Source organism: Odocoileus virginianus, chromosome 27, assembly GCF_023699985.2.
Source record: "Odocoileus virginianus isolate 20LAN1187 ecotype Illinois chromosome 27, Ovbor_1.2, whole genome shotgun sequence".
Taxonomy (NCBI): Eukaryota; Metazoa; Chordata; class Mammalia; order Artiodactyla; family Cervidae; genus Odocoileus; species Odocoileus virginianus.
Window position 1 is genome coordinate 23016938 of NC_069700.1, and position 72089 is coordinate 23089026.

At 41.0% G+C, this 72089-nt stretch overlaps 1 protein-coding gene across 1 annotated transcript; it reads right to left on the reverse strand.

Annotated features, from left to right (window-relative positions):
* Nucleotides 1-5273: 5273 nt before the first annotated feature.
* On the reverse strand, nt 5274-38479 carry OPN5 (opsin 5). Its single transcript, XM_020912309.2, has 6 exons — nt 38350-38479; nt 34201-34320; nt 29051-29221; nt 25426-25760; nt 9634-9875; nt 5274-5508 (listed from the first exon to the last, which is right to left on the reverse strand). Exons 1-6 carry the CDS (start codon nt 38477-38479, stop codon nt 5445-5447), a joined length of 1062 nt encoding a protein of 353 aa, XP_020767968.1. The 3' UTR covers nt 5274-5444.
* Nucleotides 38480-72089: the final 33610 nt, after the last annotated feature.

Genomic DNA, 72089 nt, shown 5'->3' on the forward strand with positions numbered 1-72089 from the left:
ATGAAGAGTAAGTAATTAACAGATGACCAGATCTCTTCGCCAGCTTCCCCTTCAACAATCTCCCAAAAAAACTGTGTGGTCAAACTGTGTGAACAAGTTTCTAGATGAAGACCATGAGTTGTCAAGCCTACACCCAGTGGGAGATGGGGATGGCTCTGACCCTTCATCTCAGTGATTAACTGAGATTACTTCCCTGTTTCCCTTTAAAAGCTTTCATGGCTGAATAGAATGTTCAGAGGTAGTTGGGTGGGGGTGGGGGGAGTGCTTAGGCCACCATCTCCCCATCTCCCCAGATAGCCAGCATTCTGATTCAAGGCACCTTTACTTTCTACCAACATTTGTAAATATTGACTTTATAACCAGCGAGCAGCGAGATTTGATTTGCTAACAATGGGCAAATCTTTTCTCACCTTGGCCGTTCATCCCCATCCTAGAAGAAATATCATCTTTGGAGAGTTCTTGTTTTCATACTCATCCTGAGCTAAGGGCTTCATCTCTGACCCACCATCGGACTCAATAGCAGAATTAGATTTTCTTTCGGATGAATGCCCTGCCAGTTCCCCAATGATAGTGAGTTCCTGCAAAACCCTAGCTTGTATCGTGTTCAGGTCTAGTCCTGTATTTAGCGAAGCTTGCCATTGTCTCCACTCTCCTGGAGTGTTGAAAGTGACTTGCTGCTTTAATGTTATTCTTCTTCACTCCCCATGCTTTAAAAGGTTTTATCAGTCTGGGTTCATCCATGGCCATGCTTCCTTCATGGATGGAACATCAAAATTTGTAGATTCAGATATTATTCTGGGCAGTTTGGATAAATCCCGCATGCTGGCTGCTGCCAAGTTTGGCTCATTTTTCAAATAGATCAGATGCTTTTCTTTTCCTCTGACAAAATTAGATTTTGTTCATTTGGGTGTGTGTGTGTGTATTTGGGGAGGGTGGGTGTTGCAAGTGGATGCTACATTCAAAATAGAAAATACTTACAAAAGTGTGACTCTTTGTATCAAGGGAAAATCTCTTTCTCTCTGAACAAGTTAGTTCTGAGAAGTCTATCCCCATCAACATCCCTATAAACCAGGAAAGTGCTGACTCGCCTAGCAGCCTCGTGTTCCCCTCCCCTGCTTTCCTGAGAAGGAGACTCTAACCAGCTTTGAAAAATAGCATATATTAATGCATTCCCTGGTGGCTCAGCAGTAAAGAATCTGCCTGCCAACGTATGAGATATAGGAGATGCAGGTTCAATCCCTGGGTTGGGAAGATCCCCTGGAGAAGGAAATGGCAGCCACTCCAGTATTCTTGCTTGGGAAATCCCGTGGGCAGAGGAGTCTGGTGGGCTACAGTCCACAAGGTCACAGGGTTGGCTACGACTTAGCGACTAAACCACAACCACCACATGGAATCTAGGACAGTGGTATAGACGAACCTATTTGCAGGGCAGGAACAGAGATGCAGACATAGAGAATGGACATGCGGATGCAGAGGGGAAGGGAAGAGGGCAACCAGCTGGGAGAGTAGGATTGACATGTATGCACTGCCATTCGTAAAATAGACTACAGCAGCTATTTAGAAGCTGCTGTAGAGAACGGGGAGTTCATCTCCAAGCTCTGTGATGACCTCGAGGGGTATAATGCAGGTGGGTGGGTTGGTGGGAGGTAAGCTCAAGACGGGAGGGATATATGTATACATGTGACTGGTTCGCTGCATTGTACAGCAGACGCTAACACAACATTGTAAAGCAATTATATTCTAATTTAAAAAAATACCTAAGCTCTGGTTCTGAAGACTACACTCTAAGCAAGGATTTAGACCATACTGTAAACATCATACATAGACATTAACTGGTTAAAAATCCTAGCTAAGCCTCCAAAATAGAATTTTCTCTGCTTTAAATGCACTCTCCAGCTAGTAACCTGAGGGCCTGGTTAACTATTCGAGAATTTTTATAACTAGCTGAGCCTCAAAGAGAATTTCTGAGTTTGCCTCTATTTCCAAAAAGATCTATAGCAGGAAATTATAATGTTCTCACTTCGGTGAAGTATCTATGAAGGGTTGGTCTTCTCGATCCTTCCATTAGAACAAAATAGACAAGGTACTCCAATCTCCTTCTCCTTCCAGAAGGGTGCCCACTGGAATGCAGCAAACCTCTGCTTTCTTGGTCTAATGTACCCCCTGCCATCCCCAGCTGTGGTTTAAGCAGGTAAGTACATCCCCAAGGTGGTAGTTCTTAACACTAGCTATGTTGATAATAGCAGCTTTCATTTATGGTATAATTTCAAAAGGCCAGAATTGTCTTAAGAACCTTGCCAACTTAAATCACTCACAAAAAGTCCAGTGAGGTAAGACTGCCCCTATTTTGCAGCTAGGACAAATGAGGACAGGAGAGAGTGACTCATCTGCCCAGACCCAAGCAGCTGATAAATGACAGAACCTGAGTGTGAGATTAGCTCTGGCTAAATGAACATCTGTACCCTGTACCCGATGCTGTTTCTCTGATGCTCTAATCTTTGTGTTTGGGAGAAAATGCATGATTCACTGTGCCCCCAAACCACCTGTCAGCCTAATTTTGTCGTAACCTGGGAAAAGAAGCAGATTCGTGAACTTTTCCTTTGCTCAAACCAAGCGTTCAAATATCCAGAGACTACAGCAGGTCACTATCTCAGTCAAGGAAAGAATTCAGTTCTGGAAGACTTGGTAGAAACCCCACATTTCTCCCCTCATCTGGGGCCCAGAGACACCTATGTAAATCAGCTTCCCCAGATCTGTCTTGACACTCTGCATTTTCTCAAAGTACCCCACCAAAGTAAACCCTACTGGTGTCTGTAGCTCCTCATCTAAAAATTATAATTATTAAAAATAATATGAACCATTTATGAACTTCCCTGGTGGTACAGTGGTTAAGAATCCGCCTGCAATCTCTGGTCCAGGAAGATCCCATATGCCACGAGGCAGCTAAACCCATGAACCACACTGCTGAGCACATGAGTCCTAGAGCCCAAGCTCCTCAACAGGAGGGTAGCCCCCATGTGCCACAATTAGAGAAAGCCCGTGTGCAGCGAAGAAGACCCAGCGCAGCCAAAAATAAATAAATAATCTTTAAAAACATTCATAATGTAGGTAGAGGTCAAGATTTTGCAAAACCCCCCAAATTCTTAGAGAACTGAAAGCACAGCCTCCCTCTCTTTCATGTCTCCCAAAACATTCAGGACAGAGTAGACGATAAGCCCTTTAATAAAAGCTTCCGGAATTCAAAGCTGAATGAGAGAATGCAGTATTTGCCTACACAGATTTGGTCAATATTAAAACCAAATTAAAAGAAAAGCAATAATAATGCACAGGTACAGACTGAATGACTTTTGCTCTCAAACATGTTTCATGTAATGTATATAATGTAAGCTTGTCTATTCTAGAGGCTGTAATACATGTGAGGGTTAATATATATATATAATTATATCTAGTTTATTTTATGATCAATCTGGGAAGACCCTTACATACAATTACTCTAGCATGGTTCAGAAAAGCAAGTTCAAAGCAATTGAGAAAAGTACTAGCAATGCTTGCACTTGATTTAAATCTCTTAGATAAAATTGTCTTCAGAATATACTCCACACAATTTCATGACCCAATGAACATATATGTTAAAAGTTGCGCAACCTTTGAAAAATCATTCAAGGTCACAGTGGGGACCCTTGGTTTTACTTTGGGGTGGAGGTTAACTGTTTGAACTTGGACATGCCCTCCAATATGTTTTCTTGTCAAATACCCTCTGGGTGTTATATTTCTTGATGTTTGCCCCTTTTTTCACAAGAGGAATGCAGACTGGTGCACTCTTTGGCCTTCTGAGTAATAGATCTGGCTCACTTTTTACAAAACTAGTCACTGAATCAAAGGCTGATGTTATCTTCCCTAACATTTTTTCTGTAATGACACACAGGCGCTCCTCATTTTAACGTACTTTGCTTTACTGCACTTCAAAGATATTGCATTTTTACAAACTGAACGTTTGTGGCAACTCCACACTGAGCAAATCTAGGGGCACTATTTGTCCATTTTTCACTTTGAGTCTCTGTGTCACGTTTTTCTAGTTTTCACAATATTTCAAACTTTTTCATTATTATTGTATCTGTTGTAGTAATCTGTGATCAGTGATCTTTGATGTTACTACTAAACTCACTGAGGGCTTAGACGATGGTTAGCACTTTTTTTAGCAATAAAGTATTATTTAATTAAAGTATGTACACTGTTGTTTTAGACAATGCTACTGCACACTTGAGAGACTATAGTATATACATAACTTTTAGATGCACTGGGAAATTACAAAAGTCATATGACCTGCCTTATTGAACTATTCCATTGCTGGCAGTGTTTGGAACCCAGTCCACAATATCTCTGAGGTCTCCCTGTATAAACGTCCTCTGACATTGGGACAGTCTTTAAGACATTTTGTTATTCAGACATCAGTATTCTACCCTCAAGCTCTTCCTCTCCCCCACTCAATTTGATAATATATCTCTAAAGCTGCTTTATACACAAAGGCAAATTAAATCTGCCTATTGTAAAGAAATTGCACCAATACATAAGATGTGAAAACATACAATGAAATCACTCTATGCCACTTTTAACTGCATCTCTTTACCTGCAGACTTCACAAGGTATTTGTCAGAGGAAAAAGAGAATGAATGAAAGAACAAAGGTGACAAAGAACAAATGAATAAAAGGAACAACACAGCTATGTTCACTACATTTGTTTCTTAAAGATTATACCTAGTAATACTCTGTGTCACCCACTGCATTAATATGCAGAACTTAGTATGAGAAAAATTCCATGTGAGTAAAATTATCACCAGTGGGAATTATTTTGGTCTTCAAATTCTGAGATAGAAGTGTTTTCCATTTAGGGGTTGAAGGCAAAATTGATTTCCCTAGAGGACTACTTTGGGACATCACTACTGTTAGAGTGTGATCCTCTCAGCAGGAGGAGAGACAGGCTGCAAGAATCAAGAGCATCTCCCAGTCAAAGAGCCACAGTCCAACACACAGTCTCTATAATCACCACCTGCATGAGCCCCAGAAACAGCCTCCCTGGCCCTACATTAAAAATAATAATGAAATTAAGTATGGCCTAATAAATAAAAATTTCAAACATTGTTCTTAATATCTCAGGCTTAACACTTTGCATGACAACAGGCTTTAAAATAGAATTAAAAAAAAAAAAAAAAAAAAAAAACCCAGGGAGGCCCATCCTAGCAATATTCCTTAAAGTAGTAACTTATCATCTAGTTTCCATTTGGCCATTGGATTTCTCAGCAGGTTCTAGCAAGGAAAAAAAGGAAAAGTGTACAAAATATAAAAATATAATATCAAGAGAAAAGTGTGGTCACAATCAAACATTAAGAGCAGTGAAGAGGCAAGTAAGTGAATCATCGTGTCCATGAGTAATGCTGTGTCCATCTTCATACCTCTTGATGGATTTCCAGCACAGCAGAAGACTTCCTGACTGTGGTTACAGTGTGCAGCCTGGACACAGGAGAAGAAAAATGCAATTTAATATATAACACACACACATATTTGTATATATACACACAGTTATAGACACATAAATATGATGATGATGTCAAACTTGAGTACCATGAAGATTATTTGCACAAAACTTGAATTTCAAAGAGATGGGAAATAGTAACTCAATTTAGAATATTCAAAGTCAAGAAATTCCTTGAGCGGAGCTTTCCAAAAGCAAGCCACTTGCTTAGAGCACATTTCCTGTGCCCGAGTGAGTTTCCTGTCCTCTAGGACAAAATCCACTGCACACAACCTACCACTCAGTTGGGCCCAGTGACTCACCCAGCTAAGGTGGTCAGGGGAGGCTTGATTACAAGCAATGCCAGAGTCTGGGGCTTTGTTCTTCATCTTTACTAAAATATTAGGGATGTGGAATGCCTTGGTCATTCACTATGCACCCCCAGAGTCTTCTGAACATGTGTAGTCCATCTACAATTGGCCTTGCATCTGAAGTTTGGGTCACCTGTTACTGGTGATGAATGGACTCATTGGTCCTTAGGTGGGGTGGAAGGCCTATGACTTCATGAGCTGCAGTGTCAATGTCTTCCTTCCCCAGACTCTGGTTCACTGGCTTTCAGTCATGGCTGTATGTGCAAATCATCTAGGGGAGATAACCAACCTAACAACTGACACTTGGACCCAATCCAGACCAATTAAATCCAAATTTCTGCAGATGGGTCCAGGCAGCAGTATTTTTGCAAATTTCCCTGGGTGTTTCTAATACACAGCCAAGGTACAGAACCCCCACTTACAAAATATGGGAGACTATTATGGATAATGGACCCCATGGACTGTAGCCTACCAGGCTCCTCCATCCATGGGATTTTCCAAGCAAGAGTACTGGAGTGGGCTGCCATCTCCTTCTCCAGGGGATCTTCCCAACCCAGGGCTTGAACCCGGGTCTCCTGCACTGCAGGCAGATGCTTTACCATCTGAGCCACCAGGGAAGTGTTATGGATAATATAGTGCAGTGAGTAATGACACTTCAAAAGGGGCTCTTGGACACATTTCCCCCTTCATCAGCTGCTACCAAAATCTCAGGAGACCTCAATTCAGAGGGGGGAGAAATGAGTTAACTTTTAATGAACCATTGCAATTACTCCAAGTTTATTTCCACAATCTCATATTTAACACATTAGCTCTTTTTATTTGAATTCAAAGTATTTCCCAAGAGGGTCTCCCAGTAGGACTAAATACATTTTAGAGCTCAGAAAAGGAAAGACCAAGGATAAAATGAATGCAGTTTCATTCAGTTGAGTTGTTCTGGTAGCATGTGAACCACTCTGGACTGGTTTCCCATCACGACACCTTACTCTATAATTCTCAACATTACCTATTTTCTTAGCTTCTTAATAAAAACAAAGACAAATAAGATTCCTTTTGTTTGTCTTCTTTGGAAAGCTAAAAAGAAAATTCTGGTGACCACTTCTCCATCTTCTAGTTCTCCCCCAAAATAGATCTTTCTAGAAGCTGAAACTCATCACATCTCTTCAGCATTTCTTCCCTGAAGATGCTTCAACCTCTAGAATCCAAGCCCCCACCCTATTTCATCACCAGTAACTGATTTTTCCACCAAGAGCTAAAACTTTGGAGTAAGGCAGGTGTCCTTGCCTTCCTCTATATTTCATATAAATGGCTGACAGGAGCAGGTGAACTGAGTTCTCTCTTGCCTGGCTGATTTTTCCAAAGGTTTGTGGCCCTAAGTCACTTTCTTCCACATAATTTTTTTTCTCCTCTTATTATGGGGTGTTGAATATTTATGTACTACTCACACTTGTGAGCAAATATACAGAACACAGAGTCAGTCTGAAGCAAAATTATGAGGCACGTGAAATTTGCCTTAAAGCCATGCCTGTCAAATTCCCATCTCCTTCAGAAGAAAAAGTGCCTCACTAATTTCTCCCATAACTGCTCTATTAAAACTATTCCCTCCACCCGCATTCATAATAGTGTTAATAGCTGATGAGGGCAAAGTGTCATTACATCCAAAGTAGATGCATTTTAGCATTTGAATTTAGGCTTCCTTGGTAGCTCAACAGGTAAAGAATCCGCCTGTGATGCAGAAAACCCCGGTTCGATTCCTGGGTTGAGAAGATCCCCTGGAGAAGAGAGAGGCTACCCACTCCAGTATTCTGACCCAGAGAATTTCGTGGACTATACAGTCCATGGGGTCGCAAAGAGTCGGACACAACTGAGCAACTTTCACTTCACTTCATTTAGTTCAACAGAGATGGTAATAACCACCAGCAATGTGGAAAAAAAGAACACTAACACCACCTAGCTCTTTTTACATGGGCATTTTCTGTAATTACTACAACCTGAAAGATGAAATCCTAGGTCATCCCAATCCTAGACTCTGAGTAGTTCATTTTTCCAAAGATATAGTTGTTGTTTGCGATTTCCCAGGCAAGAATCCTGCAGTGAATTGCCATTTCCTTTTCCAGGGCATCTTCCCAACGCAGGGATTGAACCTGCATCTCCTGCATTGCAGGCAGATTCTTTACCACTGAGCCAAAAAGGAAGCCCTATAAATAGCAAAATCCTTCTTAAACAGTGGTCTCCTATCTCCAGGTTGTGTATTCCTTCCCCTAGACCACAGCAGCAATAACAACACTACCTTTTGTTTTGTGCCTTTTAAATCTATTTCATTTGCTGTTGTACCTATGTGCTAAGGAAATTCTGGGTCAAAAGATTTGTCCCTTGCTCGAGCACAGCGAAAGATCAGGGTCAAAACCCGCATCTTCTCGTTAGTTCCACCTTTTTCTGCTGCTCCATATTCACTCAAGGACAATAAAAACTATCTAGACCTCAAGTGAGTAAGAATTAAGTGGCCTTCTCAACGCCCCTCACCTCAGACTTGGAATTTGGTGCCTGTTCCACAGTCGACGAAGACTGTCCCTGCGTGAAAATAGAAGATGACCAACTCGCTGTTGACTCACTCTGAGCCTTTCCAGTCTTTAGGAAAAGTGATGTTGGATCCCCAAACTCACTGGTCCATTGTGCAGCAAAAGATGTAAACCAGGACACCAAAATCACAAAATGTAGGAGAAGGGAGTACAAAAATGTAGATTTTTTTTCCTGTTTAATTTTTTTAAAATTATACCATGACTTCAGGATCTTTTCAGAAAGTGGGATAATTAAAAGCAACACAGTAGTCATAGCATAAAATAGCATTAATAATAAGAGTTAACATTAAAAATGTAGATCTTTCAGAATGTGTTTGAACTTAAATGAATATCAGTTTAAAGCAAGTATCAGTAAATATACATATAACCATGTGTGTGTATTAGTCACTCAGGTGACTTTTTGTGACCCCATAGACTATTGCCCACCAGGCCCTTCTGTCCATGGGATTCTCCAGGCAAGAATACTGGAGTGGGTTGCCCTTCTCTTCTCCAGGGATCTTTTCAACCTAGAGATCACACCTGCATCTCCTGTGTCTCCTGCATTGCAGATTCTTTACCATCAGAGCCACCAGGCAAGCCCAGATATAACTACAGATGTAGTTTAAGCAAGAATCAACATGCTTGACTTTTGAAGCCCAATAGACCTTCACCTTCCTGAAACCTCTGTGTCCTCATCTGGCAAACAGAAGGAATCATATGGATCTTTTGTGAAAATAAAGAAACTGGCAGAGGTTAAAAGTGCCATCTCCCCTTCCTTTGCCCGTCCAAATCATACATCTTAGCTAACAGTAGAAATATCCCAAACAAGACACTCCTTTCTGTTGTGAAAAGTTAATTTGGGATCAACGACATGTGGCACAGTACTCTTGGACTGAACTGAATCTGGTTCCACATAAGGAAGATGATGGATGCTCAAATGGACATAGCTCCATATCTTAGCTGCTGCATAATAAAAAACAGAATCACTGCTCTCACCCTCTACTCCTATTGTCTGACTCCTCCATATCTGATTACTTGATTTCAGGAATTTTGATGAACAGAAAATAAAGTCCTCCTTGCATTCATCCTAAGTGATTTGAGCTCTAATCCTAAGAAGGCAGCATGTACTGGTGCCTTGAACCCCACGGGATTCTGAAACAAAGAAGGTGTCATTCATTTCCAGCTTCTGAAATTTTACCTGAAGTCTTCCAAAGATTTCTTCTTGGTGGCTTTCAAACCACCAGTTTGGCAACAGGCAAATTTGTAATCGATGACCTGGTAAATGATGGGGTTGTACATCGCTGCTGATTTTGCCAGGAGGGTTGGCACCACAGAGAGCTGTATGGGGATGGAGTCTGGCCGTCCAAAAGCTGACCACACGGAGACCACCGCGTAAGGAATCCAGGCAATCAGGAAGCCAGCGCAAATCAACATCGCCACCTGGTGAGGGAAAGCAACAGAGAACAAAATCGAGACACTTGGTGGAAATGATGGGGGCTGCGGAGGAGCAGGTAGCCTATTCACACCCAAGGAAGTCTGTCTATCATCTTTTCGTTTATCTTGCCAGGGGGAATCATTTCATATGGATTTCTGAGATATTCAGCCAGAAAAAGTAATGACTATTCTTACTCTATGCACTGCATTCTCCACTCCAGAATTTGAACGTACCCAAAAGACCCAACGTTTGACCCTATAAAAGCTGTCAGAATGTGCCTACATGGAGCAGGAAAAGGATGCTGAAAAGACATCAGTGCACCTGAAATTTCCAGACTTCTCAACCCACGTTCACTTAAAAACTAGATGAAGAATATGTTCACCTTGATGAAATTTTAAATCACCCACATTTGCCTCAGGAAACTTAGAAACTCTGCCTTTGTTTGAAATTCTAATACGAATCTTCTTCAGAGATTTCTATGAAATGCAATCTCCTTCGGCTCAAGTTTTTCTCAAGTCTGAGGCTCAGGTAGTAGAAATCCACTCGCTACAGAGGAAAAGAGAGTCGGTGAGTTCAAACCAAAGTGACACAGTGGTATGAAGTGAGACTTTTCCAGAAAGTATTTTTCTCTTTCACCAAATTATATTTACCTTGAGGAACCTCTTAACTTTTAGATCAAAGAATAGTTAGAGATAAGGTTTAACCCACCCTGACTAGTTCCTCACTTCCTCCAATCCAGTCTCTTTAAGAATGTAGTCTGACCCTATAGGTTATCCCACTTGAATCCAACAAATCTTTTTTAGCAAGTATTTTGTGTGAGATTCTGTGTAGGTGCTGTCGGAACACCAGTACACTTTCATGCCTTTGCTCCATCCCTTTACAGCAGTCCCCAACCTTTTCGCCGCCAGGGACCAGTTTCATGGAAGATGATCTTTCCACGGATCAGTGAGGGGGACGGTCTCGGGACAATTCAAGCACGCTTACATTCATTGTGCACTTTATTTCTATTACTGTTACAACAGCTCCACCTCAGATCACCAGACATTAGATCCCAGAAGTTGAGGACCCCTTCTCTAAAACACAAACAACGGCTCAACAAAGCTGAATGTGATCTAAGTGCCAGCTTGGAGGAGGGCAAAATTGCATGCTCCGGAGAAAAGTAAGACACAGTCTCAGGAGGAAGGTGGCATACAACCTACACATTGGCAAGTGGAAATAAAGGAACATGAGACCAGCACAAGCAAAGGCAAAGACAGGTATGTGTGAGGTTTGTTCAGGACCTAGTGAGCAGCTTCGGTATACGAGAAAACAACAAAGGGAGATGAGACTGCAAAGAAAGATAACATCCACACCCTCAGGGGTCTGTATAACCTACTACTGAGCTTGCATTGAATTCCATGTGTCTGAAAGCACTAGTAGGATTTTAGGCAGGAGACATATGAGAGGCGTGTTTAGGAAGATTAACCTATAAAAGGAAATGTGGCTGAAAAACACAGGAAGCAGAAAGGTCATTGTTTATGCATTCAACCAACAAGCATGATTGAGCATCTCCTGCATGTTTTTGTTGAGGACAAAACAATGAACAAAGCAGATACAGAAATTCTCCTCACCTAGAATTTCCATTCTGAGCAGGTTTGTTAAGGCATCATTCTAGACAAGAGGGGTCTTAATGAGAGTACTGAGACTTGAAAAGGAAGTCCAAGCCTTGGGTTTTATTTAAATCTGGACTATTTCAGGCCCTAGTTGAGAGACACGTGACCTAACTTCAAAGCTTCCTTAAACTGTTATCTACTAGACTATTCTCTCTGTAAAATGAATAATGAAATATACTCAAACATGCCCTCTGTGTGATGAAGATCTGGTGTTGTTCATTTGTATTTATTTTCCTCTTTCACTTGTACCTTTGATTAGTACTGCCAGCAGTCCTTCTGCCTTGTATAGTCTTTTATGGAGTTGGTGTCACAGGACTCACAGGAGCCTGGTCAAACCAATGGACTATGTGCCCCTGGATACAGTCGTAGGAACAAGGTTGGATATATGACTATAAACAGGATAATCAGATCCACCTTGGGATTTCATACAGCAGTTTTAGGAAAAGTCAGCCTTCTTTTTACCTTTGAGTTCCCTACAGCCCTGGGAGGATGAGAGGATGGAGTTATTTGAGCTCAGGTACCGCTTCCTCTTTCAGCCCCCATCCCCTCATTTAAGAAGTAAAATAGGGACTTCCCTGGTGGTCCAGTGGTTAAGAATCTGCCTTCCAATGCAAGGGATGTGGGTTCAATCCCTCATGAGGGAACTAAGATTCCATATGCTACAGGGCAACTAAGCCCTCACACCACAACTAGAGAGACGCCTATGCATGGCAACGAAGAGACTGCAAGCCACAACCAGGATCTGATACAATTAAATAAATAAATGTTTTTAAAAAGAAGTAAAATAACAGTTCCCATCAACAAGGTCACAACAAGCTGGTGTGGAGGATCAAGGATGAGGAATGAGATAGCAAATGTTTTCTTAATAATAGTTAAAGCAGCAATATTAGTGCATGTTTTTTTTTGTTTTTGAAATTCAACTGGTAAAGTTTTCCTTATAACAAAGTCATCTTTATGCATGTGTATTTCAATATGCTTCTACAGAGCTGAGCTATTGTATGCAGGAAATGGTCTGTACCCCTCACTCTTCTTGACCTGGGAAGAGCCTGTCAGTAGGGTGCACTTGCCCTGAGAACCCCATATTGGTCAGGTGTCTCAAGGAGGAAGCATGAGAAATCCGCCAGAAAGTCTCAGGTTCTAAAGTTCTACCCAAAAAGTTCAGGCTCTTCTCTAAATATTAACAGCAGCAGAGAAAAACCTCAACAATATCCATTTTGCTGTGGCAATCAAAATCCCAAGCAGAGGAATCAAATGAGACCAGACCTCATGGACATCCTGAAGCCCCAAGTTAGGGTCCTGGACCAAAATTCTCCCCTGTGCTCAGCAGTTATCAAGGAGGCCTAAAGCACACATGCAACTCTCTAACTTGCTTGCTTTCCCATCTTTCTGCAGAAGCTTACCCAGGAGAAATGGTATTTGGTTTGGTCTGTGTGACTTTTGTTTGTAAATGGACTGGATGCCTCAAAGCTCACAGTGAGGGTCTTTTTTTATTTTTTTCCTAAATCCCCAAATAAACAATACGATATAAATAAAGCTTGCTCTTGCAGATGTCTAGAAACTTAACATAGCTCCATCCTTTTTCCTTTGGTGAGTCATAAGATGGTTTCACAGTATCTCAAAAGCTGTGTTGCTGCCAAAGTCATTGACAAAAAATAGATTAACGCTTAGTCCATAATATTTTCTACATTCTACATACTTCCTATTTTTATGGTAGTGTGCATTGGGGAAGAGTAAGGACTTAAGACATTTGCATTTTGTTATCCTTTTTAAAAGGAGAGAAGAGAATTAAAATATACCAAAGCTTTTAAACACATAGCAAATGAACCCATGTGGTTTTTCTGAGATTTGAATAAAGCTAAATACTTTAAATTGAATGACTAGAAATCAAGTTTTAAAGTAGAAAGAGGGGAAAAAACTTAGATTTCAAAGTACTGCATAATGTTACTTATGTTTTTGAAGTGAATGCAGTTAACATGAGGCACAATCATTTTCTATAACCTTCTCATGTCAAAATATACCCCATATTGCAGAAGAAGGTAAACTTCCAAAATCATTCTATGAGGCCACCATCACCCCTAATTCCAAAACCAGACAAAGATGCCACAAAAAATGAAAACTACAGGCCAATAACACTGATGAACACAGATGCAAAAATCCTTAACAAAATTCTAGCAAACAGAATCTAACAACATATTAAAAAGGTCATACATCATGACTAAGTGGGCTTTATCCCAGGAATGCAAGGATTCTTTAATATCCACAAATCAATCAATGTAATACACCACATTAACAAATTGAAAGATAAAAACCATATGATTATCTCAATAGATGCAGAAAAAGCCTTGACAAAATTCAACATCCATTTATGATAAAAACTCTTCAGAAAGCAGGAATAGAAGGAACATACCTCAACATAATAAAAGCTATATATGACAAACCCACAGCAAACATTATCCTCAATAGTGAAAAATTTAAAGCATTTCCCCTAAAGTCAGGAACAAGACAAGGGTGCCCACTCTCACCACTACTATTCAACATAGTTTTGGAAGTTTTGGCCACAGCAATCAGAGCAGAAAAAGAAGGAAAAGGGATCCAGATAGGAAAAGAAGAAGTGAAACTCTCTCTGTTTGCAGTTGACATGATCCTCTACATAGAAAATCCTAAAGACTCTACCAGAAAATTACTAGGACTAATCAATGAATATAGTAAAGTTGCAGGATATAAAATTAACACACAGTAATCCCTTGCATTCCTATACACTAACAATGAGAAAACAGAAAGAGAAATGAAGGAAACAATACCATTCACCATTGCAATGAAAAGAATAAAATATTTAGGAATATATCTACCTAAAGAAACAAAAGACCTATATATAGAAAACTATAAAACACTGATGAAAGAAATCAAAGAGGACACAAATAGATGGAGAAATATACCGCGTTCATGGATTGGAAGAATCAATATTGTGAAAATGAGTATATTACCCAAAGCAATCTATAGATTCAATGCAATCCCTATCAAGCTACCAATGGTATTCTTTGCAGAACTAGAACAAATAATTTCACAATTTGTATGGAAATACAAAAAACCTTGAATAACCAAAGCAATCTTGAGGAAGAAGAATGGAACTGGAGGAATCAACCCACCTGACTTCAGGCTCTACTACAAAGCCACAGTCATCAAGACAGTATGGTACTGGCACAAAGACAGAAATATCGATCAATGGAACAAAATAGAAAGCCCAGAGATAAATCCACGTACCTACGGACACCTTATCTGTGACAAAGGAGGCAAGAATATACAATGGAAAAAAGACAACCTCTTTAACAAGTGGTGCTGGGAAAACTTGTCAACCACTTGTAAAAGAATGAAACTAGAACACTTTCTAACACCATACACAAAAATAAACTCAAAATGGATTAAAGATCTAAATGTAAGATCAGAAACTATAAAACTCCTAGAGGAGAACATAGGCAAAACACTCTCTGACATAAATCACAGCAGGATGACCCACCTCCCAGAATATTGGAAATAAAAGCACAAATAAACAAATGGGGCCTAATGAAACTTAAAAGCTTTTGCACAACAAAGGAAACTATAAGCAAGGTGAAAAGACAGCCTTCAGAATGGGAGAAAATAATAGCAAATGAAGAAACAGATAAAGGATTAATCTCGAAAATATGTAAGCAACTCCTGCAGCTCAATTCCAGAAAAACAAATGACCCAATCAAAAAATGGGCCAAAGATCTAAACAGACATTTTTCCAAAGAAGATATACAGATGGCTAACAAACACATGAAAAGATGCTCAACATCACTCATTATCAGAGAAATGCAAATCAAAACCTCAATGAGGTACCATTACTCGCCAGTCAGAATGGCTGCTATTCAAAAGTGTACAAGTAATAAACGCTGGAGAGGGTGTGGAGAAAAGGGAACCCTCTTACACTGTTGGTGGGAATGCAAAGTAGTACAGCCACTATGGAGAACAGTGTGGAGATTTCTTAAAAAACTGGAAATAGAACTGCCATATGACCCAGCAATCCCACTCCTGGGCATGCACACTGAGGAAACTAGATCTGAAAGAGACACATGTACCCCAGTGTTCATCGCAGCACTGTTTATAATTGCCAGGACATGGAAGCAACCTAGATGCCCATCAGCAGACGAATGGATAAGGAAGCTGTGGTACATATACACAATGGAATATTACTCAGCCATTAAAAGAATTCATTTGAATCAGTTCTAATGAGATGGATGAAACTGGAGCCCATTATACAGAGTGAAGTAAGTCAGAAAGAAAAACACCAATACAGTATACTAACGCATATATATGGAATTTTAAAAGATGGTAATGATAACCCTATACGCAAAACAGAAAAAAAGACACAGATGTACAGAACAGACTTTTAGACTCTGTGGGAGAATGCGAGGGTGGGATGTTATGAGAGAACAGCATTGAAACAAGTATACTATCAAGGGTGATAGTCAGTGATCACCAGTCCAGGTTGGATGCATGAGACAAGTGCTCAGGGCTGGTGCACTGGGAAGACCCAGAAGGGTGGGATGGAGAGGGAGGCAGGAGGGGGGATCGGGATGGGGAACACATGTAAATCCATGGCTGATTCATGTCAATGTATGGCAAAAACCACTACAATATTGTAAAGTAATTAGCCTCCAACTAATAAAAATAAATGGAAATATATATATATATTCCACAAAATGTTAAACATTGAAATATTAAATATTAAAGTTATTTTAGGAGAGACTACAAAGATTTGCAAAACTTTCACGTGACACTCAGTTTTCCCAGAAACTTTTTTGTCTTTGTTGATCTGTTACAATATTGCTTCTGTTTAATGTTTTGGCTTTCTGAATGTGTGGCATGTGGGATCTTAGCTACCCAAACAGGGATCAAACCTGCACCCCATGAATTGAAAGGTGAAGTCTGAACCACTAGACTGCCAGGTAAATCCCTCCCCAAAACTTTCTACTTAACTTGGTATACATTTAATCTTCCCATCAGTGTGTTCTCTACTTTCCACACTTCTAAGTGTGTCCTCATTTCTATTTTCCAAAATTTCTCTCCCAAATATCTTTAAACCAGTTCTAATACAGGCACCTGTACCAGCAGTCTCTTCTAAGTTGTTTATTTTTTAATTGCTTCATTTTTATCACTGTCTTTTGGTTCACTGAGAGGAGTAAAACTTTAAATTCTTAAATTAGACCGTTTTTGTGGGAGGAAATTCACAGAATATGTGTTTAGCTTCTACAAAAGAATTACACATCTGCAACCCAGTTGCTTTTAAATATATCTCGCTGCAGAGGACCAGGCAATACCAGTACGTTCCAGCTATGGTTCAAGCTGGTATGAAGTGTCACACAAGCAAACTGCTCACCATGGATCAATTACAGTGAATTAACCAATTAAAGCAAGAACAGAATAGGGATGAAAAAGCTTTATACGGCTCTACCTCTGACCCCAGCATATCTGAGGCATTACAGCAGAGGAGTTTTCCAAGAAGGAAAGTCCTCTGTCTCACCTGTGTGCGGAGGCTACATGGAATAGTAGGAAACTACGCCATGGAGGTGGGCTTCCCAAGTGGCGCAGGGGTAAAGAATCTGCCTGCCAATGCAGGAGACACAGGAGACTCAAGTTCAAGCCCTGGGCCAGCAAGAACCCTTGGAGGAGGAAATGGCAACCCACTCCAGTATTTTTGCCTGGAAAATTCAATGGACAGAGAAGAGTGGAGGGATATAGTGCATGGGGTTGCAAAGAGTCCAACACAACTGAGTGAGCACAAACACACACACACAGACACACACAGACACACACACACACAGACACAGGGACACACACACATGGATACACACAGACACACACACACATGGACACACACACATGAACACACATGGACACACACACACATGAACACACACACGGACACACACGGACACACACACACGGACACACACATGGACACACACACACACACATGGACATGGAGTACTCAGGGGTTTAGATTCCAGTCCCCATTCATCTCCGCTAAGCACTGTGAGGGAATCCCTGACTCTCAAGCCCGGCCACCTTAGTTCCTTCCACCAGGCTCCTTTGCCCAGATAGAAATAAGACTTCAGCCAACATTTGAAGCTGCATGCCACCTTGGATAACAAAATAGATGAGGAGATGACTTGATGTGGAAGTGAAGGCTTAAAGTCAGGGCCAAAGAGATAGGATAAATTCCCCCCCAAGAATGAGGCTGAATCACACTCCGGAACCAGCTAGACTACTGATAACAAAAAAATTTCAGTGGCTTGGATGAGATCGGGTCCCAAGAAGAGAAATCACCACATCTGTGCATTGAAAGATGGGGCAGGCAGAGGGTGCCACCTGCCAACAGAAAGCCTGCAGTTGGCAGGAGCACAGGCAGGATCAGATCTGGTTTTTCTCTCTTGCGTCTAGCCAGCAAGTATATGGATTTGTTCCCAACCAGAGGGGAAAATGATATTAAAGGGTAGCATTGCAGTGATAAATGCCAGTTGGGAGACCACAGTCCTCCATGTGTGGGCAGCCTGCCATTGAGAGTGGCAGAGAGGGAGCTGGGGCAATGGTGACCTTCCTTTCTTGCAGCCCTGTTCCTCATCTATACAAAAACAGAGTAGCAATATTTCACTTTCACCCCACCTTTAAGAAGTTAAGTAATCTGACCACTCCAAACACGTCCAGTTTGAGTTTCTTCTTTCCTTCTATTTCATCAACAGGATGATGACAAAGGCCAGCTGTCTCAGGCCCACCTTCATACACTGATAAAAATTTTTTTTTTCTGAGAGCCCCAATACCTCTGTTATATGTTAGCCCTGGTCGCAATCCAACTAGAAAATATTAATTCATACTTAAAAAAAAATAGTAGAAGAAAGAGCAGGATTCTGCACTTCCCAATTGCAGTTTTCTCAAATCTTGAAATACCACTACTCCATAAACAAGCAAAAGCCGTGACCAGAAGCAGCGGATGTAAATTAGGTCATGTCACTCTGTGCATCTGTGTTTGGGGCTCTGAGTCTAAAACTGAACACAATATTCCCTGACGAGGCAGTGGCTGGCTCACAGAACAAAACATACAGATTTCTAAATACCTAGTTCAACCAAATAAGGGAGATCTCACTCTTCACTCTAGATGAACCGAGGCCTCCGAGGTGGGGTTACTGCTATTCAGAGGGCAACAAATGCATGGTCCAAAGGCCCAGAGATATTTGTAATGAAAGTCATTTCGCAGACCTTTAAACCACCCAACCACGCTAGCCATATCCATAACAATCCTTTTTGCCTTTCTTATCTGTCACTCAACACAGTACCCTAAAAGCTGTCTCCTAGAACCTCGTGGGATTTCAGGGACAAAGGAGCCCAGATCCACTAGCTGGAAACAGCTCCCTGGGCAGGTCAAGGAGGTCTGAGGACAGCCTGGAATTCCACGGAGCAGAAGCTCTGGGCTCCAGCCTCCACTGGGCCCCCATCACCTGTCTGCCTTCCTGTCTCCACAGACATCGTTCCCTCGGTCCCCTCATCCCACCCCCAGAATCGTGCACCCAGAAGCTATCTTGCAACACCCACCCGCCCCCTCCACCCCCACCCATCCACACACGGGGCCACCAAACACAGGGGTCCTGGCAGGAATCCTGTTTACCCGGATGATGTCATCTGACCCAGCCCTGATCTGGCCACTGATACTGCACGTCTGGTTACTGATACTGTGCATCTGGTTACTGATACTGTGCATCGGCTCTCAGGCTTCAAGCTGCACACAGCTGCCGCTCTGATATCTGGGGCCAGGAGCCCGCCTCATTTGGGAGGTCACGGCACAGTGGCAGGGGGGACACACAGGGGACCTGAGGGTGGCACCCAGGTCCCCAGCTGGGCTGCAGGGGCAGCATCGCCCACTTGCCCAGCACTGAGCTGAGCTCTCTGTACTATATAGCAGGGTCCCAAGAGCTGTCTGTTTTACACATGAGAGTATATATGTCAATCCCAATCTCCAAGTTCACCCCTCATTCCCTTCCCAACCATGTCCACACCTCCATTCTCTTGAGGCATGGTATTGAGTCTGGGGAACACAAAGTGAACCAAAAGACGTGGTTGTTACCCCCATGGGCCTTACTGCCTAGTGGCAAAGACAGACATTGACTAAACAGTCACAAAATAGGTATGCAATTGCAAATTAATTTTAAATTGTGGCAAATTCTAATAGAAAAATGCAAAAGCAACGAGGAAACATTTATATAGGAGGACTTCAATTCAGAGGCTGCTTCTATGGGAAAAAACATTTAAGCTAAGAACAAGTAAGAAGAACCAGAGGAAAGGAATTCATTAATTAGTTTAGAAAAGAAATACAGTTCAGCTTTACCACCAACTGCCCTCAGAGTCCACATGGGGGTCCTCTGACTCTGAACCCTCAATAATAAATAACTCAATGAGCATTACTGAAGGGGAGTCTTTTGAAGGGAGCAGACATTTTTGAGTTTTAAAAAGACTTCAGGGACTTCTGAAGTGGTCCAGTGGTTGACTCCTTGCTCCCAATGCATGGGGCATGGGTTTGATCCTCGGTCAGGGAACTAAGATCCCACATGCCACCTGGCACAGTCAAAAATAAATAAATAAATAAATAAATAAAGTTGTCTTAAAAAGACTTCACAGTCAATGTGAAAAAAACAAAGCAAAACAAAATACCTCCTTGGGTATAAAAGGGACAGAGGCCCTCAAGCCAGGGGTCAAGAGAACAGTTAACACTAATCAAGGTAAATTTGTTAACACAGTGTATTCAATTATTTGTCATCCCAGCAATCCTGATTAAGCATCTCACAGATGCCAGGCGCTGGAGAATTACCGCAAACAGCACTTGCCTTCATCCAGCTACTGTCTTGTAAAAAAGAGCCACAACGCTGTGTCATTCAAAAAAGTGAACATGCGACTTCCCTCGGCCCAGAGGTTAAGACTGAGCTTCCAATACAGTGGCCGTGGGTTCGATCTATGATAGGGAAAGTTCCACAGTCCACACAGAGTCACCGAAACAAAACAAAACCAGAGAGGATACGCCAAGTGCTCTGATGGCCCACAGCAGAGGGACTTCAACAAGCCGGTAGGGATCAGAAAGGTTCTCTGCTAGAAATAGAGACATTAGGAGATACCCAGGTGTCCACAGGACCTAGATATTAACTATAGGCCTGGGATACTGTGGATAATCTACGTGTATTGCGTACATGTTCAGTCACTTAATTGTATCCAACTCTTTGTGACCCTGTGGACTGTAGCCTGCCAGGCTCCTCGGTCTGTGAGATTTTCCAGGCAAGAATACTGAAGTGGGTTGCCATTTCCTCCTCCAGGGGAATCTTCCCAACACAGTGATCAAACCCACGTCTCCTGCATTGGCAGGAGGAATCTTGACCAACGAGCCACCGGGAAAGCCCTCAGTGTGTGTCAAGTGAATAAATATGAGGTACCAATATACACAGCATAGTAATATACAGAAAAATTCATCAAAACTTCTCTTATTTCCTTCCTGTTACCGTACCATCCCCTTTGTTAAAGCAGCAGCAAAAGTGTTCACTACAACAGCACGAAGGTTTTTACAAGCAGAAATGCCCAAAGAAGTAAAACATTCATTTCTCAGCTTCTGAATTTCAAAATAGGAATTTGAAACCTATAAGAGAGGAAACAGTTGAGAGAAAAGGGTTTTGAGTGTGACAAAAATGACTTTGAGTATTTACAATCAGAGACGTGTAAGATTAGAGGCATTAAGTGTACTTACTGTGTGGACATGTTAAAGGGATGTACATGGATTTAGGAGCCAGTCTTCCAAGCCCACAGTGAGTCAAGGGCCTGTAGCTCTTAGCAAGGGAGAACCTCAGAGGAGCTAGTAACTGACCTTGAGAAGCTGTCCTGAAAACACTCTACTGAACTAAGCACAGGGAAGAGCAATAGACTCTCAATATACTTGCAAGAGCAGAAAGCTCGTGCCTCACTTCCTAGGGTGCCAGCCAAGCTCCCAAAATCCACCCAGTGGGTTGCCATGGAAAGATGGGGAAGTAGCTCGAATTTCTAATAAGCCCTTAACAGTTGAAAGAGATAGGATGCAAAGTGACCTATGACAATGGATGCCTGAGGCCAGAAGGAGCCAGAGTCAATAAATTGACAACAACCAAACCAAGAGCCCCACCCATGGGTCCCACAGAGTTACAGACACCTCTCTGGAACTTACATAGAGTCTAGGAAGATGAGGAAAACCTGACTCAATTGAATTTATCCTGATCCTGTAATGTTGTTTGTTTTACAAGGTCAAATGCAGGCATAAAAATGAGATTGTACTGTGTCATAGGAATACAAAGAGGTGTTCTGTTTTGTTTTGTTGGTTTCTTTGTTTTTTGTTTTGTATTTTGCACACTTCTGCAATTTTGGTAATCTGTGAAATTTCACCCTGCTATAAACGTCTGGCAAAACCATTTTTTTAATTAATCAGAAAGAAACTATAATGTGAAGAAAGGTTTATAGCTAGAACATCCATATTTAAGCTGATGAGATCAGACTGGCAAAATGTAGGCCTAGATAATTACCCACCTAGAAATAATTAGAGGACATCAAAAATGAATGATTTTGATCCCATAATGCAGTGAAGTGGCCTTTAAGTAATAAGCTTTTAGACCAAGCCATTCTGGAGATCAGAAAGTGCCAAGTGAACAAGCAAACTCCTGATCCCAAGAGGTAGTTGAATGAGGACAAGGTTTCTAAAATAATGAAAAAATCCAGTGAAGGTTTTTCTACTTATTTTTACTCGGTACCAAAAAAAAAAGGGTAAAAATTAAATAGTATTTTAAAACAGCTTACATTTAGTAGAGAAGGTGCCACAATAGAAAGGTGTGTTTATTTTTCAATATGGGTTGAATTGTGACAAATTTTTTGCACAAATGAGAATAATTAGAGATGTATTTTTAGATTATATTGATATAGATTTTATATATACAAATGAACTATAGGTATAATACATAATATTACATGTGTTAACTGTCAGTTGTGTCCGACTCTTTGCAACCCCAGGGACTGTAGCCTGCCAAGCTCCTCTGTCCATGGAATTCTCTAGGAAAGAATACTGGAGGAGTGGGTTGCCATCCCCTTCTCCAGGGATCTTCTCGATCCAGGGATTAAGCCCAGGTCTCCCACGTTGCAAGCAGATTCTTTACTGTCTGAGCCATCATGGAAGCCCCATATATAATATAGTGTCATTTAGAATACATGTTAGAAACTACATGTAAAATAAAATCAACCCAATCAAAAAGTGGGGAAAAGACCTAAATAGACATTTCTCCAAAGAAGACATACAGATGGCTAACAAACACATGAAAAGATGCTCAACATTGCTCATTATTAGAGAAATGCAAATCAAAACTACAATGAGATATCACCTCACACCAGTCAGAATGGCCATCATCAAAAAGTCTACAAACAATAAATGCTGGAGAGGGTGTGGAGAAAAGGGAATGCTCTTGCACTGTTGGTGGCAATGAAAATTGATATAGCCCCTATGGAAGATGGTATGGAGATTCCTTTAAAAACTAGGAATAAAACCACCATATGACCCAGCAATCCCACTCCTAGGCATAAACCCTGAGGAAACCAAAATTGAAAAGGACACATGCATCCCAATGTGCACTACAATACTATTTACAATAGCTAGAACATGCAAGCAACCTAGATGTCCATCAACAGATGAATGGATAAAGAAGTTGTGGTATATATACACAGGGGAATATTACTCAGCCATAAAAAAGAACGCACTTGAGTCAGTTCTGGTGAGGTGAATGAACCCAGAACCTATTATACAGAGTGAAGTGAGTCAGAAAGAGAAAGATAAATATCATATTCTAATGCATATATCTAGAAGAATGGTACTGAAGAACTTATTTACAGGGTAGCAGTGGAGAAACAGACATAGAGAATAGACTTATGGACATGGGGAGAGGGGAGGAGAGGGTGAGATGTATGGAAAGAGTAACAGGGGAACTGACATCACCATATGTAAAATAGATAGCCAATGGCAATTTGCTGAATGGCTCAGGAAACTCAAACAGGGGCTCTGTATGGGGTGGGGAGGGAGATGGGAGGGAGGTTCAAAAGGGAGGGGATGTATGTATACCTATGGCTGATCCATGTTGAGGTTCAACAGAAAACAACAAAATTCTGTAAAGCAATTATCCTTCAATAAAAAAAGAAAAGAAACAGAAAAAAAACTTGATGGTACAGCATGGCATTTATATTGAGATTGCTGAAAAATATTTTTTCAATATAAAGGTGAGATGTGGTGAAAGTGTACAAACCACTGCATTAGGCTTTACTTGAATTCCTATAGGTTAGAAAAGAAAAGAGGAGCTACAGTTTCTTTGGCCTTCCCTAGTAGCTCAATGTGTCTGCCAATGCAGGAAATGCAGGAGACTAGAATTCAATTCCTAGGTTAGGAAGTTCCCCTGGAGAAGGACATGGCAACCCACTCCAGTATTCTTGCCTACAAAATCCCATGGACAGAGGAACCTAGCAGGTTACAGTCCACGAGATCACAAAAGAGTTGGACACAACTTAGCAACTACACCAACCAACCAATGGTTTCTTTACCATCATCTATGCACTAGATGACAAAATAATATGCTTATTTCATTGGATTCCCATCACAACCCAGAGAGACAGACATTACCATTCCTAGTACACAAGATTCAAATTATCTACCTCTGGGTCACAAGCCTTGCAAAAAATCCAAACCCTTGTCTGTTTTCAAATTGTCTGCTCTTTTACAGAGCACCACAATATCTGATGGCTCAGACAGTAAAGAATCTGCCTGCAGTGCAGGAGACCTGGGTTAGATCCCTGGGTGGGGAAGATCCTCTGGAGAAGGGAATGGCTACCCATTCTTGCCTGGGAAATTCCATGGACAGAGGAGCCTGGTGGGCTACATCCATAGGGTTGCAAAGAGTTGGACACGACTGAGCAACTAAAACTAATATTTGCAGGACCACTGACTCTGAGACTAGCATTTGTCAAGGGACTCAGTGCTGCAGAAACTCCTCTTGTGTGAAGAACCCATAGGAAGGTAGACAGAGCAAGCTGTTACTGTATAAATAAGGGATGACCATAGTCACATCCCATCAGAGTCCACGTGTGCATGCATGCTCAACCACTTCAGTCGTGTCCGACTCTTTGTGACCCCATGGACTGTAGCCCGCCAGGCTCCTCTGTCCATGGGATTCTCTAGGCAAGAATACTGGAGTGGGTTGCCATGCCCTCTTCCAAAGTCCATATGAAACATTAAATACTGTGAGGCATTTTAAGAGTCATAAAAGTTATTATTCTTATTGGTGAAATAATGTTTAAAAATCAATAATATCCTATCAATAGAAGAAATAAGCCCCCAGTGAAGTGAAGTGAAGTTGCTCAGTCATGTCCGACTCTTTGCAACCCCATGGACTGTAGCCTACCAGGCTCCTCAGTCCATGAAATTTTTCAAGCAAGAGTACTGGAGTGGGTTGCCATTTCCTTCTCCAGGGGATCTTCCTGACCCAGGGATTGAACCCGGGTCTCTCGCACTGCAGGCAGACGCTTTACCGTCCGAGCCACAAGGGAAGCCCCCAGTAGATCCATTGTATAAATTTGGTAGATATTAAAAGTGTGTGTGTGTGTGTGTGTGTGTAAATGAGACTGAGATAGAGACAGAAGGGATACTACAAAGGTTTAAATACATAAAAACCAAGTTCAGAAGGACATAAACAGAGGGCATTTGAAGTTCTCCCAGTCTTCAGCATTTCCCAGATTCTTCACCCTGTGAAGTTTTAATTGATTACAGAACATGTCTATAAATTATGACTGCAGTTACCTTGGTCAATTTCACTTCTAGCACATGGCTGCTATGGATCCGACTGTCAAAATGAGCTACTTCTTTGGATGAGGACTTAACCTTGGCAATGATCTTCACGTAGGAGAACACAATCACAGCCGTTGGGAGCAAGAGGCAGAAGAAGAGGATGTTCAGGATGAAAATCTGGCCCCCTACTGAGGCCTGGGCCAGCCACCAGTCCAGGGTGCAGGAAGTTCCGAAGGGCTCAGGCGCGTAGTCCCCCAGACCTACCAAGGGCATGGTGGTCCAGAAGGCAGCATAGGCCCAGATGACCGCCAGGCAGATGTAGGCGTGCTTTCTTTTCAGCCAAACCCCTGGAGGTGGAAGAAGAGCATTACCAGGATGTAATCTGCCCTCCACCCAGACACCTCCCCTCGACAGGTCAAATTCCACATCCAAAGAGTTGATCCATTGGATTCTGGGAGACGTGGTCAGTAACCAAAGCCGGAGGGAGAGTTGGGTGGAGGGAGGGAGAGTTCCAGAGCTTGGGCTCTTTTTCCAAGAGAATAAAACCAGAAGTGATTTCACAGGGAAGGTTTTCTCTAGGCATCTGGGAGCCTCGGGAGGGGGAACGTGACAAAAGCTGGGGAGAGGTGGCAGGAAAAAGATGAGAGGATGCTGAAGACGGTGGAAGATATCCAGAATGACCTTGGAGATCCTATCCAGGATAAGAGGCTAACTGGTAGAATATACAAATGGAGCCCCAAAAAAAGCATGTGTTAAGGGTTCATCAGACGTAGAGTCCTTTGGGGGAGAAATGAGAAGACACTGCTTGTGTCTTTAAATTGTCCTTCTTCCAAAAAGCTTGTGTGCCTCTCACCTAAGAACTTGAGGAGTGGGGTGGATGCCAGGGTCATGACTGCGTGGGGTGATGTTGTAAGGGTTGGGTGAGAGCAGGTTTTGACTCTTCCAATGTTATTAACACAACAGTCACACTCACAGCCAAAGGTGGAGAAGTGGGGAACCTAGGTAGAACATACCATGCTCTGCAAAAGTAATTCCGTGAAAATATTTTCAGAAAAACAAGGAAAAAAAAAAACCAACTCCATGTTTCAGCACTGGTTTCCATTAGCCAAAAGAGAATTCCAAGAGGCAGAAACAGTGCAGTCAGTTAAGGAAAGCTGTAAAACACTAGTGATCATTTTACAAAGTTCAATACCACCACCAAAGACAGGTCAGCCTGCTCTAGGGCTTCAGCCTCTACAGGAAGTTACCTCCACCCCATTTATTGCCTGGAACCCAAAGAGCCAGAGAGGTGACTCCTACCTGCCCTGGATTTTGGTAGCAGAGAAGAAATATCGAATCATATTTAATAAAAGCCAAATGATTTCTTCAGCACAGACTCTGCTTAGCGTCACGTGAGGTCTGGGAAAATCAGAAGGGCCTAATCCTTCTCATTTCTAGTATTTGACCCGCTTCACGTAACCTTTCCGGACGTCAGTGTTCTTAGCAGTAAAATGGAGGAGATAAAAATCTACTGCTTACAGATTTTGAGAAGGGTGAAATGAACCATGCCAGGTCTCCTTTGCAAACTATGAAGGACTACATTGACATGAATATTCACTCCTGTGTTTGTTTCATTTGGCACTAACAAGAAACGTAACAGATGGTTTCCTTGGTCTGTATTTTTTTTTTCAAATAGACATCATCATAAAATGCAAATCTCATGGACCCACCAGATAGGAATAACAATCAGGTAGCCACGATATCTGTCAGTGCTTGGTTATCCATTATAACGCAGAAAACATTGGCACGGATAATTATATAAATTTACAGGAACGTGCATAAGCATATGTAGAAGCATTTACGGTGAGGGTTGCTTGGTGAGGTGTTTTATACTTACATTCGGTTATGGTGAAAGGCTGTCAATACAGGAGGGAGTAGATTAGTAGATTGGTTCTGTGATGCTCCAGCAGTCAGAACTAGGACCAATGGGTGGAGGTTACTGGGAAGCAGTTTTGTCTCAATATAAGGAATAACATTGTAACAACCAGAGCAGACCACTCAGAGAATGGGCTGCCTTGTGCAGTAGTAAGCTCCCCGTCACTGGTCACTGGAAGTACTCAAGAAGAGGCCAGGTGGCTGTCTGTCAGGGATGCCTTAAAACACTTTACCCCATTGCATGGGGTACATGGCCCCAAGCGACCTTCTAATTCCAACATTCCATGATACCGTGTGGAGGGTTTAATTGTGCAACAAATCAAATGATGAAACCAGACTATGGAGAATCAATCCTAGAAGAAGCTGGAAAGCATATACAGTTCCCATGGGAGTTGTGCCCTACAGGGATTCTGGGGGGAGGGGGTGAGCAACATTATCTCTATATTGGACCTGAAGCCGAAAGTCAAGAAAATATTTAAAAAGCAGAGACATTGAGGTTTAGTATTCCTCAAATATCTTCAGGAAATTGAACTTTTTGCCTCTTCATCTGTAAAATCTATAGGTATATTTGAAGTTTACTTGATATGATCAAAAATAAGTTTATAGAAAAAAAACTGACTCTGATATCATCCAGAATAGGTATAATTGTATTTTTTTTTGTATTTTATTGGCATTTTTGATTCCAGTTATTTCTATTGCAGATTCTAAACTGTTAGAAAAAGTGATGCAAAATTTTTCTTAAAGATGAGTGCTGGATGGTGCACACATTGGACCATGACCCTATCCCCCACCCCCACCTCCTGTATATTTTGTTTTTAATTTAGGATTGTAAACTTTTAAAATATAAAGAAAAATTCTACCCCGTTGAGAGTGTCACATCAACTTGATCTTTCCCATTTTGGGCCCCAGGCCATGATCTGTCTCCATGGTCACAGTCACCAAGCTGATTGAGACTGATGAACAAAGCAGTGTAGTGTGAACCAGTATCAATTTCTGGTTGCACCTAGTTCTCAATATTAAATTTAAAGGGCCAAATGCATCTCTTATGGGTTCAATAATTTTTCCAGAAGCCCAAGAAGCCAAAGTATGAAAAATTTATCTTTCCCATGTAGTATGGTCTTATCATTAAAATCGGATCACTAGCCTCTGAAAGTGTGTTTATGGCTGGCTCACCCCTGACCAATATTCTTACCCACTGGTCTTTCTACATACCAAGACCACAAAAAGAATGTTGGCTGGTATTTCGTATGTGTGTCCTTTCCTGCAGGCTTGGCTCTCTAACCTGGAGGAGAATTCCTCATCTCTGCAGCCACAGGGAGCCTGAGTGCTAAAGGAGAATCAGAAAAATCTTTCCATATAATTATACTTACTACTTGGGGAAACAGCTAAAACATCTTGGACCAATATCCTTTCAATGCATTTTATTTCTTTTGCTTACATGACATAACACAGCTTACACACTTTATACAAAGAAATGATACTTTCATAAAAGCATCGTAGAGAAACACCAGACATTCCTACAAAAAATAGTATTGAAAGAAACCTACATGGACACAGGTTCAAGTCTTTAAGTGTAAGTTAGAACAAGATAGGCTATGAGTAGAAATACTCCTGGTCTCTGAGTGTATTCATAATCTTTGTTTATTATCTCTGGGTAAAACATGGACCACTCTGACAATCCGCCTAGATTCGACTCTCAGGGAATAGAAACCTTCCTACTTACCATATGATAAATAGCAGATTTTCAGGTATCGGTCCAGGCTGACAGCAGTCATAGTGATAAGACTTCCACAGCCAAAGAAAAATCCAGCCCATCCATACCAGCGGCAGCCAATCCAGCCGAACACCCAGCGATGACAGAAGCAAGAGATGATGGTGAACGGTTTGCCTACAACTAGAGCGCCAAGTGACTTGTCAAGGGACGTTCCCTCCGGTTCAACTCTACCCTGCCCACCCAACTCACTGTCAAGTCTTATCCTAGGCAGACAAGAGGGAAAGCTATATTGTGAAACGTTAGGTCCAGTTTGTTTACAACCAGACCCAGATCTCTAGGACTTAAACTATTTATCCCTTCAGCCTTCATCTGCTTGTTTTGTTTGTTACTTTCCAGAAAGTAGTCTTCTATTTTAATTCACACCCTGCACCCTCCTTATCCAGCTATGTATTCAATCTCCCCACCCCAACCCCACCCCAAAAAGAACAGCTGAGGAAGTTTTCCAATGCCTGTATCTGATCTATCTATCAAAAGAGGGTTTCCCACGTCTTACACTGTTGGTGGGAATGCAAACTAGTACAGCCACTATGGAGAACAGTGTGGAGATTCCTTAAAAAACTGGAAATAGAACTGCCATATGACCCAGCAATCCCACTCCTGGGCATACACACCTAGGAAACCAGATCTGAAAGAGACACATGTACCCCAGTGTTCATCACAGCACTGTTCACAATTGCCAAGATATGGAAGCAACCTAGACGCCCATCAGCAGACGAATGGATAAGGAAGCTGTGGTACATACACACAATGGAATATTACTGTCATTAAAAAGAATACATTTGAATCAGTTCTAATGAGATGGATGAAACTGGAGCCCATTATACAGAGTGAAGTAAGCCAGAAAGATAAAGACCAATACAGTATACTAATGCATATATATGGAATTTAAAGAGATGATAACAATAATCCTATGTGCAAAACAGAAAAAGAGACACAGATGTACAGAACAGACTTTTGGACTCTGTGGGAGAATGCGAGGGTGGGATGTTCTGAGAGAACAGCATTGAAACAAGTATACTATCAAGGGTGAAACAGATCACCAGCCCAGGTTGGATGCATGAGACAAGTGCTCAGGGCTGGTGCACTGGGAAGACCCAGAGGGATGGGGTGCGGAGGGAGGCAGGAGGGGGGATTGGGATGGGGAACACATGTAAATCCATGGCTGATTCATGTCAATGTATGGCAAAAACCACTAAAATATTATAAAGTAATTAGCCTCCAACTAATAAAAATAAATGAAAAAAATATATAAAGAGGGTTCCCCAACCTTCATGCATTAGAAAACCCAAGTAACTGACATTCACAGCCTGCAAACGCTGGCCCCTTCCACGCTTCCAAGGTGTACCCTCCCATGGTACACTGTTAGTTCAATCAAGTAGCTTCTCTTTACTGGGTGCTTTTATAAGCTAGACACACATCACCTCTAGCTATCTACAAGCCGGTGCCATACTCCAACTAACTAGACTGAGCACCTTCATCTCAGAGCTTTCTAATCCTATTGGGTCTACACTCCATTGTCAGTAGGGAGCCCCAATGTAAAAGAGGTATTTTTTTGTTCAACAAATAATTATTTAATGGTCATTAGGTAAACGGTGCTAGAGGACAATGTGGAGATCAAGATTAACAGATTCATCTTTAACAGAGGAGACCAAACAATAACTTGTAAGATACGATATGATGGAATGATGGCTCATGATGAGTGGCGGGAAGAAAAATGAAACAGAGGAAGGAGAGAGACAGAATCTGCTGTTTTCAATCAGATCAGGGAAGACCTCTCTATGAATGTGAGGTGTAGGTGGATGCTAAATCAGTGGCCCAGAACTCAAGCAAACATTTAGAGGGAAAACATTCTAGGCAGGGAAGACAGTAGACTCAGAGCTTGAGCTAAGGGTCTGCTGGGTGGTGCTAAAGGCAGCCAAAAAAGGCAATTGACAGTGACCTGATGGAGTATAGTTGTGTCTGTTGTGCCTGGGATCCATCAGCAAAAAAGATATGTGAGCCCTCTATCTAGGGTAGAGCCTTTAACAAACCTCTGGGATGTCATCTAGAAACTTAGGGATGTCAAAGCATTTTTAAACTTTTTATTTATTTGTTTATTTATTTTTGGCTGCATTGGGTCTTCGCTGCTGTGTGCGGGCTTTTTCTCGTTGCAGGGAGTGGGGGCTACTCTCTAATTGTGGTGCTCAGGCTTCTCATTGCCATGGCAGGCGCTAGAGCTCACGGGGCTCAGTAGTTGTAGCACTTGGGCTTAGTTGCCCCAAGGCAGGTAGAATCTTCCCAGATCAGGGAGCGAACCCGTGTCCTCTGCGTAAGCAGGCATATTTTCAACCACTGGATCGCCAGGGAAGTCCATGCCAAAGGGGTTTGATGAATGTTTTGGAAATGCCTCTCCCTAAACCCAACTGCACATTAAAATCATTGGAGGATTTTTTTGGTTTCGTTTTGCTTTGTTTTGCTTAATTTTAAATATCAATGTCCAGAGTTCCAACCCCCAAATAATCTGATTTAATTTATCTCAAGAAAGCTAGGCCATCACAGTATATTTTTTATCTCCCCAGGTGATTGTGATACCTATTCCTGATTGAGAGCCATTGATATTTAAACAACAAATAGTAGTTGTGTAGATGAAACACATCTAATGTGTTTTTCAAGGTGCTTATAATGAATATATTAAAGCAAGGGAAAAAATTTAAAAGACATAAACATTTTTAAGATTTATTGAAAGGAAAAAACGTATTTGAGAGATATCCAGGGCTTCCCTGGTGGCTCAGTGGTAACGAATCTGCCTGCCGATGGAGGAGACACAGGTTCAGTCTCTGATCCGGGAAGATCCCACATGCCTCGGAGCAGCCACTGGGTTGCAACTACTGAGCCTCTGCTCTTGAGGCCGTGCTCTGCAACAAGGAAAACCACCGCAAGGAAAAGCCTGTGCACCACAACTAGAGAGCAGCTCCTGCTCACTGCAACTAGAGAAAGCTCACACAGCAAGGAAGACCCACACAGCCAAAAATAAGTTAATTAAAAGAGAGAGATCCAGAGGTTGGAAAGAATGGTCTGAGTTGATCAGAGAAAACTAACCCATGGAAGAAAAGGCTTCCTGGTGAACTACTCTAAGATAGATGCAGAGCAGGTGGTTTATACAAAAATCCTAGAGCAGACCTGCTTGGTTGAAAGCATTTTCAATGGACCCGGCCAATTATGCGTGCTGTGTGCACCCAGTCGCTTCAGTCATGTCTAACTCTTTGGGACCCTGTGGACTGTTGCCAGCCAGCTTCCTCTGTCCATGGGATTCTCCAGGCAAAAGCACTGGAGTGGGTTGCCACGCCCTTCTCCAGGGGATCTTCCCTACCCAAGGATTGAACCTGCGTCTCCTGCATTTCAGGCAGATTCTTTGCCCATTGAACCACCTGGGAAGCCCCAGTTGCCAGCCAGCTTCCTCTGTCCATGGGATTCTCCAGGCAAAAGCACTGGAGTGGGTTTCCACACCCTTCTCGAGGGGATCTTCCCTACCCAGGGACTGAACCTGCGTCTCCTGCACTTCAGGCAGATTCTTTACCCACTGAACCACCTGGGAAGCCCCAGACTAGTCTAATTCAACTGTAAGCTTCTGTCCGCTACACGTGAAGGACGTGGCTGAACTGGCAGGTTTCAGTCAAGCATTTTATTCAGTATCAGAGAGAACCACTAGGGGACAGCATGGTGAGCCGAGCGGGAGCGCCATTATTCATGTTGCGACACCGCCATCGTGTGTCCAAGTGGAAAATGGCACTCATTCTGCAGCGTCGCAAATCACCCCCAGGCGCATCTCAACTTATTTTCACAGATAGGGGCCGGGTCTGTCATGCTCCTCTTAGTATGCATGTGTATTTCCCAAAGAGCTGACGATATTTCAGCCTGTCCATGCTGAGAAAAGTCTTCCCAAATAACCAAGATCATCCAAACTCAGTAAGAGGGCAGCACATCCACTGCTGTGTGATAAATTGTAACTCAATGGATCAACACTTATTACTGAGCCATGTTTTTAGAGATTGGCAGTAGCAGAAAAATCTACTTATGAAGAGAGAAACAAATACCAGGAAATATTTTTTTAAAGGATGCTTAGATGGGAAACTGCTAAAATATTTCTGGTGGAAAGACGAGTTGAGGCGTGCTATGCAAACTCAGTTTCCCCAATTCTAGCAACTTAAGACCACATGCTACATAGCAGAGAATAGGGATCCAAAGACATATTTGTGTGTATCTAGCCAACACTGGGATTGTATAGATGAACCCAAAAGGAGGTGACTTACCCCCAAACCATTCATATTTGTAAAAATGAATTACAGTTAAAGACAAATTGTATTCCAGTTCCTCCTTGCTGGGTAATCAGAGAGGCCAAAAAAGGAAGAAATAAACCAAGGGTTCAAAATTTTGGCTGCACGACAAATTTACCTGGAAGCTTTAATCTTCTAATCCTAAATAACCTGATCTCCGAGTAACATTCTTAACCAATTAAATCAAAATTTCTGGATATGAAACTCAGCCATAAGTTGTTGTTCTTGTTGTAAGTTCCCCAGGTGATATTTTTGTGAAGCCAAATTCAAGTGCTATTGAACTAAAAGTTTCCTATACTTGCGATCAGTCCCTAAGCCACACTTAAGCATGTCATTACAAGGGCAGCCCTCCCTCCTTCCTAGACCTAGACTCACCTCTCAGATTCATCTTTTAGCCTAAGACCTTACTCCCTTGATGCTTCACAGACTTGCATAAGCGTGGGAAGGATGTGACAGAGCTCAAAACAGTGATCTACACCCCGTCTGTAAGTTTGTTTTTGGAATCATTTAGCCCCATATACGATGAGGTATCTGAAGCATCATGTATCATTTCAAATTGTATCCTCCGCATCTAACACACCTGGCACATCGAAAGGACTCAATACACACTAAATGGACAATTTCTATAGCCAGACAACACTCCGCTGACTTACCACAAATTCTGCAAAGATGATTTGTGAAAAAAAAAAAGCAAAAGAAGCTCAGGGTAGGGTGATCTGTGAGCCAGTGAGGACTTTATAACTGGGCACTGAAACCCTCAAAGAAGAAACGGCATGGCAGTGTTACCTGAAATCCCCAGATCACAGATTGCTAAATTGACAGTCATTATTTCCGCAGGTCTCAGCTTCTTTTTTCGTCTAGAAGACATATAAAGGACATACCCATTTCCAAACGTGGACAGAATCCCTACAAGGAAAAATAGAAATTTCCATCGTTAAGACTTGGATTTAGAGCTCCCTCGGATATGAAACACTTCTCAATTTCAAAAACGGACACCATTGATTTAAGAGGGTAGTGAGAGGACTCTAAATAAAAATCTAAGTTAAGAAGATGAAATAAAAAGCATGAGGTGTGAGTGACAGGCGAGGGATGGGTTGCCTCCAAAAAGGATAGGAGTCAGGGGTTATTAAACTGCACTTACCCAGAAAAAGGAATCACTGATTTCCCAGTGAAGCTCAGGAGGGTGAGGGAATCCCCATGGTCAGTACTTGTACTAGCCCCCAGGATGGAGCATCTCCTTAGCCATCTTTAGAGTACTGGCTTTATAGAAAAAAAACTCCTTCCCTCTGATGAGAAGGGTGAACCCCTTGGCTATCAGTAAATTCTGAAGACGAAGTGACCCAAACAAACTGAAGTGCTTTCAGTCTCTTTGTGGACTCCTGAGGGGGGACTGGCATTCAGGAGTGGCAGAGGCCAGATTAGGTTGGCCTGGCCCCCTGCAAGGACAAGGCTCATCTCCTGGAGACATATCCAGGGCTTTCTGCATCCTGTGGACAAGGACGTTGGGTGTCTGCCACTGCTACTGGACTAGGCATGGAGGGGAAGTGGGTGACCATTGGTAACACGGGCTCTCCCCCTCCCACCAAAGGGAGAGAAGGTGGCCGTCAACCCACCAACCTACCAACAATGGTATCAGCGTGTTCCCACTTTGTAATATCCTTTTATTAATGACTGATCAGCTTTGGCATTACAATGATAACTGTTCAAAAGCTCTTGCAAACCCAGTTTAAATCCAAAAAGACCCAATCCCTGCTGACTTTAGTGAAGAAAAGAATACACCTACTTCCATAGCTTAACATGTAGAGTAGATTTCTTCAGGAATTCTTGCTTCATAGCTGTGTATAAATGAGAATCTGGTACAGCTGCCTTTAGTAGTAAGGAATAAGGAGAGTATTAACAGGAGAAACCCAGATTTTTCTATCTTAACTTCTACTTCTCCACCACAATTCATTTGAGGGGCAGCCGTGTGTTTCACAGCTGGGTGTTTCAGCTGATGGTGTAAAACCAGCAGGCGCTAACTGCATTGTGCTCTTAGGAAATCGTGAATTCCAGGAGTCAGAACGGCCTTGTGGTCCATTAAAACCTCTTTAGCTTTCTTAAGACAGAAGAGGCAAAAAATAGAAGAGATTGTGGAGATTCTAGAGCAAACCAACTGAAATGAAACCCAGGTCTCATTAAAGGGAACCACCTAGCAAGGCACACTGGGAAATTAAAAAGTGAAAACATGGCTGGAAAAATTATAAACACGTGGCTTCTACTTCGTATCCAAAAAGATTAAAAGCAATAACTATGCATGCTCATTTGATACACAAAGATCATTTAAACATCCTATGTCTTTTTCTTCTCTTTTGAGAATACTGAATTTCTTACTTTTCTTTTCTTAAATTATTTTTACTACTGATTCATAAAGCTTCACCCAGTGCCCAAAGCTTATCAAAAAATAGTCAACTCTATGAGCTATATATAGATTATTCTCGCAGGCAATCTCCCAAAGGGGAGTATTAACAGAACACAAGCTTGTTTTTAATGAGAGTTAAAGGAGAAGAAGATGAAGAAGGTAAAAACTAAAGCAAGGGGAACTTTTTTGATGATGACAATCCTGATTCTTTCTATGAATACAAAAATGTTAGATCTTGTCCATAGACCCTTGATGAACTAAGTATTTTCAGAAAAAGAGCAGAGGATGGAATGGGTCTCTTGTTTATTTCTCCTCTATTCCAAACACACTATTTTTTCATCTTCCAGTTTTCCTTAAGATTTCTAGTATTTCACAAGAATGTCACTCCACTGGTTCCTTAAAAGAATCCGGGCACATCCTTACACCTGTCCTAGAAGTGGGGGAATCAGACACAGAACCAAGTCCAGAACCGGGTCAAGGATGAGTCCAGCCTCCCCTCCCCTCCAGCTGAATCTGGCCGCACCCTGAACAGCGACTCTGGAACACACGCTTGGCCCCACCTTGGACTCCCTGACTCATCTGAGGCTCCCTTTGTTCCCGGATTCTTTTGGGACCTCTTTTCCTGGCACCTCCTCAGCACCCCGACTTGAATACTACAGTAGATTGTCCTTCAGACCCCTAACCATCCTTTCTATTTTGTGTCATCTGGAGAAATCTGTCAGGTTACAGATGCTAATTTGTAATTCATTCCTCACAACTGATTGAGACAAATTCTATTTTTAAGATGTCTATTTTTCTGTCTTCTCTGATCACTGAAGGTACTTACGTTTAATAAAAATGCAATGTGGATTTTACTACCAGAGTCTCTGTGTGGGCAGAGAGAGCACTTTGCCCATTATGTTCACTGCAGTTTTTCCAGCAACATAAACAGTGGCAAAGAATGGGCACTTTGCCCATGCAGTTGTGTTTGAAAGGATGTGGAGGTCCATTTATAAGAAGCAGAATTTAAGTCAGTATGATAATAACTAATAACAAAGCCAAGGACTCAGGAAAACCCTTTGCAGTAGAATTTCTAATTCAATTTCATTCATTCCTTTTCCTCAAGCACTGACCATAGAGGGGTCTCCAGACTTTTCTAATGAGTTTGGCTAATTTCAGGAGGTTAAATGAAAGTCTTAGCCAGTAATAAGTAGATGAGAAAGAGAGATGGGAAGAGGGAAGGAAGGAGAAGGAGAGAAAGAAAGAAATCGAGAAAGCTTGACCCAACATGTGAAAAGATCAAAGGCAGACACACCTAAAGACGTAACCCACCTGCACGCTGGTTACCCAGATTTAAAACAATGATTTTAAATGTAAGAGAAATATTACGGTTGAATCTAATTACCTAGACTGGTGCTGTCCAATAGAAATATAATGGAAACCAGAAATAGGAGTCACATACATATTTAATTTTTTTCTGGTAGTCATATTAAGCAAAGTAAAAATATTGCTATTTATTTGGAAAATACATTTATTTAACCTAGTGGGTTAGCTGTGTGTGCTATGCTAAGTCACTTCACTTGTGCTCAACTCTGTACGACCCTATAGATAGTGGCCCGCCAGGCTCCTCTGTCGATGCGGTTTTCCGGGCAAAAATACTGGAGTGGATTGCCATGCTCTCCTCCAGGGGATCTTCCCAAACCAGGGATCGAACCGGCATCTCTTGGTCTCCTGCACTGAAAGGCCGGTTCTTTACCACTAGCACCACCTGTAGCCAATTGTTTAAAACTATTAATGAGCTATTTTACATTATTCTTTCTGGCCCTGTGTTTTACGGTATCTGATTTCTATTTACACTACACACATCTTAATTTGGAGAAGTCACAAGTACTGAAGAGCCACTCGTGGCCACCAAACTGGGTACCAAAGCCAGGAAGAAGACATACTATGTTGTGGATCAGGCACAAAAACTTTAGACCCTGGACTGATTTCCACTTATCATTCAGACATTTTTTCAACTCTCACCAAAATCACTTGGTGATACTACTATGGCTGGACTTGACTTTAGGTGAAGCATACTCAGTGTGACCCTCCTGATGGCAGCATTGGGATAGAGTTCCCTCCGTTGCAAAACACAGAGGCTAAACTAGATGAGTTCTAAGGTCCATTCTGAGCCTATACTCTTATCATCATATCAAGAACATTTTTCAAAAGGTAAAAGCAGTCTATTTTAAATAAGATCTCCTTATCATTAATTTTATTATTTGGTAGACAAACCTACTACCAAAGCAATCAAAATGAAATAGTCTCAAGATAAATTATTTTGCTGTAAAGCTTCTTGGATTATCGAGGGAATATTTATCCCTAATAATAAAGATAATGGAGTCATTTCTATGAAACATATAAAGGCCGGATGCCACCCATTTTTCCTGCTTCCTCCCACTCTTCATCTCAAAATATTCACATAAGTGTTGGCATCTTTGTGCAAAGTCAACATAGCAGCCTATGAATTTTCTAGATGCAGCCTTTGTATGGGGAAAAAAAACAAGGAAACTTACCAATGATTGTTAAGTAAAAGCCAGCCACTAAATCCGCTTCCCAGGAAAGCTTGGAAGCAAAAGGATCCCCATCGCGAAGATAAGGCGGCCGGCGCTCGTCCGGGGGCGGGGCCGTGTGGTTCAAAGCCATGTTCTCCTCCAGCGCCGCGGTCTGAAAGGCAGACGCGCGCAGGTCACCACAGCCCAGAAGAAGCCCGCCCGACCCATCTCACGGCCGTGCCCCAGCTTTAAAATGAAAATCAAATTCGCAGGGTCATGCTTGAGTCTCTAATAACTGGTGAACACTTGAGCGTTTTTCTTCCACTATCCACACTTGTCAATATTCAATTCTCCAGTGTGTAGATTATCCAAGTGTATGTTATTTCATTCCCACTGCCACCCAGTTTGTGCCACTTCACACCCTTCTTGGGTGAATAAGAGGCTGAAGGCTAAATCTCATCCATTTTACTGCTTCTCATTATTTTTCTTTAACTTTTAAACTTTTCACTTTATATTAGAGTATAGCCGATTAATAATGTTGTGATAGCTTCAGATCGACAGCAAAAGGACTCAGCCAAACATTTAGTATCCATTCTCCTTGAAACTCCCTTCCCTTCCAGGCTGCCACATAAGGCTGCTTCTCACAATTTTTGTAAAGGTCTGAGCCAAGAAAAAACGTTGTATAGATATACATACACACACACACACACACACACACACACACACAAACATATGAGATATTTAATTAACATTTATTAAAATACTATCGATATATAAAATGTTTTAATTTGCCAGAGTATAGTGGGTTTTTATTTATCCGAATTGCCTAGAGGAGCATCTCTGTCAGTTATATGTTCAGTGAGCTTCAGAATTTTTCTAAAAGAAAAAATAGTCATTAATTATTAGAGCATTGAGTACAGAGAGACATAGAATCTTCACTAAATGAAGTTAAGAACTAAAAGATTGTCAGGAAAGGAACAGAAGAAAAACATTTTACAAAGTAATAAAATTTAAAGCTGAGTTATTCAAAAACAAAATATCTTTCAACATTAGACCATTTAGAAATGAGTTCTATTTTGGCTGTAATTGGTGCAGTGATGAAGAATCAGCCTGCCAGTGCAGGAGACCCAGGTTCAATCCCTGTGTCAGGATGATCTCCTGGAGAAGGAAATGGCAATGCACTTCAGTATTCTTGCCTGGAAAATCCCATGGACAGAGGAGCCTGGCGGGCTACAGTACGTGGGGTCACAAAGAGTCAGACACGACTGAGTAATTAAACAGGAACAACACTAGACTCATCCACAGGCAGATTTGAGTTTCAAGTTTCTTAAAGCAGAAAGCAACTCCATTATTGCCCACCCCCAATCCATTCTCTAAATCCACTGTTTGCTGTAGAAATACCACATAACAGTGCAAATGCTTCTGTGAAAAGTCTGATATTCCAGGGAAGATGCCAAGAGTTGCAAAAGAAGCCTCCTCTCTAAAAGTGAAGAATAAAATAAATGACTGCTCAAGACAACCCCCCACCCCAGATTTATGATTCTATGAAAAGATTTTTTAAAAAAAAAAAAACCTTTTGGAGTTAATTGTACATCATTAGTCACATTTTTCATATTTGGATATTCCTTTGAGCAATAAAATATACTATGGCGCCCTCACATTTGCTACTTAATGGTCTTTTGCCCATGAATAATACTTCTTAAAACTGTTCTCATAACAGCTTATTGTAGAAAAATCTAAAAACATCCCCACTCCTCATCACCCATAAAAGTTTTCAGTATGTTTTGAGTTACTAGCATTGACCTCTATGATTTCACAATAAAAATTAAGAGGTAACTTGAGATGGAGCCAGACCCAAGTTCTCCTGTCTAAACTGAAAGAATTTGCAAATGACTATTTAGCAGATATGGAGAAAAGAATGGCAAATCATCACCTACTAAGAGGAAGTAAACACCATCAATCAGTATCAAGACTGATGATTTAATTCTATCCAACTTTATCCAGCCTTAGAATAATCTTCAAAGAATGTTAGGCCACAGATTTCTCTCTGACCTGCTAAATTGTCACTGTTTAAGGCAGGATGTACCATGGGCATTGTAGATAGCTACTTATACAAAGGATCTGAAACTGTTCTTCCCAAAATGGGCTTCCCTACCGGGCTGCTCTGGCTTCTGAAAAGTTTATGTGTTGGTTTTTTTTTGCCTGAAGTCTTTATCAACCCTGCATTTATTTCCAGGTATATACCATCTGAGGGACTTCTCAGCTGTCACAATGGTAAAGAATCCACCTGCCAATGCAGGAGACTTAAGAGACACAGGTTCAGTCCCCAGGTTGGGAAGATCCTCTGGAGTAGGAAATGGCAATCCTCTCCAGTATGTTTGCCTGGCAAATTCCATGGACAGAGGAGTGTGGCAGGCTACAATCCATGGAGGTCCCAAAAAATTGGACATGACTGAGCACTCATGCTTGCACATATATTATCTGAGAAAATAAGATGTGAATCTGTCAGCATCCATGAAATCTTTAACATCAAGGAGTTTATGAAATGAGTCATTTGGTACCCAGTAGCAGCCAGAGGAGCTGAAAATGAGTGGGATACAGGTAACATCAATTATGACGCAAAAGAGGATGGAAACATGGTAACACGTGGTGATGCTTGAAAAAACATGAAGGCCATGAAATATCCAGAAAGTTAACAAAGAAGCATCCAAGAGTTAGGGAAAGGACATCAAAGAGAGAAGAGCAGCAAGAATTGACAATATTCAACTTCTAGAGGTGAAATTTCTTAGCATTAAGCCTGATACAATGTAAGCAAGGAAGCACAGATTTTAAAATTCTGTTAAGTCCAATGGATGGCTTATCTAGGTCATTGTCAAGTGGGTGTTGGCCCATGTTTACTACTGTCTCCAAAGTTTACCTACAATAGGCCTAGAAGACAAAAGGTCTGTGGTTAGATTCAATTTAACCTCAATTCCAAAACTATGCTGAATCAAAGTGGTGAAAGCAGATGGACATGCTTGTCTTGTCCTTGATCTTAGAGGAAATTCTTTCAGTTTTTCACTATTGAGGATAATGTTTGCCATGGGTTTTTCATATATGGCCTTTAATATGTTCAGGTAGATTCCCTCTATACCCACTTTCTAGAGAATTCTTATCATAAATAAGTGTTGAATTTGGTTAAAAAAAAAAAAAGCTTTTGAAAGAATTCTTATAGATGAAAAAAATACACACACATTGATTCCAGAAATGTGTGCCCCTCACTAGGCTGGAGTTTTGCAGTAAGAGGCCAAAAACTCGAGATCACTCTTCCCTGTAGCTCAGCCCCAATGACCAGCCAGCTGGGGCCCCTCATCATAAGCGGGGAGACCACTACTAAAGAGCAGGGGGTGGAATTTTCTTTGCCTGCTTTGTGCTCACCTGTCTGCTACCTTCCTCAATCTCAGGCTCTGCCTTTCCCACTAGAGAACCAAAATGCCTTATGCCATCACCCCCACCCTATCCTTTCCTGTCAAATTCTTCTCTAAAATATTGGAGTTGACGCATGTGGTTGACATAGGAGAGTGTTCACAATATATTTGGTGGGGAAGAAAAAACTATCAAAGACTTATGAAACACTTTTCTTAAAAAATAGTAGAGAAAAAATAGATATATATAGAGGGGTTATATTTTTTTTATTATGAATTGTGGTAGTATTGTTACTATGCATAGTGATATTAGGAGGAATTTTTCCTCTACTTCTTATTTGAGATCACTTGATGATATATTCATTTTCTAATTATGTAGCATGGGTATGTTACTTTTATAATATGTATTATCTATAGTTTAATATAGGTGTTGTTACAGGTTATTTGTGTAACTTGTGAAAATTTTACACCCATTCATGTCATATAAACACTTACAAACTACAGGTTATATGGTAGGCCTCTACTGAGTCCATGAGTCCCTTCCCTTGGGATTTTGTCATTAAAGAGTGGCCTCACTGGAGCTGGGTTAGGAGATTTTTCTGCAAAAGACTCTATTCATAGCCCTGAAATATCAGCACACACAGGGAGCAACTCACATCTCTACCCCTGACCTGTGCCTAGCACTGGCCTGGATGTGTGTCAGCCACAGGTTGGGGACCCAGGAGACACCTTGGGAATTTTCTCCCCATTTCTTGAGTCTCTTCTTGCTCACTGAGTGTTCTGCAAATTGAATAAGCATAAACCGTGCTCTTCATGGCGATGTTTTTTTTCTGTGTCAGCAGCTGCAGAAGCTTGATGTGCGTCAAGCAGTAATAATACTCATACTAAAATGTTGTAAATCACATCTGTATCCTAGTGAAGCAATTTGGATGATTCTGGCATCCTTGTATTAAGGATATGGTATTTTTGTTTTTTATATACACAAAGAAGGACCCTGCAAGAGCTTCAACAAAGTGGCAATCAAGGAAAAAAAAAAATAATGTGGGAGCTCAAATAACCCCAATCCAGGCCTCCAGAGAGGTAACCTTTATAAGTGAGTTAAGTGTTAATGAGATCCTTGCCTTCTCTACAGGGGAAATATTCACAGCCACAAAGAAAACTAGTGATCAGCTGAGGTTGGCTGTCAAACAGAAATGCACATAACACCCTTCAGATTTTCCTGTCGTGGTTCAATATGATGCTAGAGAAGAAAATAGTCATTTTTTGGACCCACTTAAGACAAGAAGCATGAGAAGGAAGAGAGGGATAGAGGGAAAGAGAGGAAGTGAAGGCGGGAAAAGGAAGCAAAGAATATTTTCTGCTGCAGAACAAAACCAGCAAGAGAGCAATCAATTCAACTCAATAGCTCCTAAGCCATGTAAAAAGGGGGCTGAGTTGTCTGTTGAGAATAATAACCTTCGAGTCAATTTATTCCAAGCAGTTCAGCTTGAAGCAAATTGACAAATCCAAGGCAATGGGAGGATTGTAAGCCATAGAAGTCTGCTTTAATAAAGTCTGTCTTAAATCATTTGTCTTAACTTTTTGTATGTCAGCTGTCACATAACTCCTAATTCAACCATCTCTCCTCCTCTGAACTTCTGAGTAATGAGTTTGAAATTAATTTATCCCACATTCTCTCCAAACCACTTTTCCCAGGTAAAAGGGAGCAGTATAGATTTCACATAAGAATGACTATGTTAATTCCCAGCTCTCAGTACTTTTCATTCTCAGGACAAGAGTCCCCACCTACTCAATCCAAGTCCCAGACAACATTGTCTAACTCTGGCATGGGGCACATTTGCCTCTTCCTTTGCCAGGAGTACTCCTGTCCTCTCTACCTTAGGATCTCTTCCTAAGGAAGCAATCAAGTAGCCCAAACCTCTGCAGATTATCAAGATAGCACCTAACTGAGGCAGTGTCTCAAGAGCATGCAGGAAAATGTAAGCCCCAGAGGGGACACTAGAACCTCAGGACCCCTACTTGCATCATGACAGAACTCCAGATCTTCAAACTCTTCTCAAGTGGGGAATATTTTGTCTGTACCCTCACAGTGGACATTTTATTTCCTCCCCCCAGCCCTCAAACTCTAGGATAAAAAGAAACTTGGGCAAAATAAAATGGCTTTGAAAAAGGGATGCATAACCCCCTGCTTCCTTCCCAAATCCATGTCCTGCAGGCTCTGAGCTCATCCAACTCTCCACATCAGACCATGTAGCTGAGATTCCTAGTGAAAACGTTGCCCTCAGGAATAGTAATGGCCAACACGAAGCACATGCAGAATCTTCAGCAACTGAATCTATTCATATTCCTTTGAGAAGAAATCAGCCATGCCCCATGAGAGTTAAAGAAAAATGGGAGGAACAAACCGGCTAGACACACAGTTACTTTGGCAGGAAACTCAGAGGGCTTCAGACACATCCGAAACTGTAATTTTACTGCAATCTCTCATTGTTCTACTCTTCTTCCTTGTTGCATTCCTGATCCAATATTCTGTTTCTGCAATGCCTTTTAAGCATAAGTTGATAAGCACTGGTTGATAGATTTCACCCTAAACTCAACAAGAGGGGGGAAAAAAAATCCAGTTCGCTTCATCAATTACACAGTGGCATTCAGCATAGAGTTGGACAGAACGGCTCTAGCTTGCTCCTAGTTCTTACAACCCCAAAGAGGAGGGAGAGACATCCCCTAAAAGTGAATTAAGAACCGCAGTCTCTGTGTCATCCTCGGCCATCCTTAACATTCCCTTTAACTAACCATTCGACTCAAATGTCTTATTTTCCTGACAGTCATCTTAGAATTCGTTGTCTCTTCATTTATTTGCCCCCTTGTTAAAACTCACCAATTTAAGGCCTGCCAAAAAGAAATGTCTTTCCCTGGGCTTCTCAGGCTGGCGTTGCTCAGATCTTGCGATGTCTTCCTATTGGTTCTTTCCAAAACTCTAGTTACTCTGCCCTTCAGCTGATTTTAAACAGTATCAAGTGAAAGGTACTCATTTTCTAGACTTTCCTGCTCTCTCCACCCCTCTGCTAAAAGGACCAATCATATCTTTGGAAAAAATAATCTCATTTTATTGAATTATTGAGAAGAGATGCAATTTTTGGAAGCTGAACTTACTGGTGATTAAAACCCAGCAGCAGCTACTGGGCCCAGATATTGATCAGGAACTAGAATAATGCTATTTGCTGACTGTACTTTAAGACACCATATGCTTGCTTTTTTATTTCCAGATTTTAAAATCTCAGATTACTATTTAGGACCAAGAATTAAATCCTAGAGCTTTTTATTAATTGTCTTCTTAGCTTTTTTTTTAAAATATCAAAGCACACTCTCTTCGATTGCCTAACTTCCTGAAGAGCACAAAAATAGAAAGAGAAGCTCACGTATAATTTTTAAAGCATAAAACTTAACACTTTGTCCTGAGCTGGTTTACAGCTCTGCAGGTTTACCAAAATTAAAATCGAGATTTTTGCTCTCTGGTCGACTGACTTCACTTTCACTTTTCAGTTTCATGCATTGGAGGAGTAAATGGCCACCCACTCCAGTATTCTTGCCTGGAGAATCCCAGGGACGGGGGAGCCTGGTGGGCTGCCGTCTATGGGGTCTCACAGAGTCGGACACGACTGAAGCGACTTAGCAGCAGCAGCAGCATTAAGCATCTAAGGGATCCTAGCATGGATCAGATATTCTTCACCTAACTGGAACTGTGTTTAGTGTTCCACACGCCTTGTTCCATTACAACTCCACGAAAATAATTTTTTGTCAGTAGCAATACTGAGATTGGGGCTTCTTTTGTGTCTCAGTGGTGAAGAATTTGCCTGCCAATGCAAGAGGCACTGGTTCGATCCCTGGTCCAGAAAGTTCCCACATGCCTTGGAGCAACTAAGCCCATGCATCACAGCTATTGAGCCTGAGGTCCAGGCCCGGGAGCCGCAGCTGCTGAAGGCCGCACACCCTAAAGCCCACGCTCTGCAACAAGAGAAGCCACTGCAATGAGAAGCTCTCGCACTGGAAGCAGAGGGGAGCCCCTGCTCGCCACAACTAGAGAAAAGCCCACACAACAATCCAGACCCAGCAGAGCCAAAAAATAAGATAAATGATAAACTTAAAAAAAAAAAAGAAAAGGATGCTGAGATTTAGAGAAATTCAGCATTTCATGAGAGGTTATACTACTTAACTCCTAGTAGAATCTCATTAAAAACTTGTGGACTAAATCAATGAACAAACACTTAACCCACACAGAACATTGCTTCAAATGTGCTCAAACGTTTTCATGGACAAAGGGGAGAAATTATATTTATTTTAGAGGAAAAAAAAGAGCCATGTGTCAATAAACACAGTCATTTTTTGGAATTCCAGTTGAGCTAGCCTCCTGAAAAATAAGACTATTTCAGAGCAGTCCCAAAAAGAAGTATTCCCAGAATTTCCAATATAATCTCCATTTTAAATATTCTATCCTGTCAACACAATAATTGTGCTTTTTCAATCATGTGATCCCATTTTTAATTTTAGACTTATTGAGGTATAACTGACATACAAAATTATAAGATATTTTAAGTGTATATCATGGTGATTTGACATACATTGTGAAAGGATTTCCTTCCATTGAGTTAATTAACACGTTCCTCAATTTGTATATTTATCTCTGATTTGTTTTTCTTTTTTTTTTTTTTGGTGAGAACATTTAACTTACATTCTCTTAGTAAATTTCTATTATACAATATAATGTTAAATTTCAATTACAGTCACCATGTTATATATTAGAGGTTCAGATCTTATTCATCTTATGACTAAGAGTTTTTACCCTTTTACCAACCCCAAGTTTCAGCCCTGGAAACCTCTATTCTACTCTCTGTTTCTATCAGTTTGACCTTTTCTTTCTTTATTATTCCATATATAAATGATATCATGCAGTATTTGTCTTTGTCTGGCTTATTTCACATAGCAGAATACCCTCAGTTCAGTTCAGTTCAGTCACTCAGTTGTGTCCGACTCTTTGTGACCCCATGGACTGCAGCATGCCAGGCTTCCCATCACCAGCTCCTGAAGCTTGCTCAAACTCATCTCCATCGAGTCAGTAATGCCAATCAGCTGTCTCATCCTCTGTCATCCCCTTCTTCTACCTTCAATTTTTCCCAGCCTCGGAGTCTTTCCAAATGAATCAGTACTTTGCATCAGGTGGCCAAAGTATTGGAGTTTCAGCTTCAACATCAGTACTTCCAATGAATATTCAGGACTGATTTCCTTTGGAATTGACTGGTTGGATCTCCTTGCAGTCCAAGGGACTCTCAAGAGAGAGTCTTCTCCAAAACCACAGTTCAAAAGCATCAGTTCTTCAGTGCTCAGCTTTCTTTATAGCCAACTCTCACATCCATACATGATTGGGGAAAAAACCATAACTTTGACTAGATAGACCTTTGTTGGCAAAGGTAATGTCTCTGTTTTTCAGTATGCTGTCTAGGTTGGTCATTACTTTTCTTCCAAAGAGCAAGTGTCTTTTAATTTCATGGCTGCAGTCACAATCTACAGTGATTTTGGAGGCCCCCAAAATAAAGCCTCTCACTGTTTCCATTATTTCCCCATCTATTTGCCATGAAGTGATGGTACTGGATGCCATGATCTTAGTTTTCTGAATGTTGAGTTTTAAGTCAACTTTTTCACTCTCCTCTTTCACTTTCATTAAGAGGCTGTTTAGTTCTTCTCACTTTCTGCAAGGCTGTTGTCATCTGCATATCGGAGGTTATTGATATTTCTCCCAGAAATCTTGATTCCAGCTTGTGCTTCATCCAGCCTGGCATTTCACATGATGTACTCTGCATATAAGTTAAATAAGCAGGGTGGCAATATACAGCCTCAACGTACTCTTTTCCTGTTTTGGAACCAGTCTGTTGTTCCATGTCCAGTTCTAACTGTTGCTTCTTGACCTGCATACAGATTTCTCAGGAGGCAGGTAAGATATTCTGGTATTCCTATCTCTTGAAGCATTTTCCACAGTCTGTTGTGATCCACAAAGTCAAAGGCTTTAGCCTAGTCAATAAAGCAGAAATAGATTTTTTTTGAAACTCTCTTGCATTTTCAATGATCCAACAGATGTTGACAATTTGATCTCTGGTTCCTCTGCCCTTTCTAATTCCAGTTTAAACATCTGGAAGTTCATGGTTCACGTACTGTTGAAGCCTGGCTTGGAGAATTTTGAGCATTACTTTACTAGCGTGTGAGATGAGTGAGATTGTACAGTAGTTTGAACATTCTTTGGCATTGCCCTTCTTTGGGATTGGAATGAAAACTGACCTTTTCCAGTCCTGTGGCCACTGCTGAGTTTTCTAAATTTGCTGGCATATTGAGTGCAGCGCTTTCACAGTATCATCTTTTAGGGTTTGAAATAACTCAACTGGAATTCCATCACCTCCACTAGCTTTGTTCGTAGTGATTATTCCTAAGGCCCACTTGACTTCACATTCCAGGATGTGTGGCTCTAGGTGAGTGATCACACCATCTTGGCTATCTGGGTCATGAAGATCTTTTTTGTACAGTTCTTCTGGGTATTCTTGCCACCTCTTCTTAGTATCTTCTGCTTATGTTAGGCCCATACCATTTCTGTCCTTTATTGTGCCCATCATTGGTATCTCTAAGTTTCTTGAAGAGATGTCTGGTCTTTCCCATTCCATTGTTTTCCTCTATTTCTTTGCATTGATCACTGAGGAAGGCTTTCTTATCTCTCCTTGCTATTCTTTGGGACTCTGCATTCAGATGGATATATCTTTCCTTTTCTCCTTTGCCTTTAGCTTCTTTTCTTTTCTCAGCTATTTGTAAGGCCTCCTCAGACAACCATTTTGCCTTTTTGCATTTTTTTTCCTTGGGGATGATCTTGATCACTGCCTCCTGTACAATGTCATGAACCTCCATCCATAGTTCATCAGGCACTCTTTCTATCAAATCTAGTCCCTTGAATCTATTTGTCGCTTCCACTGTATAATCATAAGGGATTTGTTTTAGGTCATACCTGAATGGTCTGGTGGTTTTCCCTACTTTCTTCATTTAAGTCTGAATTTTGCAGTAAGGAGTTTGTGATCTGAGCCAGAGTCAGTGCCCAATCTTGTTTTTGCTGACTGTAAAGAGCTTCTCCATCTTTGGCTGCAAAGAATACAATCAATCTGATTTCAGTATTGACCATCTGGTAATGTCCATGTGTAAAGCCTTCTCTTGTGTTGTTGGAAGAGGGTGTTTGCTATCACCAGTGCATTCTCTTTACAAAACTCTGTTAGCCTTTGCCCTGCTTCATTTTGTACTCCAAGACCAAACTTACGTTACTCAAGTTATCTCTTGACTTCCTACTTTTGCATTCCAGTCCCCTATGATGAAAAGGACCTCTATTTTGGGAGTTGGGTCTAGAAGATATTGTAGGTCTTCATAGAACTGTTCATCTTCAGCTTCTTCAGCATTACTGGTTGGGGCATAGACTTGGATTACTATGATATTGAATTGTTTGCCTTGGAAACGAACAGAGATCATTCTGTCATTTTTGAGATGGCGCCCAAGAACTGTATTTCAGACTCTTTCATTGGCTATGGGGACTACTCCATTTCTTCTAAGGGATTCTTGCCCACAGTAGTAGATATAATGATCATCTGAGTTAAATTCACCCATTCTAGTCAGTCTTAGTTCACTGATTCCTAAACTGTCAATGTTCACTTTTGCCATCCCCTCTTTGACCACTTCCAATTTACCTTGATTTATGGACCTAACATTCCAGGATCCTATGCAATATTGTTCTTTACAGCATCAGACTACTTCCATCACCAGTCACATCCACAACTGGGTGTTGTTTTTGCTTTGGCTCCGTCTTTTCATTCTTTCTGGAGTTATTTCTCCACTCTTTTCCAGTAGCATATTGGGCACCTACCAACCTGGGGAGTTCATCTTTCAGTGTCCTATCTTTTTGCCTTTTCATACTGTTCATGGGGTTCTCAAGGCAAGAATACTGAAATGGTTTGCCATTCCCTTCTCCAGTGGATCACATTTTGTCAGAACTCTCCACAATGACCTGTCCGTCTTGGGTGGCCCTACACAGAATGGCTCATAGTTTCATTGAGTTAAACAGGCTGTGATCCATGTGATCAATTTAACTAGTTTTCTGGGATTGTGGTTTTCATTTTGTCTGCCCTCTGAGGGAGAAGGATAACAGGCTTATGGGAGCTTCCTGATGGGAGAGACTGACTGAGGGGGAAACTGGGTCTTGTTCTGATGGGCGGGGCCATGCTCAGTAAATCTTTAATCCAATTTTCTGTTGATGGGTGGGGCTGTGTTCCCTCCCTGTTGCTTGACCTGAGACCAAACTATGGTGAAGGTGATGAAGATAATGGCGACCTCCTTCAGAAGGTCCCACACACGCACCACTGCACTCAGCGCCCCCAACCCTGCAGCTGGCCACCACTGACTCACACCTCCACTGGAGACTCCTGGACACTCGTAGGAAAGTCTGGGTCAGTCTCTTGTGGGGTCACTGCTCCTTCCTCCTGGGTCCTGGTGCTCACAAGGCTTTCTTTGTGTCCTCCAAGAGTCTGTTTCCCCAGTCCTGTGTAAGTTCTGGTGGCTCCGTTGGCGCGGTTAATGATGACCTCCTCCGAGAGGGCTTATGCCACATCCAGATCTGCTTCACCCAGAGCTCCTGCCCCTGCGTCAAGCCGCTGTTGGCCCATACCTCCACAGGAGACACTCAGACACTCAGAGTAGGTCTGGCTCAGTCTCTGTGGAGTCTCATGGTGCACACAAAGTTTTGTTTGAGCCCTCCAGGCTCCTCTGGTGGGTAAGGGGTTTGACTCTCAATGCGCTTTCATCTCTCCTATGGTCTTGCTGGGGCTTCTCCTTTGTTCTTTGACATAGGGTATCTTTTTTTGGTGGGATCCAACATTCTCCTGTCAATGGTTGTTGAGCAGCAAGTTGTAATTTTGGAGTTCTCTCAGGAGAAGGTGAACGCACGTCCTTCTATTCCACCATCTTGTCTACTCTGGTCCCTCAAGGTCCCTTCATGTTGTCACCAAAGGATTTCCTTCTTTCTCACAGCTGAATAATATTCTATTGTGCACATTTACAGGATAAGGAAATGGCAACCCACTCCAGTATTCTTGCCTAGAGAATCCCGTAGACAGAGGAGCCTTGGTGGGCTGCTGTCCTTGGGGTCTACACAGAGTCGGACACGACTGAAGCAACTTAGCATGCAGGCATGCATTGGAGAAGGAAATGGCAACCCACTCCAGTATTCTTGCCTGGAGAATCCCAGGGACAGAAGAGCCTGGTGGGCTGCCGTCTACAGGGTCGCACAGAGTCGGATACAACTGAAGCGACTTAGCAGCAGCAGCAGCAGTGAACATTTACACATCTATTTTTCCATTCGACTTTTGATGAATACTTAGTTTGCTACAGTTCCTTGACCACTGTTGTGATCTCATTTTTGAAAATATTCTCACCATAAATCATGCCTCATTTCCCATCACCCACTTACCCTCCTTCTGGAGGTCAGATACCTTGTTTTTCAAAACCTGGACCTGAAGGAAAATCTGTCTTTATTGAAGGTGTGTGATTTGTTTTATTTTTTTAAATTTGATTGCACTGCACAGCTTGCAGGATCCTAGTTCCTCAACCAGAGACTGAACCTGGGTGCTGGGCAATGAATACACAGATTCCCATCCACTGACCAACCAGAGAATTCCCAGTTATTTACTTTTTGAAATTTACAAATCATTATGTCTCTCCAAAGAAAGATGTTGGAATGAGAAAAATAATGAAAAGATGGCTTAAATGGAGGGAGGGGAGAAACAATACAAAGAACACTAACTTTTAAAATTTGTGTGTGGATTCTCTACCAATGCCAGGCCATGTCTTTTGTGTAGATTCATGCTTGCCACAAAATGAAATCTCTGTGTGGATTCAAGAGACCCAAGATCCAGGATTAGGTATACTTGGATGCGTGCTAAATCACTTCAGTCACGTCTGACTCTTTGTGACCCTATGGACTGCAGCCTGCCAGGCTCCTCTGTCCATGGGATTCTCCAGGCAAGAAGGGGATCTTCTTGACCCAGGGATAGAACCCTGCATCTCTACCATCTCCTGCACTGGTGAGTAGGTTCTTTACCACTAGTGCCATCTGGGAAGCTCTTTAGTTACGCTTATTGTTGATATAAAAAGCTAACTAAAGACCACAGAAAGTCAGAGTTAAGTGTCCAAGGAGAGGCTCAAATGCTGTATTCCAAGAAGGAAGACATGAATGGTTTAGAAGAGAGTGACATCTTCTTATATGTCTTTTATGGACATATAATAGTGTACATAAAACTATTTGAGTGATAGTATCTATTTCTAAAATTAAAGAATATCTGTTCTTCTACCATGCAAATCTAATCAGTTCTGGGAATAAAACAGTAAGACAACAAAGTTTGTTCCTTCTTTCATGGAGTTGCCATTTTAATGGAGGTACAAGATCACTACAAAAATGTATTTAATTACTGTTGAGATAAGCACTATTCAGTAAGCATTAATAGGAATTACAAATGTCTCCAAAGTTATGTGGTGGGAAGTCCCTATTTTAGAGGTGGGCCAGGGGGAGTGAGAGGATGAAACAGCAGGACTCTATGGTCTTCCCCCTATGTCTTCTGCCTCCTTTTGTCTGTAGAAAGCTTTAGTCAAAGAATAAGTTTAATCAGAGAAATAAAAACATGCAGAAACAAAGGGAAACAGTCCAAGGAGACTAATTGATAGTAATGTAGTCATTAAACATAGTTAAGGATTTTTAGTTCCTTCACAAGGGCTATAGTTAATATTCCAAGCCATTTCTTGTGAGCTGTCTTATAGATACTGAAATTCCCCACCAGGTGGAAGAAGCCATTAATAATTACACGATGACCAGACTATAGCCATGACATAAGCTGCCGCAGTTCCAAAAACTGGCCTCAAAGAAATGGAAACAAACCAACCCTGGAACTGAAGATTAGCTGTAACTAAAACAACCAAGATGATGCTGGTCTGACCACTGATGATCAATTTCAAGATGTCTGCCAGAGATGACTATACTGTGTCTGCATGTAGCCCCCTCCCTCTGTCTATAAAGTTCTTCCCCTCTGACTGTCAGTGGGGGGGAGTTGGCCTTTGGACAGAGATCTGCCCTCTGCTCCAGTTGCCAGCCCTCTGAAATAAAGCAAAATTTACTTTCCACCAATCTGGCTGGTTTATTGGCATTTGAGTGGCAAGCAGCCAGGTCCGATACCTTTCAGTGACAGATGTGCCTTGATAAGGTACTGGGGTAGTTAAAAGCCTCAGATGCAAGACAAGCTGTCATTTATCAGATCCAGCACTTAGCCCCTGCCGGGGATCCTCCTGATATCCAACCCAAGACAAGAACCTGTGAGGTGTGCATCTCACTCTTTCTGGGTCTCAGCCAAAAAGATCTCAATACCACCCCCAGGACAACAGTATCCAGCATCTAGTCCACTGAATTGTGTTCTCTGGTGTGTGTGTGTGTGTGTGTGTGTGTGTGTGTGTGTGTGTGCATTTAGTGGTTCAGTTGTGTCCAATTCTTTGTGACCCTGTGGACTGTAGCCTGTCAAGCTCCTATGTCCATGGAATTTTCCAGGCAGAATACTGGAGTGGGCTGCCATTTCCTCCTCCAGGGATTGAAACTTTGTCTCTTGCTTCTCCTGCATTGGCAGTATGAATATTGACAGTATTCTTCACCACTGAGCCACCTGGGAAGCCTGCGTTCTCCGTTATACATTCCCAAGTAATCTTGAACTTCTCTTTCATAGAGCTCCCTTCGTAATGCATGTCTCTTCTGCCTGGCAGAAATATTCATGGCAACAGGAACTGTGACTCTTGGTGACCAATGGTGTCCCCAGGACCAAGCATATCATCAGAAGCATATTTAGTAGGCACTCAGTAAATATTTTTTGAGTGAATCAATCAATGAAGAGGGGGCTGTTCTATGTTAGAACTGAAACCAAGAGGCAAGAAATCAGGGTGACACAGCAGAGGTCTTGCATAGCAAGACTGGATCATGTTGACTGTTCCCCTGTTCTCTCATGAAGAAAATAAAGAGTAGGAATTTAAGTTGACATTTATCCTTTCTCTCTTGCTTCTGAATTCTTCTGATCATTAGTCATGGTGCTATTTTTCAGATCCTCTAGTGCAACTTTTCAGTTATAAGCTCTTGGACCCCAGATATTGATAAAGGAAGATTTTCTCATCCATTTATTTGTCCTTAATCTTCTTTGTCTGTCATTTCGACTTAACACCAATAATACTGAAGCAGCTGGTTGTAAGTTAATGCTGCTTCCCTGGGATTTAACATATAAACTTGGGCATTAGGGGAAATGCAGATTTACGCCTCCTTTTATATCAGGAAAGCAATCACCATAAAAAATCCATCTCAATGAATGTTTTTCCCACACGGGAAGCAAAAATCCTATGTATCTCAACTGAAATAATCCGACTTGTCAACTGAGCTACTATGAATAATGTATCTAGTGGAATTTTTTCCAGAATAGTAGCCTGCATCTGGGTACTGATGCATCTGGTACTGAGTAGCCAGCTCCCTGGGTCCACACTCTTAAAGGACTGCTTTCATCTTAGCTGAGGTCAAACTCAAACTTATCTAAGTCATCTTAAGGGATGTGCAATTATTATTTTGAGCATTCCTGCCCTGTAACAAATACACTAGTGCGACATTTAAGTTTTACTATAGCCGACTTTTTTTTTTTTTTCTTTATTCCCTCTTCAGGGCTTTTGTCCTTTCTTTGGCTGGATGGTTCCATTCTAGGTATTCTAGATATCTACTCTCTCACTTCCTTCATATCCTACTCCAATGACCTCTTTACAGTGTGGTTCTTCCCTAGTCAACCTATATAAAAATGCCCAGCTTTCTACCTTGGGAGAAAGGTAGATATACCTTCCAGATATAACTCAAGAATCCAAACATTCTGAGTTGAAGAGACTGAATAGGGAGTTTAAAAAGGTGGGAAAATATCATCTCTAATGGAGCCATATGTCATCCATTCAAAACTGACCTTGACTTGACACAGATGTTCGAATTAACAAATACATGAAAACAATTATTATTATAACTCTATTATATATGTATATTAAAAACTTAACTGGAGACATGGAAAATATAAAAACGTACCTAATCAAACTTCTGAAGATGAAAACTGCCAATTCTGAGACTAAAAAAAAATACTATGGATGGTAGTATTAGATCAGAAATGATGGTGACTTTGAAGAAAAAGCAATAGAAACTCAGAAATGAAACAAACAGAGAAACTATAATTTTATATATGTAAATTTTCTCCTCTTATTTAAATGTAGTATGGGATATATAGTATATATAAAAGTAAAGTGAATGAAAACATTACAAAGATTAGAAGTGAAGAAAAATAAGTATATTACTATGTGGTTCTTATGATATATGCACAGTGCCTATCCTTTAAAGGTAGACTGTGATCAGTTATGTGTGTAATAATTCCTAAGGCAACAACTAAAATAACAAAACAAACAGTTGTAGCTAATAAGCCAACAAAGCAAATAAGATGATGTCATAAAAGTAAAAAAGGAAGGAAGAACAAAGATTAGATGATGTCTTTGTAAGGGTTCTCCAGAGAAACAGAATCAATCGGGCTGTGTGTGTGTGTGTGTGTGTGTGTGTGTGTGTGAAGATGGAGAGATTTATTAGAAGAAATTGACTCACATGCTTATGGAGATTAATAAGTCCAGCAATCTCACTCACTTCTGGGTATTTTTCCAAAGAAAACAAAGCACTAATTTGAAAAGATACATGTACTTCTATGTGGGCATATTTACAATATCCAACATAGGGAAGTAAACTCAGTGTCCATCAATAGATGTATGGATCCAGAAGATAAATATTGTTGTTCAGTAGCTAAGTCATGTCCAGCTTTTGCAAACCCATAGACTGCAGCAAGCCAGGCTATCTTGTCCTTCACTGTCTCCTGGAGATTGCTCAAATTTATGTCCTTTGAGTCAGTGAGACTACCCAACCACCTCGCCCTCTGCCACCCTCTTCTCTTTTTGCCTTCATCTTTCCCAACATTAGGGTCTTTTCTAATGACAAAATTGTTAAGAATTTTCTGGCTAACTAAAGGGAGAAAAGGGCTTTCTTGGTGGCTCAGTGATAAAGAATCCACCTGCAATACAGGAGACAAAGGAGACAAGGGTTCGCTCCCTGGGTCAGGATGAACCCCTGGAGGAGGAAATGGCCACCCACTCCAATATTCTTACCAGGAAAATCCCATCAAGAGAGGAGCATGGCAGGCTACAGACTATAGGGTCGCAAAGAGTTCACCACGACTGAACAACTGAGCTTATCAGGAAGAAAACCTCTTTGATTGCAACTGCATTGTTCAAAGGCTTTTAAACCACACTTGTACCATGCCAAGTCGCTTCAGTCATGTCCGACTCTGCCACCCTATGGCCACCAGGCTCCTCTGTCCATGGGATTCTCCAGACAAGAATACTGGAGTGGGTTACCATGACCTTCTCCAGGGGATCTTCCTGACCCAGAAATCGAATCCACATCTCTTATGCTTCCTACATTGGCAGACAGGTTCTTTACCACTAGCACTACCTGGGAAGCCCAAATCACCTGTTTTCAAGTCTGAATAGAATCACAAGCCTCATGGCTTTTCGTCTAGCTAGAAGATGACTTTTTTCAGAGATGATCTTTCTCTGCCTCTTACTCTGCTTTCTGGAACACTTTTCCTCGCTCCTCCAAGATCAGCTAAATGTCACTGTATCATTCCATTCCCACCATCACATTCCAATGCAGAGAAACACTAATCCTCACTGGCTATATTGACCACTATTATACTATGATAGCATACATCCCATTGTACCTTAGTTAATCCCCTGTGCCCTTGACTATCCCCTGTGTGTAACTGTTAAATACACAGACTGTGTTTTGCTCACTATCTTTGTATACCTCATACCTTCACCTTGTCTGCCTCATAGTAAACATCTCAAAAAAGCATGCAGAGTAAACAGTCATTGCCACTGATCATTTCACACCATGAAAAACACCAGGGTCATTGTTTCTGTTCCACCTCATCTGTGAACCTTTGTCACTACATCTCCATATTATGTGTATATTAGAAATTCAAGGTCAGAGTAAGAATGTTAAAGACTGGGTTGATCAGATGCCCTTTAAAGAATTTTACTCTGATTGCACTTTTCTGATCCATCAAATGTACAAAATTGGAAGTTAGCATTTGTGGTCCAACAGCATTTTTAATCTAGAAGCCTTAGCCACCTGAGATAACTATGAGCATGATGTCCTAGGGGAAACATTCCTGGAAAGTGTTGTTACTCATTCTCATCACCAATCTATGTTTAAAGGTTGAAGTCTGAAGCTCCTTATTATATATATGGGCAATGACCTTGGAAAGGATTGACTTTTTTCATCCTCAAATAATTATTTTTTCCTAAATAAAATAAATCTTTGATGGGTATCAAAGATTAGAGGTACCTTTACATTAAAAGGGCTTCCCTGATGTCTCAGGTGGTAAAGAATCAGCCTGAAGCACAGGGTTCAATCCTTGGGTCCGACCCTGGGTTTGATCCTTGGGTCCAGAAGATTCCCTGAAGAAGGGAATGGCTACTAAAATCACATAAGCTATTTAGTCTCCTTTGGTTCTGAGACCAATTCCAGTGTGCACGTGCATGTGCGCGCGCACAAGCGCACACACACACACACACACACACACACACACGCATGCACACACACCAGCAAGTAATTCTCCAGACAGCAACAGGATGTCCTGCAATTCAACTCAGTTTTGACACTATCAATCTGAAGAGAGCTTCAGATCCCACAGGTCAAGGAAGGACAAGGTCATTTATCCTCCACCCCCTACTTGAAACACCAGCCAGTTGCAAGCCCAGGTTGTTATCTGTTTCTGATCAACTGACTACAAACTGCAGGCTCCAGACCCACCCTAGCTCAGAACACCAACTGCAAGTCCAGATGGTTACCTGTACTTCTGACCAACTGCCTATAAATTGGAGGTTCTAACGACCCCTTTTTTGGGCTAGATTAATTTGCTAGACCAGCCCTCAGAACTTGGAGAAATATTTTAGTTACTAAATTACTGATTTATTGTAAAAGGATGCAACTCGGGAATGGCCAAATGGAAGAGATGCTTAGGGCAAGCTTGCCTCTCTCCCCAGATTTCCACATGTTCACCAGACTGAAGCTCTCTATACCCTGCCCAGTTGGAGGATTTTTATGGAGGCTTCATTACATGGGGGTTCCCCTTGTGGGTACCTTGCCTGGAGGTATTCTTGCTTGGAGAATTCCATTGACAGAGGAGTCTAGGGTCACAAAGAATCTGACACAACTGAGTACTAACACTTTCACTTTCTCTCATTACACAGGCATGATTGATTGAATCATTAGTTCAGTTCAGTCACTCAATCATGTCTGACTCTTTGTGAGCCCATGGACTGTAGCACGCCAGGCTTCCCCGTCCATCACCAGCTCCTGGAGATTGCTCAAACTCATGCCATCCAACCATCTCCTTTTCTGTTGTTCCCTTCTTCTGCCATCAATCTTCCCCAGCATCAGGGTCTTTTCCAGTGAGTCAGTTCTTCGCATCAGATGGCCAAAGTATTGCAACTTCAGCTTCAGCATTAGTCCTTGCAAGGAATATTCAGGACTGATTTCCTTTAAGATTGACTGGTTTGATCTCCTTGCAGGCCAAGGGACTCTCAGGAGTCTTCTCCAATACCACAATTTAAAAACATCAATTCTTCAGTGCTGAGCTTTCTTTATAGTCCAACTCTCACATCCATGCTACTGGAAAAACCATAGCTTTGACTATAAAGACCTTTGTTGGTAAAGTAATATCTCTGCTTTTTAATATTCTGTCTAGGTTTGTCATAGCTTTTCTTCCAAGGAACAAGCCTCTTTTAATATCATGGCTGCAGTCACCATCTGCAATGATTTTAGAGCCCAAGAAAACAAAGTGTCACTGTTTCCACTGTTTCCCCATCTATTTGCCATGAAGTGATGGGACTGGATGCCATGATCTTTGTTTTTTGAATGTTGAGTTTTAAGTCAGCTTTTTCACTCTCCTCTTTCATTTTCATCAAGAAACTCTTTAGTTCCTCTTTGCTTTCTGCCATTAAGGGTGGTGTCACCTGCATATCTGAGGTTATTGATATTTCTTCTGGGAACCTTGATTCCAGCTTGTCCTTCATCCAGCCCAGCATTTCATATGATGTAGTCTACATATAAGTTAAATAAGCAAGGTGGCAATATACAGCCTTGATGTACTCCTTTCCCAATTTTGAGTCAGTTGTTCCATGTCTGGTTCTAACTGTTGCTTCTTGACCTGCATACAGATTGCTCAGGAGGCAGGTCACGTGGTCTGGCATTCCCATCTCTTGAAGAATTTTCCACAGTTTGTTGTGATCCACAGTCAAAGGCTTTGGCGTAGTCATTGAAGTAGAAGTAGATGCTTTTCTGGAATTCTCTTGCTTTTTCTGTGATCCAGTGAACGTTGGCAATTTGATCTCTGGTTTCTCTGCCTTTTATAAATCCAGCTTGAACATCTGGAAGTTCTTGGTTCACAAACTGTTGAAGCCTGGCTTGGAGAATTTTGAGCATTACTTTGTTAGCATGTGAGATGAGTGCAATTGAATCATTGGCCACTGGAAACTGATTCAACCTCTAGCCCATCTCCTCTCCCCAGAGGCTGAAGGGTGGGACTGAATGGACTGACCAACTAATCACAGATTGGTTCCACAGGCAACCAACCCCCATCCTTAGGTGTTTTCCCATAATCGATCATTAACATAGCAAAAGGCACCTTTCTTGCTCTTTTATCACTTAGGAAATTCCAAGTGTCTTACGAGTTTTATGCCAGAAATGAGGGAAAAAACCAAATATCTTTTTCTTAGTATAAATCACAATATCACAAGTCAATATTATCATTTTCCTGAGAGTCCAATTAAATTAAGTGCCTGAGTCTTTCTTATGTCTGCTCTCCTGGTATCTTACTGGCATTTTTTTATTCTTTTGAAACTAAAATAAATATTGTGGAGCAGTATTGATGAAAGCATCCTTGGTGGCTCAAATGGTGAAGAATCTGCCTGCGATGCAGGAGACCTGGGTTTGATCCCTGGGTCCAGAAGATCCCTTGGAGAAGGGAACGGCGACCCACTCCAGAATTCCATGGACAGAGGAGCCTGGTGGACTACAGTCCATGGGGTTGCAAAGAGTCGGACATAACTAAGTGAGTGACACACAAGGACAAAAGAGCCAGATGAGAAAGAAGGGTCTTGAAATGCAGGAACAGAAAAAAACAGACCCTTTTCACCCTTCCCACCATGTTGTAACCATTGCAGAATTTTTGAGTCTTCCTGAGTAGTGTGGCCTGTCCCTGCTCCTACCCCATTTGAGGAAAACGTATTTGCCTAACTCTTCTCCCATCCTGTGTAGGGAATGCATATACCTCGTCCAATCAGGAAATGACTTGCAAGACCTCTATCCTGCTCCTTGTCCCCTGGCTATAAAAACAGACCAAGGACCCACATTTGAGGGGTGGGCTCTCCCTGGCTATCAGGAATTTGCCTTGCTACTGGCAGTTACACCCTTTCCCCCACTGCTCTAATAAACTTTATTCTCCTTTCATTCTGCGTCATGTCTGGAAATTTTTTTCCAACACATGCATGGATCATGACATTTACATTATTAAAAAAAACTGTAGTATATCCTTACTGAACTTTCTTTTTTTGTAGTTGATATTCTAAACTGTAAAGATTTGGGCAGAGGGGTGGGTGGTTCTGCTGGGTCTTTGTGGCACACAGGATCTCTCTTGCATATGCAAGATCTTTCCTTGCAGCTCAACGGCTCCAGAGCGTGTGGGCTCAGTTGTTGCAGGGTGCAGGCTTCAGAGTACTTGGCCTTAGTTGCCCCTCGGCATATGGGATCTTAGTTTCCCACCCACGGATGGAACCCACATCCCCTGCATTGGAAGATGTATTCTTAACCACTGGACCTCCAGGGGAGTCCCATGTAAAGTTCCTTTTTAAATCATTGTTTTGTAATCTCAGTATCCTACCAAAACAAGAGGGTAACTCATAAATCTAACAGGAGGTGAAGGATTTGTTAAACAATGGTATGGCAATATCATGGAAATGCAATACTTCTCTTTAGCTTTAGATGAGTCATACAGTAAAACAGACTCTGCCCAATGAATATTTTGGGTATGCATTGTCTCAAAAGACTTTCTAATTTACCAAAAAAAGCATTGGAAATCCACAGCTTAAAAAATTTGAGCTGGTGGCACAGGTATTCTCAAATCTTCCACATGTGTCACAGAAAAATTTCTGCCAGATATGAAACATTGGTTTCTGCCACAACAGACAGTGCTCTGGATGTTTTAGATCAAAGTCTATGTTTGTTAGAATTAAACTTGAGCATAAAATCCATGTTTATTAGAATTAAACATAAACAAGGTGCTCATGCTTTCCTCACTGCTTCATTCCAATGTGTGATACATACTGAAAATATTTTTCCTCACTTTTTGGAAATAGTCTCTATGAAAAGTATCATAGATACAGTTATTATATATATTCCAGTGCCAGAATTCATCACCAATTTGTGGACTTACTGAAAGAAATAGAAATCAATGAGTTTAATTATCTTGTATTCTTTGCGAATGTCCATTGGTTGAATTTGTGAAGATTCTTACAAGTATTTATTGTATTGCTAACTCCATTTCAAAATTTTCTTGAAACAAAAGAAAAGCCTTTCAAATATCCCATAATCAAAAGCAAAAAATCAGGAGTTTGATTTATTTTTCCTAACTGGTATCACACTGCATATAAATGAGCTAAATTTTCAAGTTACAAGGAAAGAAAGAACTTATTGCAACCTAACTAGAGAGGTAAGAAAACTTATGTTAGAGTCAAAACTTGCAAGTTTCTTAAGACTTATTGTCACATATTTTTCTAACATAAATTAACATAAAGAAGTTTTTTTATTATAATTGACAATGTTATATAAACTGGCTACAAACACTACAGGAACTTTTGAATGATGTTTTCTTAACACTGATAAATTTAAAATTGCTTTTCAACATTAACAATATGCCTTTGAAATTGGTGATAATAGTACTGAGTTGGCACAAAAGTTAATCAATTTACGAAACTTGAACAGACATATTTTTGAAAAGTGTATGCTTTTGCTTCAAAAGTTAGATCAACTATTCTAAAACAGATAAACCAGTTTTGTCAATGTGAATATAAATATTAAATAATATAAATTAATTTTTTGGCTCTTGATTCAGGTTTTGAAAACTTTCAAATTTGCTTTTGAACAATCTGAATATGTAAGTCTATTATTTACCTTTTCAAATGTAAATTTCATGAAATTTAAACAGGGATCAAATAGAGCAGTTGCACTGAGATGTGCTATAAGTATAGAATATACACTAAAATTCAAAAAAATTTCATTAATAATTTTATGCTAATTACACATTGAAATAAAATATGACTAAAAGCTAAATATGGGAAATAAATGTTGTATAAAAACATAGAACTCAAAACAATATACATACCTACACACAGGTAAACAGCATGCATTTTAAAAATCAATATTATACAAAAGAGCCTTAGAGGGTATTTTAGATACTATTTTCAGTAAAATTGTTAAAGATTATATTTTAATATTTCTTAAACATGCTTATTACTAGCTTGGAAAAGTGAGATCTTACATGACGGTATTTCTGAATTACAAAAGAAAGGAAAGTAAAAAATTGAAAGACATTATACCATGATGAGTAGCACTATAACTTGAACTTTATAGTTAGATTTTTTTAAAGGCTCAACTTGGTTGACTCAGTGGTAAAGAATATGTCTGTTAATGCAGGAGACCAGGGTTCGATTCCTGGGTTGGGAAGATCCCCTGGAGGAGGGGAGGGTAACCCACTCCTGTATTCTTGCCTAGAGAATCACATGGACAGTCTACAGGCTACAATTCATAGGGTCACAACCAGTTGGACACAACTGAAGTGACTCAGCACGCATACACACAAAGCTCAACTTAATTTCTAATTCACACAGGTGGGGTTTCTGAAATGGTCATTCAATATTTACCTTCAAAAAAACCAGAAATCTTTACCACTGGAATCTAATAATAGGATTTAATTTGTAAGAAATCCATTAACAAAATAACTATTATGATTCCTGAATAGACAAAATATATTTTCTTTAATTTCTGGGCCAGTTGGTAGAGAGTTGAAAGAGATTTTCTTTTTTTCTTCTTTTTTTATTTCTTTTTTAGAAATTAAAATAGGAGCTACTTTCAGAAGAAAAAATAAATGAACCATTCAGTTTCCTTTGGGTTCAATATAGGCAGAAATAGGATAGGAAACAAGCCATTTTAGATACTGACACTTTCCTTTATATTTGCACGTTCAGTACTTGTTTCACAGAGACCAAGAATGTGTGAATATCATCCACCAGTTGGCTGATTTAGAAGAGCTGTGCTCCACAAACTCCGGAGTAGCCTAAACTTTTAATTGGGCGCTAAAAAAAAAGAAAAAAAAAGCCCTTGCAGCCATCAGGAAGTTCAATATCATAAGTAAAAAGGATAATAGGCAAGGAGCCATCCAAAAGCTTTATTTATTTAAAGAGCAAAGATTAAATTGGCTTACTAGGGAGAGTAAAGTGAATTACAGTAAACTTCCACAGATCACTTGGCTCCCATTAACACATTGGAAGAGTCTTGGTAGCAAGAACCGAAGCACATTTTTCTTCTCTCCCTGTAGGTTCTGGATGATGAAGATTGCAGATTAAAATTTTCTAAATTTCCCTCTATCTGGCCTTGCTATTTTATCAATATTATTCCTCACTTTGTTTTTAAAATTATATCTTTATTTTGTGTTTTCTTCCCCTGTGTGTGTGTGTGTGTGTGTGTGTGTGTGTGTGCATTCAGTCGTGTCTGACTCTTTGTGGCCCCCTGGACTGTAGCCCTCCAGGCTCCTCTGACCATGGGATTCTCCAGGCAAGAATACTGAAGCATGTTGCCATTTCCTCCTCCAGGGGATCTTCCCAACCCAGGGATTGAACCTGCAACTCCTGGGTCTCCTGCATCAGCAAGATGATTCTTTGTCACTGAGCCACCTGGGAAGCCCCATCTTTTTCCTTTCAGTTCAGTTCAGTCACTCAGTCATGTCCGACTCTTTGCAACTGCATGAACCGAAGCACGCTGGGCCTCCCTGTTCATCACCAACTCCCGGAGTCTACCCAAACCCATGTCCATCGAGTCGGTGATGGCATCCAACCATCTCATCCTCTGTCGTCCCCTTCTCCTCCTGCCCTCAATCTTTCCCAGCATCAGGGTCTTTTCCAATGAGTCAGCTCTTCTCAATCAGGTGGCCAAAGTATTGGAGTTTCAGCTTCAACATCAGTACTTCCAATGAACACCCAGGACTGATCTCCTTTAGGATGGACTGGTCGGATCTCCTCGCAGTCCAAGGGACGCTCAAGAATCTTCTCCAATACCACAGTTCAAAAGCATCAATTCTTCAATGCTCAGCTTTCTTCACCATCCAACTCTCATATCCATACATGACCACTGAAAAAACCATAGCCTTGACCAGATGGACCTTTGTTGGCAAAATAATGCCTCTGTTTTTAAATATGCTATATAGGCTGGTCATAACTTTCCTTCCAAGGAGTAAGCGTCTTTTCATTTCATGGCTGCAATCACCATCTGCAGTGATTTTGGAGCCCAAAAAAATAAAGTCTGACACTGTTTCCACTGTTTCCCCATCTATTTCCCATGAAGCAATGGGACCAGATGCCATGATCTTAGTTTTCTGAATGTTGAGCTTTAAGCCAACTTCTTCACTCTCCTCTTTCACTTTCATCAAGGGCTCTTTAGTTCCTCTTCACTTTCTGCCATAAGGGTGGTGTCATCTGCATATCTGAGGTTATTGATATTTCTCCCAGCAATCTTGATTCTTACTTGTGCTTCCTCCAGCCTAGCGTTCCTCATGATGTACTCTGCATATAAGTTAAATAAGCTGGGTGACAATATACAGCCTTGACATTCTCCTTTTCCTATTTGGAAACAGTCTGTTGTTCCATGCCCAGTTCTAACTGTTGCTTCCTGACCTGCATACAGGTTTCTCAAGAAACAAGTCAGATGGTCTGGTATTCCCATCTCCTTCAGGATTTTACACAGTTTATTGTGATCCACACAGTCAAAGACTTTGGCATAGTCAATAAAGCAGAAATAAATATTTTTCTGGAACTCTCTTGCTTTTTCAATGATCCAGTGGATGTTGGCAATTTGATCTCTGGTTCCTCTGCCTTTTCTAAAACCAGCTTGAACATCTGGAAGTTCACAGTTCACATATTGCTGAAGCCTGGCTTGGAGAATTTTGAGCATTTCTTTACTAGCGTGTGAGATGAGTGCAATTGTGCGGTAGTTTGAGCATTCTTTGGCGTTGCCTTTCTTTGGGATTGGAATGAAAACTGACCTTTTCCAGTCCTGTGGCCACTGCTGAGTTTTCCAAACTTACTGGTATATTGAGTGCGGCACTTTCACAGCATCATCTTTTAGGATTTGAAATAGCTTAACTGGAATTCCATCACCTCCACTAGCTTTGTTCATAGTAATGCTTTCTAAGCAAACTAAGAACTTTTTCCTTTAAGCTACCTCAAATCTTATGTGATATAGCAGGATCATTGGTGAAGAATAAAGTTCAAAATATCTAAGTCAAATAAATATTAAATTTATTTACATGATTTATTGTCAAGATCCAGTAACATAACCTGTTAATGCTGTTTCTCAATAAACCATTCTTCATTTTCCCTCTTCTTAACCTGTAATTTATATGTATATTACAAATTCATGTATATGCTGATTTTTACCTTAATGAGTTTTACCTCCTTTTGAATTCATTAATTCTTTTTTTTTTTTTTAATTCATGACAGTAGGAGACCTAGTTAAGAGCTGTAAAAAGCATATCCTGGCCACCGGCCTCCTATACTGGAAGGGTGCACAATCGAGCAAGTGATCAATAATAGACAATAGCATTTCTGTTTGTAAGATGGCATGATCAGTGCTGGCTGGCATGATAGAAAGATCTAAAGGGCAATTCTGAACGTCTCTCTGCTAGTGACATTAGTGCCATTCTACCAGTTGCTCTCCATTCTGCAGCCAAGACCTCTGTAGCTTCTCAGTGGTTCCAGGCAGAGTATAGAAGCAAGGACATCTTTTTGCAATGTGGTGTGCCTTTCTTTATGACCTCAAAATTGACTAAATTCGAAAGCCAACTTTGTAAGCTCTCTTCGAAAGCCTTCGTGAGTCTACAATTAGAATAGTCTTTCATTCCTCAATCAGTGGGTACCAGATCCATTTAACAAGCATCAATACTCTCATCCCTGCCTTCTTGGATTTCCACAAAACTTGCTATGAAGGCAAACAAATCAGAATGGACTGCTCCCTGAAGAAAGCCAAGCATATGAAAGTATTGATAACTGTTTCAAGTAAATTGAAAAGATGCTCCAACCTCTGCTTATTCATTGAAAGGCATCAAACCTTCTCTTAAGTCTTTGGTTATCATGGTCATAGTTAGTAACCTGGCTCAACCCAGTCACTCAGTCGTGTCCAACTCTGCAATCCCATGGGCTATAGACTGTAGACCACCAGACTTCTCTGTCCATGGGATTTTACAGGAAGAATACTAGAATGGATTGCCATTCCCTTCTCCAGGGGATCTTCCTGATCCGGGGATTGAACCTGCATCTCTTGCACTGGCAGGCAGATTCTTTTCTGCTAGTACCACCTGGGAAGTAACCTGGCTAAAAACTATCATACCTGGAAGATCAGAATTTGCTTTTTGGTGCTCCAGACAAATATACTGAATACTAGCTGATTTTTTTCCAAAGTGTAAAATAGATTCTTATATCATACAAAATACCAAAAGTTAATATAAATACTATTAATTAATATTAGCAAGAACAGCTTACTGAAAAAAATACATAATCATATCAAGTCACAGACTCTTAAGATATAAAGCAATAATCTCATCTGGTCCAAGGCAATAATGATTATTATTCATTTTTTTAAAATTATCCTTGCTAAAATCATGGCCAACTACTAATTTTTGTCTTTAGAACTTTGAAGGAAAAAAATCTTGGAAGGCATAGGAGTGGATTGATTGTCCTTATAAGACCTCTGACATGTTTTTCAAAGAGATGCTTCACAATTTGTATACTTAGATGGACTTACAATTTCCCAGTAGCTAATGCCATGGAAAAGATTTGTAAAACACACTCTTGTTCCTGACACATGAAGTCCACTAAAATCTTTCTTCTAACATATATTCCTTCTAGAAGTATAAAGGTATACAAATCTTGAAAGATATATGATTTCTAAAGATAAGTGGGTCAAAATATATATTGAGTCTGGCAGCCACCAATGGTGCCAGTCACTCCCTTCTGCAGAGAAGCAGATGCCTAGACACCCTCCCACCATGGCTTCTGTCCTGTGCCAATATTGCTGACATGAAAATAGACTACTTTTACAACAGTGATGATGTTATAGAATTGACAATTAACTTTTTAAAGCCAGAAACTTGCTATACATTTTGGTATTGATATGGTTAGATTTTTTCACCAATGCTAAGATATAACTGATCCATAATATTGTGTAATTTTAAGATGTATGACATGATGATTTGATACCTCTGTCCTTAGTTTTTTTAACTGAAGATAATATAACCAAAAATAAATAAATAAATGAAAAGGTAATGCAGATCTTGTAGCAAAAGTAGTTCTAAGAGAAAAGTTTAAAGTGGTAAATTTCTACACTAAATAAAAATTAAGATCTCACATAAACAACCTAACTTTGCTAATGAAATGAAAGGAATCAAGGAATAATAATCTGCACATTAGGACTTGCAACATATTTTTAAAATATAGTGATACCTAATCAGTCGGGGGAAAATAAGTTTCACATATGTAATGTTTTTGAGTAATTGAAGCTGTTCATTTTATATCCTCGTTATTTCAGGGATCTTCCATTTTTTTATGGTAGAAATTTGTGGATCGTGTATTATATATTTCTGCCCATCATTATATTTGAAGTCAATATGGATGATTTGTAAGATAATAGATGTTAGGCACATCACTTGAGCTTTTAGTATTTCTGATCCTTACCTATAAACTGGAAATAAAATTTTATCCTCTGGCTGCACACAAGGTGTTTGTGAGGGTCAAATGAGATAACATATGATAAAGCAGCTTCAGAGTTTGAAAGTACTAAACAAAAATAAGAAATGTTAGCTATGGGGCTTTCTTGGTGGCTCAGTGGTAAAGAACCCGCCTGCCAATGCAGGAGAAACAGGTTCAATCCCTGATCTGGGAAGATCCCATATGCTGCAGAGCAGCTAAGCCCATGCGCCCCAACTATCAAGCCTGTGCTCTAGACTCCACGTGCCACGACTACGGGAGCCTTCACACCTAGAGCCTGGGCTCGACAGGAGAAACCACCGCAACGAGAAGCCGGCACACGGCAACCGGAGACAGCCCCCAATTGCCACAGCTAGAGAAAAGCCCATGCAACACTGAAGATCCATAATAGCCAAACATAAATAAATAATTGGTTTTTAAAAAATGTTAGCTATGATATTCTAGATGATTCAGGGCTATTGTTATCAGTTCAGTTCAGTCGCTCAGTCGTGTCCGACTCTTTGCGACCCCATGAATTGCAGCACGCCAGGCCTCCCTGTCCATCACCAACTCCTGGAGTTTACTCAAACTCATGTCCATCGAGTTGGTGATGCCATCCAGCCATCTCATCCTCTGTCGCCCCCTTCTCCTCCTGCCCTCAATCCGTCCCTGCATCAGGGTCTTTTCCAATGAGTCAACTCTTCGCATGAGGTGGCCAAAGTACTGGAGTTTCAGCTTCAACATCAGTCCTTCCAATGAACACCCAGGACTGATCTAAACATCAATCTTTGTTGTATGCTGGAATAAGTGATATCTTCGGAATTGTCTAGCTCCTCAGCACTCCATATTCTTCACTTTGTAGGCCAATATGCAGGGGTTTTTGTGAGTTCTGAAGTCTTCTTCTTAGAATCTAGGCTGTGATTATTAAATAAATATGAAAGGAGCAAAAAACATACACATACACACATTCTCTGTTTTTATTATTAATGCTTTAATAGTATTAAAAAGGCAACAACTCTCCTTTTAAAGAATCGGAACTCTCTTTTTGTACCATTAAAACTTAATCATAAATTGTGAAATTGCCTACCCTGTATCCTCTTGTCAGGGAAACAATGTAGGTTCTGATTTATTGTCTTGTGAGACTTTTCTTCTTCTCATCCAAATTCAATTCTCTAGTACCTGTGTTTCTTCTATACTCATGGACTCAGTTCTGAGAAGACAACCTATGAGAGAAATAAAACGAACATTTTATTTGCACCTCCTGAGTCATTTTGATTCACACAGATAAGAGTCAGGGTTTAAATTAGGCAATTTCTGGCTGGGCAAGTTATGCTGTTCCTAAAATGGAACACAGAGGATGGAGGTGTGAGCACAGTGTAAAACGACTCATTGTCAGCCACAATTAGACTTTCTCAAGCGCCTGCCAAGTGCTTGACAGGCCTGGACACAGGGCTGCCCGGCCCCTGTTAAAGACTCCCTTGACTTCTGGTAATCTTCCTCAGCTACTGAAAACTATTGATCTCATTTCCACACATCTCAATGGTAATCGGCTTCTCTTCAAGCGTCCCCATGGATACCACAGACTAACCCGACCTCCTAAATAAGCAGAGTTGTTTCCTATTAATATTTTCTCTCATCTGAGTTAAAGAGTCAGACACCACCAACTGTGGCAACTTTTAATTTGTTCTTAAAATAGGACAAACATTTCCAGATGATCCACTCATATGAGTCCCTATTTCTGAGAGTGATTCAGCAGTATAATTGGTACCCAGAGAGATGGTGGTACAGGTTACATCTAGGTAGTACCTAAATTAAAAAGAAAAAAAACAAATCACAGAATAAACTAAATAAGCCGTGTGTGTGTGTGTGTTAGTTGCTTAGTCATGTCCAGCACTTTGCAACCCCATAGACTGTAGCCCACTAGGCCCCTCTGTCCCTGGGATTCTCCAGGCAAGAACAGTAGAGTGGGTTGCCATTTCCTTCTCCAAAAGGAACTACAGAAAGAAAAAAAGTGAAGTCGCTCAATCATGTCCGACTCTTTGAGACCCCATGGACTGTAGCCTACCAGGCTCCTCCATCCATGGAATTTTTCAGGCAGGAGTACTAGAGGGGGTTGCCATTTCCTTCTCCATAAATAAGCCATAAGGGTTTTGAAATCAATTTAAATCCTTAATCTATCACTTTTTAGCTATTTGTGATTATCTATAAAAATTGCTGTTGTTCAGTTGCTCAGCCATGTCTGACTCTTTTCGACCACATGGACTGCAGCACACCAGACTTCCCTGTCCTTCACAGTCTCCCAGAGTTTGTGCAAATTCACGTCCACTGAATCAGTGATGCCATCCAACCATTTCATCCTCTGTCGTCCCTTTCTCCTCCAGTTCAGTTCAGTTCAGCTCAGTCGCTCAGTTGTGTCTGACTCTTTGCGACCCCATGGACTGCAGCACTCCAGGCTTCCCTGTCCATCACCAACTCCCGAAGCTTACTCAAACTCATGTCCATTGAGTCGGTGATGCCATCCAACCATCTCATCCTCTGTTGTCCCCTTCTCCTCCTGCCTTCAATCTTTCCCAGCATCAGGGTCTTTTCTAATGAGTCAGTTCTTTGTATCAGGTGGCCAAAGTGTTGGCGCTTCAGCTTCAGCATCAGTCCTTCAAATGAATATTCAGGCTTGATTTCCTTTAAGATTGACTGGTTTGATCTTGCCATCCAAGGGACTCTTAAGAGTCTTCTTCAACACCACAGTTCAAAAGCATTGCTTCTTCAATGCTCAATTTTCTTTATATATATTTATATTTTTATGCATATATATATATATATATATATATATATTTGTTGTTTAATTGCTAAGTCTGACTCTTTTGGGACCCCATGAACTGTAACCTACCAAGCTCTTTGTCCGTAGAATTTCCCAGGCAAGAATACTGGAGTGAGTTGCCATTTCCTTCTCCAGGGATCTTCCCAACCCAGCATCAAATCTTTGTCTCCCGAATTACCACTGAGCCACCAGGAAAGCCTATATATATATGCACACTTAGGTTATTTTCATGTCTTGGCGATTGTAAAGAGTACTACAATGAGCATTAGGGGGCATGTATATTTTTGAATCATGTTTTTCTCTAGATATATGCCCAGAAGTGGGACTATGGAATCATATGATAGCTTTATTTTTAGCTTTTTAAGGAGCCTCATATTGTTCTCCATAATAGCTCTACCAATTTACATTCCCACCCACAGTGTAGTACCCTCTTTAGGGTACTACATACCCTCTTTAGCATTTATTATCTTTTGGTAATAATAATAGATAACAAAATATAAATTTTGTGATAAATGGCCATTCTGACCAATGTGAGGTGGTACCTCATTGTAGTTTTGGTTTGCATTTCTCTAATAATTAGGGATGTTGAGCATCTTTTCACATGGTGACATTCAGTTGAGAACTCTGACCTCCAGGACTTTAATCTATAATATGCTGGGGGATTCTTTGCTGTCGCTGTTTTAATTTTATTTAGTTTTGGTTGTGTGGGCCTTTCTCTAGTGGCAGGGAGTGGTGGCTACTTTTTAGTTGAGGTGCTGTGGCTTCTCTTGTCACAGAGCACAGGTTCTAGGCGCGCAGGCTTCTGTAGTTGCCGCTCCTGGGCTCCAGAGCACAGGCTCAGCAGTTACTGTGCACGGGCTTAGCTGCCCTGGAGCATGTGGGTTCTTTCCAGATCAGGGATCAAATCCACGTCTCCTGCATTGGCACCAGGTTCTTTACCACCAAGTCATGAGGGAAGACCAATTCTGTTGTTTTAAGCCACTAAATCTGCGGCAACTTGTTATAATAGCCACAGATAACTGGCACTCATGCCTATCAAGTCCAGCCCATCTCTCATCCCTTCCCTGGCCTGCTGCTACCCATATCTCCTGCTTTCTGCTTCCTGTGTACATATATCATTTAAAAAAATACATATATATTTATTCAAAATTTTCTTATACAGAGTTTCCATACTATATACAAACTCTTTGCACCAAGGATGTTTTTTTTTCTTTTTTTACTGAACAACATACATTCTTGTTCTTTGTTAGCAC

Coding starts and splice junctions, on each gene's coding strand:
- OPN5 (XM_020912309.2), bottom strand. CDS start 38,479: ATGGCTTTGAACCACACGGCCCCGCCCCCGGACGAGCGCCGGCCGCCT. Junction 34,321..38,349: donor CTTTTACTTAACAATCATTG/GTAAGTTTCCTT, acceptor TTTTCCTTGTAG/GGATTCTGTCCACGTTTGGA. Junction 29,222..34,200: donor CTGTGATCTGGGGATTTCAG/GTAACACTGCCA, acceptor TTGGCGCTCTAG/TTGTAGGCAAACCGTTCACC.